Source organism: Lacerta agilis, chromosome 3 (genome assembly GCF_009819535.1).
Source record: "Lacerta agilis isolate rLacAgi1 chromosome 3, rLacAgi1.pri, whole genome shotgun sequence".
NCBI classification, from domain to species: Eukaryota; Metazoa; Chordata; class Lepidosauria; order Squamata; family Lacertidae; genus Lacerta; species Lacerta agilis.
In genome coordinates, this window is record NC_046314.1 from 5,293,279 (window position 1) to 5,365,367 (window position 72,089).

Below are 72,089 nucleotides of genomic sequence, written 5' to 3' on the forward strand. Positions count from 1 at the left end.
TGTGGTCCCGGCGGCCACTCCCAGTCACCAGTCTAGCTGCCGCATTCTGGATTAATTGCAGTTTCCGGGTCATAAGACAGCCATGTGTCTTATCATTGCAAAGTGCAAATTGCAGTTTCCGGGTCATAAGACAGCCATGTGTCTTATCATTGCAAAGTGATATGGGAATTGAGCTGGGAAGGCTAAAAACTTCTTTTTCTATTCTGCCTTTGGTCCTTACCTTGTCCTTTTTGATACCTTGGGAGTTTTGCAGCTAGAATTAAAACGGAAAAAAGTATAGGAATACTAAGAGCCATTCTAAAAAATTTATATAAAGATTGCAAGGAAATGGTACATTTGGTACATTTGCTTTCACTTATTTGTAAGCAAAACTTCCTTAACCTGGGAAATCTGCTGGTCTAGGCAGCATTACCGAGTGAGCCTAGGAGGGTGATGAGCAGGTTGGGTGCTGTCTGCTTTGGGTGAAGCTTGGTTCCTGGGGTGGCCCTGCTCCAGGGCTGTTTCCAATGTGCATAGCATCTGCCACTACAAAACATTTGTGCTGAATTGTGTTTCCTACGAGTGCAGTGCCTCTCCCTGAGTTTTTAATCTCTTCTTCATTTTCCTTTGTGTCTCTTATAATAAACTTTCATTTATTTCTTTTTTTTTTGTATATAATTTTTATTAAATTTTCTTTTTTACAATTTAAAATACTCATTTTACATCCTTAAGATATCAATAACTTCCCTTCTTCTCTTTCCATGGTTCATTTTAATTATCGTAAATCGTTGCATATTTTAGAAAAACTATACCATTCAGTATTCCATTATTGCATCCATCAAAACTCATTTACACTGTTGAATTTATCTTAATGCTGCCAGCGGTTTAAGCTGTACACAATTATTTCCCATATATTCAATAAACGTTTTCCAATCTTCTTTAAATGTATGTTCTTCTTGTTCTCTTATTCTTTATGTTAATAAACTTTCATTTCTGTCCTGTTCCTTTCTTGCTCTGGACCTTCATATATCTTCCCAATAAGAACTGCTCAACCTCTTTTGCTAGTTAACCTATTTCTCCCCCCCCCCCAATGATTAGCTGGAGGCTTTTCCTCTTGAATTTGCATATCTAGCCTTACATTTCCTTCTTTAAATCTTCCATTTCCCCCCTTTTAGCTCCCACACACACACACACACACACACACTTACTTACTTACAAAGGATTTTAGTAGTGCATCAAAGGTGGGTTTTTGCAGAAAACCATGCAATTTCCCCCCTATCTATATTGGGAGGATATTGGCTAATTTTAACTAACAGATTGAGGTTGAATCCTGACAAGACAGAAGTACTGTTTTTGGGGGACAGGATGTGAGCGGGTGTGGGGGACTCCCTGGTCCTGAATGGGGTAACTGTGCCCCTGAAGGACCAGGTATGCAGCCTGGGAGTCATTTTGGACTCTCAGCTGTCCATGGAGGCACAGGTCAATTCTGTGTCCAGGGCGGCTTTCTACCAGCTCCATCTGGTATGCAGGCTGAGACCCTACCTGCCCGCAGACTGTCTCACCAGAGTGGTGCATGTTCTAGTTATCTCCCGCTTGGACTACTGCAATGCATTCTACGTGGGGCTACCTTTGAAGGTGACCCGAAAACTGCAATTAATCCAGAATGCGGCAGCTAGATTGTGACCGGGAGTGGCCGCCGGGACCACATAACACCGGTCCTGAGAGATCTACATTGGCTCCCAGTACGTTTCCGAGCACAATTCAAAGTGTTGGTGCTGACCTTGAAAGCCCTAAATGGCCTCGGCCCTGTATACCTGAAGGAGCATCTCCACCCCCATCGTTCAGCCCTGACACCGAGATCCAGCGCCGAGGTCCTTCTGGCGGTTCCCTCACTGCGAGAAGCAAAGCTACAGGGAACCAGGCAGAGGGCCTTTTCGGTAGTGGCACCCGCCCTGTGGAACGCCCTCCCAGCAGAGGTCAAAGAGATAAACAACTATCTGACATTCAGAAAATACCTGAAGGCAGCCCTGTTTAGGGAAGTTTTTAACCTGTGATATTTAAAATGTATTTTAATATCTGTTGGAGGCCACCCAGAGTGGCTGGGGGGACCCGGCCAGATGGGCGGGGTACAAGTAAATTATTATTATTATTATTATTATTATTATTATTATTATTATTATTATCCATTTACCCAAAAGGTTGCTTGTATCTAAATACAGTTGTATTGTAAGTTTTTCAAAACTTTTATTCTACTCATCTTGTATTGTCTTTCCAATTCCCACCTATTGTCTATATTTTCTTTAAACAAATGATTCAGCCTTATAATGCCATTAGTTGAAACAAGTAACGATATATAATACAAATTAAACCATTGAAACCGTGCATTACAAATACTTTCACCATAAATTTAGCTGAAGGACTTGGAAAGGACTTGGGTAAATTAGAAATGAAGGATTTCATTAGACAGTGATAAAGCGCTGTAATAATAAATCCATCATACTGTCCATTAGAGGGTGATAGAGTCTCTTCACATGAACAAATTAAGGAACTAGCAGCTTCATCAGAAAGCAGATACAGTATGCGACCTTAGAAATCAACACATTATTAGAATGATTACATTCATTTAATGAAAGTAAAGTGCCCTAGAACTAAGTAGCTTAATTAAAAACTAAGATTTTTTTTTATTAAGGGAAGCTTCCTTTGCTGGTGGGGTATTTATGCTGCCATAATGTCAGCAGCAAAACCCAACATAAAAACTGAGAGAAAGAGACTCCACTCCCCAAAGCAAAGACATGGAGAGCCATCACAAACACCAGCCCCAATGCCCAAGCACTGGGTGGCATAAAAATTATTATTATTTAAAAAAAAAATTTATTGAAATATGCTTAAAAATAAAATCCAATATTCATACAGTATTGCATTCAAACTCAAAAAGCTACAAAAAGAACAAAAAGCAAAAAAGAGGTAAGTTACATACACAAATCATTACAATGAACTTGAAGAATTACGAAAAAAGAAAAAAGAAAAGAAAAACAACAACAAAAGAAAAAGATAAGTTACACAGCTCTCATCCAATTACAAAAAAGAAAAGGAATTACAAATAATAATAGGTAGATTAGAGATAAAAGTTAAAGATATAAATTAAAAGGCTTCCTAAAGTTCTACTTCGTGTTCCTTACAAATACTCCTGTCAATGCTGTTTATTTTATTTTTCCCTGTCGAGCTTATGTCCAAGTACTATTATTTATATCTACATTTTCTTAACTCCTGTGAGTGAATCATTCCAGACAGATCAACAATCTTGTTTCAACTCCTGGGTGGCATACAAATTATTGTTACTTTCTATTATTACTTTTAAAATTTATATATTGCCCTTGCACCTGAAGATCACAGGCACCTGAAGATCACAGCACAAAAATACAAACCAAAACCACAAAATACAAAACACCACCACCGCAACCCATAACCCCCTGGGAAGAGCATCCAACAAACGAGGAACCACCACAGAAAAAAGCTCATTCTCATTTTGCCACCCTCCGGACCTTGCTTGGAGAAGGCACACAAAGAAGGGCTTCAGGTGATCATCTCGGCCCAGAGAGGTTCATACGGGGTGAGCCGGTCCTTGAAGTCCTGGGCTGTTAAAGGTTTTATAGGTCCAAACCAGCACTTTGAATTATTCGGCCCAGAAAATTGGAGCCAGTTCAGTTGGGCCAGGATCGGTGTAATATGCTCCAACCATCATGGAACTGTAGAGTTGGAAGAGACCATAAGGATCATCTCGTTCAACTCCCTGCAATGCATAAATCTTTGGCCCAACATGGGGCTCAAACCCAAAACCCTAAGATTAAGAGTCTCATGCTCTACTGATGACTCCCTTGCAAGAACAACATCACTGGCTGCTCTGTTTCTAGCCTCAATTCAGATTGCTGGTTCTCACCTATAAAACCCTAATGATTCTCCATTGTATTTCGGCAGGCATAGGCAAACTCTGCCCTCCAGATGTTTTGGGACTACAACTCCCATCATTCCAAGCTAAGAGTACAGTGGTCAGGGATGATGGGAATTGCAGTCCCAAAACATCTGGAGGGCCTTGTTTGCCTATGCCTGTATTTGGGTTACCATGACTCTAGGACTAGGCTCCAGAGAGCCAAGGTCACTTTTAGGAAGAGTTCCCCCTGAGCACACACCATTGGAGCGAAATTCTCCAGTTATTTGTGTTCTGGAAGGGCAATTCCCCTCAACCCTGAGAAGTACCATGAAGGTGTGTTTAGAGAACGTGTCTTGAGCATGCATGAAGGACCAGGTGCGCAGCCTGGGAGTCATTTTGGACTCACAGCTGTCCATGGAAGCGCAGGTTAATTCTGTGTCCAGGGCGGCTGTCTACCAGCTCCATCTGGTACGCAGGCTGAGACCCTACCTGCCCGCAGACTGTCTTGTCAGAGTGGTGCATGCTCTGGTTATCTCCCGCTTGGACTACTGCAATGCGCTCTACGTGGGGCTACCTTTGAAGGTGACCCGGAAACTGCAATTAATCCAGAATGCGGCAGCTAGACTGGTGACTGGGAGTGGCCGCCGGGACCACATAACACCGGTCCTGAGAGATCTGCATTGGCTCCCAGTACGTTTCCGAGCACAATTCAAAGTGTTGGTGTTGACCTTTAAAGCCCTAAACGGCCTCGGTCCCGTATACCTGAAGGAGCATCTCCACCCCCATCATTCAGCCCGGACACTGAGATCCAGCGCCGAGGGCCTTCTGGCGGTTCCCTCACTGCGAGAAGCAAAACTACAGGGAACCAGGCAGAGGGCCTTCTCGGTAGTGGCGCCCGCCCTGTGGAACGCCCTCCCGTCAGAAGTCAAGGGAATAAACAACTACCTGACATTCAGAAAACACCTAAAGGCAGCCCTTTTTAGGGAAGTTTTTAATTTGTGACTCTGTATTGTATTTTGATATTTGTTGGAGGCCGCCCAGAGTGGCTGGGGAGACCCGGCCAGATGGGCGGGGTATAAATAATAAATTATTATTATTATTATTATGGCAACAACAGTGACATCGAACACATCCTCAACAAGAGGAAAGATGAAAGAGCAACTGGTGACTTACCTTACTCTTCTGTTGCAAGATACAGACCCGATTGTAACCCTACTTTGTGGTTCAGTCTTTCAGTCATGTCCGACTCTTCGTGACCCCATGGACCAGAGCACGCCAGGCACGCCTATCCTTCACTTCCTCTCGCAGTTTGGCCAAACTCATGTTAGTAGCTTCGAGAACACTGTCCAACCATCTCATCCTCTGTCGTCCCCTTCTCCTTGTGCCCTCCATCTTTCCCAACATCAGGGTCTTTTCTAGGGAGTCTTCTCTTCTCATGAGGTGGCCAAAGTACTGGAGCCTCAACTTCAGGATCTGTCCTTCTAGTGAGCACTCAGGGCTGATTTCTTTAAGAATGGATAGGTTTGATCTTCTTGCAGTCCATGGGACTCTCAAGAGTCTCCTCCAGCACCATAATTCAAAAGCATCAATTCTTCGGCGATCAGCCTTCTTGATAGTCCAGCTCTCACTTCCGTACATTACTACTGGGAAAACCATAGCTTTAACTACATGGCAAAATTTCTTCCTTTTTTTTTAAATTAAAAGCACTTTTATTGAAATATCATTAAAAGATATAATCAAGTAATCATACAAATTATGTTGTAGTGTTGCATTTGAAACTAAAGAATTACAAAAAAGAAAAGACAAAGTAAGATACCCCACACCCTCAATTAAACAAAGTAAATTATGACACATAACATACATGACATACCTCCAATTACATAGAATACAAACAAAGTAAAAATTACAAATTAAAAAGACTTCCTAAAGTTCTACTTCGTATTCCTTACACATATTCCTGTCAATGCTGGTTTCCCCCCCCCCCCACCAATTAAACTTATACCAAAATATCTATACCTATATTTCTATTTATCTTATCCCTGTGTGTGAATTATTCCAAACAGATCACCAATTTTGTTTCAACTCCTTTTTTCAAATATTCTCCCACATATTTCCATTCTTCTGTCACTTTTTGTTTAGAGATGTTTCTAATTGCTGCTGTCATTCTTGCCATATTCATAAACTCTACCAACTTTAAATGCCATTCTTGTAATTTTGGAACCTCTTCCCCTTTCCAGTGTTGTCCTATTAACATTCTAGCTGCCGCACACGAGTGGCAAAATTTCTGACCTCAGTCCTGACACTTAAGAAACGCAATGGATTGTTATATACAGTTTGAAATTTTAATTTAACTTTTATTATATTCTATTCAGCTGAGTATTTTTAATCTATTTTATTGTTAGTAATTGTGAACCAGTCTGTGCTGGTTTGTTTCTGTTTTTGGCTGTTATGTATGTGGGCTTAATGCCGAAATAAAATGAGTTGAGTTGAAGGAGCAACTGAACAGAAGGTTCAAGGCACAATTTGTAATGAGAGCCTCAACATGAAGTTTAAATGCCTCAATGCTTCATTGATTCAGATTTTCAAACTGAAAAGCCTTTTTTGCACTCTTCTTTAGCTCCCCTTTCCACCCCACAAGAGCTGCCTCTGAGTGGTTTTTCCTTACAGAGCATTTCTTTACATAGCAAGTAAAATGGAAGAGATAAAAACTAGAGTGTCTAGCAAAAGAATGAGAGACTCTTGAATTACTTGAACCCTTGAATTACTAAAACTAGGTCTATCACATACAATGGGCACATCTCCCTCCTTTTTTCCCTGCCTACAGGCAGTTTTCCCCACTTTTAGTTTCAGAGCTTCCAGGTGGAAACTGATCAGCCTTGCAGATAACAAATTTGAACCATTGCAGCTTTGTAATATGCAAATATGGAAGATATGAAAATGAACTAACCTGATTAGGCTGACTAAACTTCTGATTCTTATCAGGTACAGTTTGCTAAGTCAACTGTGGTGTGTGGGTTGTTGGTTAAAATTGGAACCACATTGTAGCTTGATCTTCTTTAGCGATCATTCGTAGACGAGTAAGATTGTCTTCCATAAACAAAACCGTGTTTATGGAAGACAATCTTACTCGGCTACGAGTGATTGCCAAAGAATAAGATTAAGCTACAATGTAGTTCCAATTTTAACTAACAACCACACACACTGCAGTTGAGTCCGTACGTGCCTGTGGAGGCCAATTCTAGACCCACACATCCTTCCACAATGGGGACATTGGTTTCGGCGTGGGAGTTGATCACGGTGTGGATTTGCCAAGCGTGCCTTCCTCTTAGCACGTTTCTCCCTTGCGTCCTGAGTTCGAGTGTCTTCAAAGCCCATGACACCTTTGGTCAAGGCTGTTCTCCAACTGGAGCGCTCGCAGGCCAGTGTTTCCCAGTTGTCAGTGTTTATACTACATTTTTAAAGATTTGCCTTGAGACAGTCTTTAAACCTCTTTTGTTGACCACCAGCATTACGCTTTCCATTTTAAAGTTCGGAATAGAGTAGTTGCCTTGGAAGACGATAATCAGGCATCCAAACAACATGATCAGTCGCTATGCGACCTCCTCCCAGCAGTGGGAGTTTCCAGGGGTTCCCGGCGCTTTCCCAGGGTTCGGTTTCCTTGGAATGAGGGACAGCATGGACTGTGGTGTCTTTGTGATAGAAGAAGAAGAGTTTGGATTTGATATCCCACTTTATCACTACCCAAAGGAGTCTCAGAGCGGCTAACATTCTCCTTTCCCTTCCTCCCCCACAACAAACACTCTGTGAGGTGAGTGGAGCTGAGAGACTTCAGAGAAGTGTGACTAGCTCAAAGTCACCCAGCAGCTGCATGTGGAGGAGTGGAGACGCGAACCCGGTTCACCAGATTACGAGTCTACCGCTCTTAACCACTACACCACACTGGCTCTCATTGATATAAGTTTTACTTCAGGCATAGGCAACCTCGGCCCTCCAGATGTTTTGGGACTACAATTCCCATCATTCCTGACCACTGGTCCTGTTAGCTAGGGATGATGGGAGTTGTAGTCCCAAAACAGCTGCAGGGCCGAAGTTGCCTACGCCTGGTTTACTTACACATACATTCAGGTCCCACTTTCTGAACACAATGTGTTCCCACGAAATGGTCCAGTAGGTGAGCGTTTGCATAAGGAGCTGAAGATTTCCATTATTTCCTATGGGAACATTCCTAATCCATGATTTGTCTGTTCTCCCTCCCTCCTACCATACTTTCTGCCTGAAACTGTTGCTAAATAAAGGGGAAATGATCCATTGGCTGCAATGCAGGAAGCTGCCTCTGTCCCACACGGGGATTGAACCTGTAACCTTGGTGTTAGCACCACCACACTCGAACCAGCTGAACTATATCCAGGCTGTGAGTGTTTGTGTTTGTGTGTGTATGCGCAACAATGAAGTGAAGATTGCTTTTAGAAATTTGCCTTGACTACTCATCTCTGTCCACCCTGGTTAACTGTTCCTTGTGCCTGGGAGAATTCTTAAAGCCTGATCTATAATTGATCAGCATTGTCCAAGCTGAGTTCCTTGGCATATTCCTTGACCTACCCCATATGATAGCAACATCAGCTCTGACCTCCCTGCCATGCCCCCTCAATGACTTGGCGGCAGGGGGGGGGGGAGAGAGAGAGAGAGAGAGAGATCTAATTGACGCAAGCACAAAGAATGGACTTTTATTTCTTTAGGTTTAAAGGGCACCCAATGTGTGCCGGAACTGCCCTGGATAGCAAAAAGGAAAGGCAGAGGTGGGGAATCCGTTTAGACACTCCTAGTGACCCCGGTGCTGCTTGCAGTAATAATAATTTCCATTTGATGTATTACCTGGCAAAGAAAAATAGAACGCCGTGTCAAATCTGTGATACAAATTTCTTTACCTCAGACAGACAGTGGGGGGAAAATAAAATAGGTCACTCTGCCATTCAGCTCCCTTCCTGTCATAATGGTTAGTCAGCATGGTCTTTTATGGGCAGCGGAAGAACTTTTACCAGCAGCAGGCACCCCCGAAAAGTTATAATCCTGAAGGGAAAGGTTACCGTCATAAGCGATTCATAGTATGAAAAAAAGGGTTGTGGGATTTGCACATTATACAGACTTCTACTTCTGAAGAGGAATGTGAGTGGCCCCACTCAGCACATGTTGTTCAGTCGTTCAGTCGTGTCCGACTCTTTGTGACCCCATGGACCAGAGCACGCCAGGCACCCCTATCCTTCACTGCCTCTCGCAGTTTGGCCAAACTCATGTTAGTAGCTTCAAGAACACTGTCCAACCATCTCATCCTCTGTCGTCCCCTTCTCCTTGTGTCCTCAATCTTTCCCCACATCAGGGTCTTTTCTAGGGAGTCTTCTCTTCTCATGAGGTGGCCAAAGTGCTGGAGCCTCAACTTCAGGATCTGTCCTTCTAGTGAGCACTCAGGGCCGATTTCCTTGAGAATGGATAGGTTTGATCTTCTTGCAGTCCATGGGACTCTCAAGAGTCTCCTCCAGCACCATAATTCAAAAGCATCAATTCTTCGGCGATCAGCCTTCTTGATGGTCCAGCTCTCACTTCCGTACATTACTACTGGGAAAACCATAGCTTTAACTATACGGACCTTTGGCGGCAAGGTGATGTCTTTGCTTTTTAAGATGCTGTCTAGGTTTGTCATTGCTTTTCTACCAAGAAGCAGGCGTCTTCTAATTTCGTGACTGCTGTCACCATCTGCAGTGATCAGCACTAGCAATGGGGAAATAAGTCCGTTTTGGTTTCTCTCCATTTCTCAACTTTCCAATTGTACGTTCAGTTCTCCACATCTCTCTCTGTGTGTGTCTGTTTAAAAGTCCTCGCGAAAATCCTCCCACATTTTAGTGAATTTTTTAAAGGCAGTTTTGCCCAATGGAACACATGTTTGCAAATACAGGTAGGTAGCCGTGTTGGTCTGCCATAGTCAAAACAAAAAATAAAAATAAAAATCCTTCCAGTAGCACCTTAGAGACCAACTAAGTTTGTTCTTGGTATGAGCTTTCGTGTGCATGCACACTTCTTCAGATACACCAGATACATGTTTGCAAAGTTGTTGTCGTTTAGTCGTATCCGACTCTTCGTGACCCCATGGACCAGAGCACACCAGGCACTCCTGTCTTCCACTGCCTCCCGCACTTTGGTCAAACTCATGTTAGTAGCTTCGAGGACACTGTCCAACCATCTTGTCCTCTGTCGTCCCCTTCTCCTTGTGGTTTGCAAAGTGGCTCTCCCTAATAATGCATGTTTGTATGTATTTTTATGTACACGAGTACTTTGGGGAGGTACACATCATGTGGCTGGAGAATTGCACTGCAAAATTCAGAGAAGTCCACATTTCCAAAGGATGTCCATGTTTCATTTCTCATATTGTTTTACAAATTTGATACATTCACTTTTGATTGCAAATTCAATCAATCCCCCCCTTCCTACCCACTCCTACCACTTAAATCTACTCCCCATTCATCAACAGTACAAACACAATGGGGAAGAGTTCAGCTTTGCTTCTGAAAATGCTAATCCCTTTCCTCACTGCAGACACCATTACATTCCACAGAAAATTCACTGGCCTGGCTCGCAGGCTGCATAGAGCAATGGGATTCTGGGAGTTGGAAGGGTCACTAGTGGTTACTTAGTCTGCTGATAAATAAGTTGGGAACAAGATCCAGGGGTATCAACAACGTTTGAAATCTATGAAGTCCGGTATATATGAAAAGTTAAGCAAAACTTTTCATTTCTACTTGTACAAAACAAATCTATTTTATAGTAGTAACTTGATGGAACATGCTTCACAAGATTAGCACAAGATTAGCACAAGTTTGGACAATAGATGGTGGAAATGTGAATCAAATATTAGAATCATAGAATCCTAGAGTTGGAAGAGACCACAAGGGCCATCCAGTCCAATCCCCTGCCAAGCAGGAAACACCATCAAAGCATTCCTGACAGGTGGCTGTCAAGCCTCCGCTTAAAGACCTCCAAAGAAGGAGACTCCACCACACTCCTTGGTAGCAAATTCCACTGCCGAACAGCTCTCACTGTCAGGAAGTTCTTCCTAATGTTTAGGTGGAATCTTCTTTTTTGTAGTTTGAATCCATTGCCCCGTGTCCGCTTCTCTGGAGCAGCAGAAAGCAACCTTTCACCCTCCTCTATATGACATCCTTTTATATATTTGAACATGGCTATCATATCACCCCTTAACCTTCTCTTCTCCCAGCTCCCTAAGCCGTTCCTCATAAGGCATCGTTTCCAGGCCTTTGACCATTTTGGTTGCCCTCCTCTGGACACATTCCAGCTTGTCAGTATCCTTCTTGAACTGTGGTGCCCAGAACTGGACACAGTATTCCAGGTGAGGTCTGATCAGAGCGGAATACAGTGGTACTATTACTTCCCTTGATCTAGATGCTATACTCCTATTGATGCAGCCCAGATTTGCATTGGCTTTATTAATTGGGCTGCAAGCTGTGGAACCCAGCTAGAAGAGCCAAATGCAGGATTCCCGCCTGCTCTTGAGAAAATGGTTCCATCTAGCACACAGTTCAGTTTCTTCTGTATTCCTCCAACAATATGGGAGTAGAACGGATGGAATTCTATGATGCACTAGGGTGATCAGGAATGCAGAGTTCTCTCTGTATTATTATTAATTTTTTTTGCATTTTGAAATAAAAATTTAAAAAAATAAAAAAGGAATGCAGAGTTCTCCGAAAGGGCTTTCCTTTAAGCTGTAATGTCAATTTTGATGCAAGGTTGTCTCTTTAAGGAAAATGAAAGGGGTCGATATCATGAGTTTTCCAGAAACATGAAAAGTGCTTGTTTATGGTCAGTGCAAAAAAGTATGCTCGGCAGGAGGTTGCCTTATACTGAGTTGGACCACTGACCCACCCTGGGCAGTATTGTGTACATGGATAGGCCCTCCAAGAATTCAGACAAGGGGCATCTCCCACACTCACCTGGAGGGATGGAACTTGAGACATTCTGCGGGCAAGGCAGGTGCTCTTCCACTGAGCCTTTCCCCAGAACCAGAAACCTTCTATCGCCAACTGAATGAAGGCAGGTGGAAATTTGCTGTAGAGGAATAGCTAGGAGATGTGTTTGAAAAGAAAAGGCGAACCCCCATTTCCCCTCTGAATGTGCACTGGATATGTCCACTACAGCAGTCATGGAACGGGGACTAGGACTCATGGAAATAATTTTCATCTTAGGTGGGAGGGTGTAGTGAACTAGAGAAACTGTACATTATATCTTTGGTTCGGAATCGAGGTGCATGTAGTGGTTAAGAATGGTAGACTTGTAATCTGGTGAACTGGGTTTGCATCTCCGCTCCTCCACATGCAGCTGCTGGGTGACCTTGGGCTAGTCACACTTCTCCGAAGTCTCTCAGCCCCACTCACCTCACAGAGTGTTTGTTGTGGGGGAGGAAGGGAAAGGAGAATGTTACCTGCTTTGAGACTCCTTCGGGTAGTGATAAAGCGGGATATCAAATCCAAACTCCTCCTCCTCCTCCTCCTCCTCCTCCTCCTCCTCCTCCTCCTCCTCCTCCTCTTCTTCTTCTTCTTCTTCTTCTTCTTCTTCTTCTTCTTCTTCTTCTTCTTCTTCTTCTTCTTCTTCTTCCATAGGCCTGGGTACGGCGGCGCTCACTGAACTGATGTCACAGAAACTATCCATTAATAGGCACTTATGGCACATCTTCATGTTGGCATCCACCTGTCTCGGGAGACAATGGAGGAGTTTGCCCTCCAACTGTTGGAGAGTTATAGCACCTGCTGTGGCTGTAGACACCAAAATGGGAGAGACATGTTTTATCACAGCTGGGGCAGATGAAGGCATCCACTTTTGCTGTGATAGGTATACCATGGCATTTCTTTTCTCTGGGTTCCTCGCAGCGCTCATTCCTCCTCTTGGCACTGCTATGGATATACAACTTGACTATCTGATGTTGCCAGCCTTCATGTCATGTTTGCGGACATCTTTATAACACAGTGTTGGTCTGCCGATGAGCCTGGTACCAGAAGCCAGCTCCCTGTAGCGCACGTCCTTGGGGATCCTGCCGTTTTCCATTCTGTGGACATGATCCAGCATATATGTCACCAAGGCAGGAGTGCAAACATGCTGGGAATGTGGGCTTGGGAGAACACATCTTTGTTTGAGACTCTGTCCTGCCAAGCGGTGCCCAAAATCTTCCTGACACAGCACATGTGGAAGGCATTGAGGCATTGCTCCTGGTAGGCATAAGTTGTCCAAGGCTCAGTACCATAAAGCAGCATGCTCAGCACACAAGCGTAGTAGACCTCCATCATGGTATTGGACATTAGCATCATGTTCTCCCATACTGCCTTGCCAATATATTTGCTCAGCTCGGCATCGATGGAGAGGTTGCTGGTTATGGTGGAGCCCAGGTAGATAAAATCGTCTACCACCTCAAGCGTATGGTCATCAGTGCTGATGTGTGGAGTGCTGGCCATACCCTGACCCAAGATGTTGGTCTTCTTTGGGCTGAGGCTGAACCCCATGCAGGCTTGGGCAAAATGGTTGATGAGACTCTGTAGAACTTTCTTGGAGGGCGCTGTCAAGGCATAAGAACCCACCACCCAGGATGAACAGACCCCTGTTGCTCTCTGAATGGAATAACGCACTGTCTTTAGTCAAGCTGAAGGCATATGAGAGCAACAGGGAGAAGATTGTGCCAAAGAGAGCTGGTGCGAGAACACAGCCCTGTTTCACACCACTCTTTATAGGGAAGGCATAGCGGAAAAGCCATCATTTTGGACAGTGCAATGCATGTTCTCGTGCAAGGTCACAATCAAAGTCAAGCTGTAGCGCTTGCACTTTTTGTCAATCAGGTGGAGCTTATCTATATATATAAAATGCAAGTGTCTCTGCGTCCAGTCCGTGTGTCTCTGGGTTTGCGCTACTGCGCATATGCCCCAGGGACACACGGATTGGATGGAGAGACATCGGCCGGGGGCAGTTGAAGCGGGGAGGTTGAAGTGGAACGTTGGTGCTCCAGAGGCCAGGGGAGGCCGAGAGGGGAGGCCACGCTGCCGCTCTCGCCGCTGCACCTTCCCACACTCGGCTCCACCACCAGCTGGGCTTCCCGCAGCCCACTTGGCCTCCAGGGGACTGCTTTAGCGGGAGGTGGGGGGGTGGAGAGGCAAGAAGCGGTTTCTCCGCGAAAGATGGCGGGGGCGTCAGCCTGAAGCTCCGCAGTTTTCTCCTCAGGCGGCCCTCTTCTGCCCCTCCTCCTCCTCCTCTCTCTCTCTTTCACTCCCCCCACCCCCCCGGCTTGGCGGCCGGTGCGTTTTCCCTCAGGAAGCGGTTCGGAGCGGCTGCTGCTGCTTCTTGGCCCCTTGGGTCTGGCTGACCGTCGGAGCGGGGAGCTTTAGACGCGTGTCAAGACTAAGGCAGGATTTCGGGCGGCGTGTGGACTCTGAAAACGCCCCACTACCGCTCCTTCACGGAGTGCCTGACTCGCAGTTCTTGGTCAGGGTGACTCGCCCCGACCTCCCCCCCCCCCCATGGAAAACGAGCAAGAAGTGCCCGCACCCAAGCGAAGGAGACGACAAGCAAGGCAAAGGCGCTGGCCCTGCCCGATTAACTGGGGGAGAAACTTAATATAAAAAAGCACCACATTCAGTCTGCACGTTCATTCTGGCCGAATATACCAAGCACTTCACCAGACGGAGCACAGCCTGAAAACAGTCCCAGGAGACTGACAGAATCTCCACGGGGAGTACAGCGCTTGCACCTTTAAAATCTGCTTTCCTTCTATACCTTCTGCAAGTGAAGTTCTGTTCTTCTGTATATTTCCATGCTTGAAATAAAAATCCCTCCGGTTCAAAAAAAAAAGCGAAAGCGGAGAAGCCGCCCACCCCGCCCCCCGCCCCCCTGCCAAAGCCTGCTTTAGTGGGATGTCGGGGGGTGGTGGTGGACATATTCTAGCGCCCGTTATTTTAACGGGCTGAAACCACTAGTAACTCATAATTGCAGCCTCCTGTGTTGTTTTTGCTGCATTAGCAGCACTGAAGTGACCTATCTGGATAGTATATATGGAAGTCCTGGACTGCCCAGACAAGACCCCCTTTTCACATACAGCTCCACAATTGTGCAGTATTCATTACTACTAAAGTTGTAGCTGGAGCCATGCAGAACTGCAGCATGAGCGCAGGGAAAATGCATTTGCGTGGCCAGGCAGAGTCCCCCGAACCCTGGGCAGCCCGTGAGGGAAATAACGACACGTGACAACATTCTATGGAATTAAATTGGCCACAACTTGATTATTATTCAGATGTAGGGAGACCTCTTGAGTGGGTGGAGACCACAGGTATCCAACCTGGGAAGGTGGTGCCGGACCCAAGTGCCAGGAGCTGCACCGTGATCACAGGAGGCTACTCGCGACCACGCAAAATGCGCACCCCGTTTGATGCGGGGAGCGGTCATTCATTTCCAAGGAATAGATCTGTGAAAAGGAGCCTGGCTCCCTTTAGAACAAATGGGCATTGCACTCCCAATGCAGCAATATCATTGCTTGGAAGGGAGCAGTAAGTTGCTAAAATCGTGGGGTTGGGTGTAGGGTCAAAATGATGAAGCTGGTGGTCCCCTGAGCCCATTCATCGCCTCTCAACCCAGATCAACCAACACAATTGTTGTGGGACTAGGATGTTGCTCTGAAATCACTGGAGGAAGGGTAGGATACAAATGGAAGAAATGAAAGATCTATGATGCACAATGGACATTGAAAGTGTCGGAATTTATTTTTGCAGGGCTGAATTTATTTCCATATGACGGGTGCTTGTCTATGTGCTTTCATAAATAGGTTATGAAGGTATGACATAGATCTAGATTGGTCTATTTTACAATAGGTAAGGTGTAATGATGCAATACACTAAAAAGGGAAAAGGGGGGGGGAAGCTTCTCAGGCAAGCTTGCCGTTATCCTGTAGGCCATCTGTTTTTCATTCAAACAAATCTATTGGTCTAGATTCCCCATGACTAGGTAGGTGGTATATGAAATGCACTTCCCTTGCTGTCCCCTGGTGTGTATGTATGTGACATGTGACACTTTCGAGGAAGTGGTCGAGGGGGAAAAAAGGGGGTAAATGTCAGCCGCAGCTGCCCCTGAACCACAACCGAGGGCGGGAAAACTAGCGAATGGAAAAAACTGGCTTTGATTCTGAAGACAGTATAAAAGGAGATAGGGGTTGCACATACGGACACGATTCAAGGTACTGATACTCAGGTGCAGAACCTCAAGCAATAGACTCCTTGCACTAGAAAAGAAAAGCTACTATGGCTTCTACAAGATTTCCCTCATTGGTGAGTACACTGATAATATAGATTGTCATTTACGGTGTTATAGAACTCTTAGTACATTTGTGTGCAACTTAAAAAGTAGAGGTGTTGGACGTTGCATTTTAGTTCTTACTTCATCCTGTTATCAGCCTTCCTTCCACATGCAGAATTTTGTTAGTGAAGCTTCAAACTTCCAAACCACTTGCTACCAAAAATTGAAGCCAATCTAAGTTTTCTGTCTGTGTATCCATCCATCATTATAGCTTCAACAATAAGCTATATTTAATTAACGTAATATGTGTAATTAATGCAATAGATTTGCACAGTACAGTTTAAAGCATTTGGATAACAACTATTTCCTTGAATTCACGAACCTCTTCTTCTGGAGGGATTGTCATCCCGTAGATAATCTGCCAACAATGTTTCATAGCTACGACTGTGATTCCACCTGCTTTGGGTTAATGTTTCACATAACTGGATGCTTTTCGTAATCTCATAGATCTAAAGCTATTTTTAGATTTGAAAGAGGACTGATATATAATCAATTCATTCTCCGCAGGATTTCATTGTTTTCCCCCAAATACCACTTCCTCCAGGGTCCCATCTGCTTTCCTTGTGAATTTATTTGCCTGATTGGCACACAAATAAATATTAACGAATAGAACAACAAATAGAACAATTTTGGGAGCATGTTTTGAAAGCGATATCTCAGATTATAGTTCAGACAATCCCAACAACCCCAGCTTTTGCCTTACTTAATTTATATACTTCAAATATAGACTAATTAAGAAGTTAGGAATTAATAATGCATTTACTAACAGCAGCTAGAATGGTAATAGAACTTGGAAAACTTTGCAATTAATGAATATCGATCACTGGTATAATACAGTCTGGCAAGCAGCCATAATGGGAAAGCTGCTGTAAAAATTTAAGGTGGCAAGGAGAGAGAAAAAGAAGATAATTTGTTTGGCACCGTATTATTAAATATACAAATGAAGCAACACATGGACGAGAAATATCTATAACATATATTGCCATGCAGTGTGGATAAGCAGGAAATGCTCTCTAGCTCACTCCTACTATTCTGAGTTTTCCAAGTGAATTTATTGAAGACGCCACTTAACTGGTTTACTGTAATCACTTTAAAATAATATCTTTTGTATTTTACACCCCTAGTGACCCATATTGGAGTCGTGTCATGCCTTATTATTTATAATTTTGTAATACACACACACACACACACACACACACACACATGTGTGTGTGTGTGTGTGTGTGTGTGTGTGTGTGTATTGGTAGCTTCAAGAACACTGTCCAACCATCTCGTCCTCTGTCTTCCCCTTCTCCTTGTGCCCTCCATCTTTCCCAACATCAGGGTCTTTTCCAGGGAGTCTTCTCTTCTCATGAGGTGGCCAAAGTATTAGAGCCTCAGCTTCAGGATCTGTCCTTCCAGTGAGCATTCAGGGCCGATTTCCTTAAGAATGGATAGGTTTGATCTTCTTGCAGTCCATGGGACTCTCAAGAGTCTCCTCCAACACAATAATTCAAAAGCATCAATTCTTCGCCGATCAGCCTTCTTTATGGTCCAGCTCTCATTTCGACACATCACTACTGGGAAAACCATAGCTTTAATTATACAGACCTTTGTCAGCAAGGTGATGTCTCTGCTTTTTAAGATGCTGTCTAGGTTTGCCATTGCTTTTCTCCCAAGAAGCAGATGTCTTTTAATTTCATGACTGCTGTCACAATCTGCAGTGATCATGGAGCCCAAGAAAGTAATATCTCTCACTGCCTCAATTTCTTCCCCTTCTAATAAATATTAATATCCTAAATGACTTGTGACAAGTGTGTGATGGTGCAGGCTTTTCCTCAAACTTTTGCCAATGAGATTTTGTCTTTGTTTGAAATCCGTCTATCAGTCCTGGCCTCTATCACAAACTGGCAGCGGTTCAGCCCACCTGCAAAACTCCCAAACAGAGAGTAGTCCTGAAAGTTGCCTTTGGTGAAAGGTATTTGTGATTTATTTGTTTTTTCTTAAAAAAAGACACGTTTAGCGTATTGCCACTTTTCCAGTGAGTCCCCACTGCTTGATGTTTTAGGCTTCTGAGGAAGGGCTTCAGGGTCACAACTCTGGCTTTCAGTAAAACCTGGCATCCTTTAAGCACTTAAACTCCAATATTAGCTGAGTGCCTAGTATAAACTGTTTTATGCAAAAACCTATTTTATATACCTCTGGCTCACGTGCACCTGATAAAATAACTCATTTTGTATCTGTTCTCCCTTTCAGGTCGGGTTGCTGCTGCTGCTGCTGCTTTCAGCTATAAATTTAGCTTCTGGGAAAGCAGTTAAGCCTGGGAAAAACAACGAGGAACCCAGCGAGAACTGTCCACCCCAGTCTGGAACCCAAGAAGATTTTCCTCCAAAGTCCCTGACATTTCAAGTCCACCTTGGACGCTCACAACCAGCCAGTGAGGTGCCTCAGGATGTCAGGAACAGATCTGTGTCTCCATGGGATTACAGGTATTGTACTTATTCTCACTGACTGAATCAAATGTGTTGGCTATGAAGCAGAGCATGCCTAGCGAACCCACCATGGTTCTTCAATACTTTAAAATGTCTAGGGCTGCCGCAAGAAAGGACACAATTTTGTAGCTATTGTCAAAACCAGGAGCCTGCCAGGTTTTCTGGGAAACAGATTGGAGAGAGGGGGAGAGCTGAATTGTCTCCATGAAGGGAGCAATTTTGTTCTTGCTGAGGTGTTTGGACCTTCTGCCACTCCCAGGTTGTGCTTCATTGATAAATGCCAGGGCTCACCCCTATCTGGAATTGTAGCCTCGGACAGGGGCTCCTCATCCAATGAGGCGCTGCTGGTTCAATTTGCCCCGCAATGTGGGAAATGATAACATGATAACAGCCATGCTTCACATTGCTACTAATTTGTGTCTTCTCGAATGGAGCCCGACCAGCCGGCACAGAGGAACTCTTTGGCAACCTGGGTGCCTGTTGCGAGGGTCCTAAATCTTAAATCGCCAGAGGTGCATGGGTGCTTGGATTTTTGTGCCCCTGCCCACAAAGCTTTCAGAGCCACAACTCTATAGTCTGCACCACGGTAGTTACAGACAACTGCCTTTGAAGTGGCAGTTGATTATATAGTGTGGAACGTGGAGCGTTTCTCTGATGGCAGAATGTTGCTGAGAACGTCTTCCCCCCCGGGCTGCTCCTTTTACTCCCTATGTCTACTGGTAGTAACTGGCTGCTTGGTCTATGCACAGTTGCCTCGTCTTCCCCTTTGGGTATATCTGCTGCTCAGTTTGAGGGCACTCGGTTTGAGGTGCCCATTCACAGGTGATCATGTTAGCAGTCCCAAGTAAGAGACTCTTGACCAACGCAGTCTGTGCATGTTTCTGATCTCACATTCTTTTCGGCAGCACTTGCTTTGAGAACCTCCCGTTGAATCACCTTCCTCTGCCTGCTTAAAACCAGGAATAGGTCTCTCTCACCTCCCATTGCTTCATAGGGCAGGAGTAGAGAGCCCTTTGCAGCCCAAGGACCCTATTACCCTTAAGTCAGCCTTCCGGGCGATATATGCCAGGTGCAAGAGTGGTGAAGCAAAGGGGGTGACTCCAGCCTCCGCACCGTCAGTTACATTCCAACCATGCAAAAGTCACAGGTTTCTAAACCCACTCACCTCTCCATCCACAATTCAGGCAAGCAAGAAGCATTCTCACATTCCACAGAGCCAGTGTGGTGTAGTGGTTAACAGTGGTAGACTCGTAATCTGGTGAACCGGGTTCGTGTCTCCGCTCTTCCACATGCAGCTGCTGGGTGACCTTGGGCTAGTCACACTTCTCTGAAGTCTCTCAGCCCCATTCACCTCACAGAGTGTTTATTATGGGGGAGGAAAGGAAAGGAGAATGTGAGCCGCTTTGAGACTCCTTCGGGTAGTGATAAAGCGGGATATCAAATCCAAACTCTTCTTCTTCCAGTACTAGAGGGAAGTAAAGAGCAGAACCAGTGAGGGGGGTGGGGTGGCATGGAGAGTCTTAAGAGACCAGAGGGCCATATTGCAACCCCCAAGGGCAGTGGCTGAGGCTCTTGACCCCTGTCACGGAAGAGGTCCAACAGCAGCAGGAACTGGCAAACTGACAGATTATATTGCATATCATATGGTAATATAAAATTAATATAGTAGTCAATAAGCAGACCATTTCCTTCACTTTCTGATAACTTGCAGCCTCTCTTCCTTGAAGGATTGGGATGCGTGAACCTCTGGAAGTCTCTTCCATACGAAGAGACCCTACCTTCCCCGCTCACAGAACTTTCTACAAACTGGCCATTCCTGCTTCTCTTTGGCCAAGAGTCTTATTTAGCGCTGGAGAGGAGCAAACGTTTAGCTTCCCACTGTATGCAGCCAGTTTCAAGGCTCTACGTGTTCTCATGAACTAACCGTCTTGCCCTCCTTTTGCCTCCGTATTTGCAGCACTCACGAAGATCCCAACAGGTTCCCCCAGGTGATTTCGAATGCCACCTGCCGCCACGCCTTCTGTCTGGACAGCAAAGGCCGCCTAAACAAATCCATGAATTCTGTTCCTATTCGGCAGGAGATCGTGGTTCTTCGACGAAAGCAGATCGGTTGCCAGCAAACCTTCTGGCTGGAGAAAGAGGTGATTCAGGTTGGTTGCACCTGTGTCATTCCTAGCAGCAGGAGCTATGTGAATAGAAGTGCCTGAAACAGCACAGAATTGACCAACGGAGGTAGCGGTAAATGATCCATCCAGGCTGATGCTTTCAGAATCCAAATCACATTCTTTGATGACTCAAAAGAGAAAGAAACTGCTATAAATAAAGGCACCACAGAATTAGGAAAGATTTTGTATAACTTTCTTACTAGATGACGCAACTTTAAAATGTCAGTTGTTTCAAAACATTTAAGTAGGCCATGAAAATGTAGAACATATATTCCTCCTGGCCTCAGACCATGATGACAAAGTAATCTCTCCTAGCTAAAAATGGCCTCTTCTCTTCACTTGCCCAAAATGTAAAATTCCTGACTTGTAACAGGTGTTGCATCCTTTACCCCCATGCTGTTGGTCAGTCTTATTGAGCTGTATGTTCTGTGTCATGATATGAATGCATATGAAATGTGAAACTCAAGGGGAAGCAAAGAGAAACTTGCTTCCAGCTGTATTTATAAGACCTATTTATATAACTTGTATTTATGCGCCTGCAAATTATAATTCAGAAACATGGGTTAATTGTATTTATTCAGTAACTTAAACAATGAATAAAAAGATAGAAATATCGAGTTGTGTGTTCACATTTTTCAAATTGAAAACTTTCTTAGTGGTGAAATATTTAAGAGAACGGACTGTTGGCATGGGAGAGCCAGGCCAGGCCAGGGGCTTGTTTTTTGTTTTGTTTTTAATAATATTTATTAAAAGTTTTTACTAAAAACATACAAAAAAAGAAAACACAACTACATTAACAACAAACACAACAAAAATAACAACTCATACAATAGTTAAAACAATTATTCCTTCCTCACATCATGCTGGGACTTCCTCCTGTCTCCTCCTCCTGCGTCCCTTGTAAATACCTTTTTTGTAACTTCCAAAATTTCCTAAAATTCTATTCTATTTTCTAATAACAAAAATCATGAAAATTTTATCTCTCTTATTCTATATTATACCATTGCCTAAATAACTCATATATCATATCTCATTCTTAATCATCCTCTATCTTAATCATTTATCTTCTATTCTACAACCTAACTTATACTCAAATTATATCAAACTTTCAATCATACAATGATTTTTTAAAATACAATTTAATTTTTTTCCATTCTTTTTCCACTGCGTCGTCCCTCTGGTCACGGAGTTTCCCGGTCATTTCTGCGAGCTCCATATAGTCCATCATTTTCACCTGCCATTCTTCTATCGTTGGTAATTCTTCTGTCTTCCAGTTCTTAGCTATCAAAATTCTAGCTGCTGTTGTGGCATACAAAAACAAATTTCTATCACTTTTAGCAATGTCCTGGCCTAGGATGCCCAGTAAAAAGGCTTCTGGTTTCTTCTTAAATGTGTTTTTCAACACTTTTTAAATTTCATTATATATCTTTTCCCAGAAGTCTTTCACCTTAGGGCACGTCCACCACATATGGAAGAAGGTTCCTTCTGTTTGTTTACATTTCCAGCATCTGTTACTCTGGCCATGGTAGATTTTGGCTAGTTTCACAGGGGTTAAATACCACCTGTACATCATCTTCATAATATTCTCTCTCAGGCCAGGGGCTTGTTTTATGCATTGTAGAGGCAGCTCAAGGCCACAGCTCAGTGGCTGGAGCATCTGCTTGCAGGCAGAAGGTGCCAGGTACAATCCCTGACTCTCCAGCATGGGCAGCTTTCTATGCCATTGAGCAATCAGATGCATATCTCTTGTGACTTATATGCAAGCAGAAGACTCTGTTGTAAGGGTATATGAACGCACACACGGACAGAGAGGGGACCCTGGTTGTTGGATCACCACAGCGCACTATGCGCACTTGTGACATGCTCATTTTTCCTTCTTGCCATTGCTGTGCTGTGCCACTCCACCACTTGCTTTCCCAGCATTCCATGGGAGAAGCCACGTTCAGAGAGGGGAATCAGGAAAACACCTTCAAACCCTCCCACCACCTTCTGAATACATGGTCTGAGGATGGTGTAATAATATTAAAGTCTTGTAGATATAATAATTGTTCATCAATGTACCAAGCAGACACGTATACAAGTGTATGGGCCACATGTGTGAAGCAGCACAGGAGAAACAGCCCTGAAAACATTTTTCACTCCCAAACTGACAAACTGTTTCTCTGCAAAGGAAGGAGGGGGTGAGAGAACCTTCCCATTGTCTCAGGAATTAAAATGATTACCATTTCAAAGGAATGGCCAGGCATACCAGGAAGGGCAATCAGATAAGGCATTATCAGGTAAACTGGCAGGCAGGAGAAAAACAACGCTCACAGATTTCTGTTGGACACCACCTTTTTCTGTGATGTATCTAGGGTGGGGGGTGGGCATTGGGCTACACCTCTTCTGTGATGTATGTATCTAGGGGGTGGTCTTGAACAGCAGTGTGGGCAATTTCAAATTTCAAATTTCGGACTCCCTTCTGGGAACGGAACCCATTTCGATAGCAGGTCCAGGGGAGACCCATTTATTTCAGTCATGCACCACAAACACGAACCTCTTTGCTTTTCTCCAAGGAAAGGCTGAGGGAGGAGTGGGAGCCCGGTCCTCCTCAGTGCTTCAATCCAACAAGCTGCCTCTTCCACCCTTAAGACCCAGCTACAAATGGCAGCTTTGTTTCTCAAACGCTGCGTGTGATTTCACAGAACAGCAGTTGCCATGTCAAGGGAAAGGGGAAACAAAATAAAAAATAAAATATTCCTTCCAGTAGCACCTTAGAGACCAACGAAGTTTGTTCTTGGTAGGAGCTTTCGTGTGCATGCACACTTCTTCAGATACACTGAAACAGAAGTCACCAGATCCTTATATATAGTGAGAGAGTGGGGAGGGGTATTACTCAGAAGGGTGGTGGGAATGGGTCATCCGCTGATAGGTGTGGAAAACCTGTTGACGACTGTTAACGACTGCAATTAGTCCTAAAGGAAAAAGCAAGGGGTGAGATGGCTAAAGATAGCTTTGTCATGTATAATGAGATAAGAATCCAATGTCTTTGTTCAGACCAGGTCTCTCCGTGGTTTTGTGTTTGGTAAAAAGGTAAAGGTAAAGGGACCCCTGACCATTAGGTCCAGTCGTGTCCGACTCTGGGGTTGTGGTGCTCATCTCGCTCTATAGGCCAAGGGAGCCGGCGTTTGTCCACAGACAGCTTCCGGGTCATGTGGCCAGCATGACAAAGCCACTTCTGGTGAACCAGAGCAGCGCACAGAAATGCCGTTTATCTTCCCGCTGGAGCGGTCCCTACTTGCACTTTGACGTGCTTTTGAACTGCTAGGTGGGCAGGAGCTGGGACCGAACAACGGGAGCTCACCCCGTCGCAGGGATTCGAACCACCGACCTTCTGATCGGCAAGCCTTAGATTCTGTGGTTTAAGCCACAGCACCACCTGGGTCCCTTTTTTGAGTTTAGTAGTGAGTTGCAATTCAGCAACTTCTCTTTCCAGTCTATTTCCTTGCATATTCAGTAGGATAAGTGGATTGTAGAGGGTTCTCAATTCCCTTATCCTACTGAATATCCCTTAGAATTAAGAATTATTTTGTTTTGACTATGGCAGACCAACACGGCTACCTACCTGTAACTGGAACTATGGAAGGCACTCTTTCTAAATGCTTAATAGTTCTATCCCTAAGCGGCTCACAAAGATGGCATGGAAGTTAAGAGACATCAAATAAAACAAAAATGAAATTGTTCCCTTTTTGAAAAACAAACATACCATCACACAATAAATAACCAATTAAAAAAAAAGCTACCCAAGGGATAATGCCTTTTGCAATCACTCACCTGCTAGATACTTAACTGTTACAATGATGCTGCAAAATGGGCCAGGTGAGGAGCAGAGCTCAGTCCCAGATGTGATGGTGGTGCCTTTGCAGCTCTGCTTAAGGAGGCAGGTGGATCTTCCCAACTCCCAGCTGCCATTGCTTCGGTCCTCCGCATACAAGGGTGTCTTCTGGAAGTGAAATCGATTTCTGCACCAGCTATGTACTGGGCATTTGTTCCTGAGCACCTTGTTCCTCCTCCTGCGCTTCCGAGTAGAGGTACGTGTGGGCTTCTTGTTAAAGTTATGTGAATGCAATTCCCTGATCCGGACCTTGCGCAGAGTATGACTCTGTAAGCTCTCCACACCAAGAAAAGAGTTCCAAAGTTTTACTGCAAACTGTCCTTAAACTTGTTACAAAAAAGAGGTGTAAATACAAATAAACACATTGCTCTTAAACAACTAGCAATGCAGTCCAGTTTTCTTTAAGTTCTTACTGGTTAATATACCAAGAGACTTCGCTCTGTGCCCAATAAGTGCAGGGCACCTTTGCTCGGCCGCACTCTGACCCATAGATTGCCACAAAATGCTGGACAAGGCTTTGCCGAGTATCTTGTCTGTGCAATGGGCTCATGAGAAAAAGCTGTGCCACGAGCCTTTGCAAAGGGGAGGGAAAAGCCTATACAAAGCTTCTTCTCCTGGAGCTCAGAGCCACTTTCCTCTGAGAGCTTGAGGTCTGCTCATCATACTGAGAAGAAGAAGAAGGAAGAAGGAAGAAGGAAGAAGAAGAAGAAGAAGAGTTTGGATTTGATATCCCGCTTTTCACTACCCGAAGGAGTCTCAAAGCGGCTCACATTCTCCTTTCCCTTCCTCCCCTATAACAAACACTCTGTGAGGTGAGTGGGGCTGAGAGACTTCAGAGAAGTGTGACTAGCCCAAGGTCACCCAGCTGCTGCATGTGGAGGAGCGGAGACACGAACCCGGTTCACCAGATTACGAGTCTACCGCTCTTAACCACTACACCACACTGGTTACCCCACCCCGCAAGGCCATAGCTCAGCGGCAGAGCATCTGCTCTGCATGCAGAAGGTCCTAGGTTCAATCCCTGGCATCCCTAGGCAGGGCTTGGAAGGAACCCTCTCCTGGAGAACTGTTGCCCTTAAGTATAGAGTACACAGTACCGAGGAAGATGGAGCAATGGGGTGACTCTGAAATAAGGCAGCTTCTTCATAGGCTCCTGTTTGGGGAATAGCTGTAGCTCAGTGGTCGAACATCTGCTCTGCATGCAGAAGTTCCCTGGCTCATCCCTGGCACCCCCAAGCAGGGCTGTGTGGGATGTGGCATTTTACATTGGAATACGGGACAATCCAGTATTATACAGGGCAGGTGGCAACCACTGGCGGAGGAAGAGGAGTGTGGGGGGAGCGCACCACCCCCCGGCAGCACGATCATGGTGGGGTGCCATAGTGGTTACCCCCTGCCAACGTCGGGCGCCACGCCCCCAGGATGCACGCCAGCCCCCTCCGCCTGCTCTCCGCCCACCAGTGCCGAAGCATGAAGCTCCACCACTGGTGGCAACCCTAGCCACGAGTTTTTGGTTCTCTCCCCACCCCCCATCTTTCTCCTCTATACTGTTTGTGTTAGGTTCAGTTGCGGACATCTCTGGGGTTGCTGCGCTCATCTCTCTTTATTGGCCGAGGGAGCCGGCGTACAGCTTCCAGGTCATGTGGCCAGCATGACTAAGCCACCTCTGGCAAACCAGAGAAGCACACAGAAACACCGTTTACCTTCCTGCCGGAGCGGTACCTATTTGTCTACTTGCACTTTGATGCAACTTTGAAGTGCTAGATGGGCAGGAGCAGGGACCGAGGTCACCCCACCGCTGGGATTCGAACCGGCGACCTTCCAATCAGCAGGCCTTAGGCTCTGTGGTTTAGACCACAGCGCCACCCGTGTCCTCGACTGTGTGTGTGTAGCAGCTTTTATTTACTTAAAATGGCTGATTATATTTATTTCTAATGTGCCAGTGCCAGCTTGTGATCTTGGTGGATGTTGCAAGCTTACAAAGTGTCTATGTATGTGTGTGTGTGTGTGCGCGCACCATGCCTGTTACAGTGTCACCTTGTGGTCTGGCTGATATTGCAGTCTAACCAGTAAAGATTTCCCATGGGTGCTTGTGTGTGTGGCCTGGGCAGTTTTAAAGAGGCCCATTGGCCTGCTGGCGTTGTGCAGTTCTGTTGACTGATTACAGTGAATGAATCAAAACCTAGCAGTTAAAGTTAATAATAATTATTAAATAAATAAACGGAAGTAAATCAGCAAGCTGGGGAGGAGAGAGTCAGAGCAACGTTTGAGAGCAACGTTTGATTTCTCTTTGAATCCAAGGGAGAAGCAAGACCTTTAAGGCTGTTGAATGCTGTGAAGGCTCAGGTTGTACAGATGTGTAAATAAACCATATATCATAAAGACCCCACAGTCTCTGCTGCCCCTCCTTCCGAGCCCTGCGCAAGTGCCCGAAAACCCTGGGACCTTGCACCGCTCGGAGATTGGGGTGGTGTGTAACAATACTTTGGGCCCAGGGGCATCTTACCCATAGAGGCTAGTGGCGTGGGGCACCAGGGCGCCAAGTTCTGGAGGGCGCCAGGGAAGAGGCAGAGGCTGGAGCCACCCTCCAGCCGCTGCCTGCCTCCTCCAGCCCCACCGGCAGCGCCGTCCTCCCTAAAAAACTCTGGGAAATGGGGGGGGGCAGAGGGAGCTTTGCACCATGGCGCCGGATATGCTTAAGATGGCCCTGTTTGGGCCAGATCTGCAGAGGGGCAGTTTGGGCAACTACAGATTTTGTACCTGTCCCGGAAAACCCTGCTAGTGGTCCTGCCCTGTGGAAAAAAGTTGGAGGGCTGTGGTTGCTTTTCTCTTGCATATTTCCCTGAATGACTTCTCAGGAGGTTTCTGCCCACTCATATCCGTTATAAACCATAGACAGCTTTTCAAGCTCCTTCCAGGAATGTCTGCTGAAATGTATCTATGGCTACAGACCTCTGCAACCAACCCAGACCTCTCAAATATGGGCCATTTTTGTTTTTGGTGTTTCAGCCAACAGGTGCTTTTAACGGAGCCCATGTCTAGCTCTCTTCCCCTCCTACGTAGGTGCCTAGCAGTGTGGTTGCAATGCTGAGTCAGCCTGCCCTACATTCAACACTTTTGCAGAGAACTTTGGGGTGGAGAAGGCAGCCTCCTTGGGAAGGGGGAAAATGTGTGGCATTTCATTTGACTTGGCATCGTGGCTGATCTCGTGGGCCCACTGGAATGGGGACTGCTTCGATTATTTCTTTTCACCCCAGACCCATAATCTGCGAAGGAGACAAGCTTGTGTTTTGAAAAATACCGTATTTTTTTCTCCAGACCATAGGGCGCATCTTGTTTTTAGAGGAGGAAACAAGGGAAAAAATTTTTTTTCTGGTTTTCCTCCTCTAAAAGCCCTGTTTTTTTGAGGATCAGCTAAAGGTTTTGCAGCTTTTTTTGCAAAGGGAAAAGCCCTGTTTTTTGTGGATTAGCTAAAAGTTTTGCAGCTTGTTTTGCAAAGGGAAAAGCCCTGTTTTTTGAGGATCAGCTAAAAGTTTTTTTTTTGCAAAGGGGGAAAAGCAAAGCTCCTTTTGCAAAGGGGGAAAAGCAAAGAGGAAAAGCTCTGTTTTTATGGGGTTCAACTCACATTTCTGCAGCTTCTAAAGGAACGGCAGCCTTTTCTACAGTTTCCAGACCAATAATCTAATCAGCCAGTCACATGTTGCTGGGGAAACAAACAACCTCCCTCTGCAGCACATTCAACAAAGGAGGGCGGGGCTGAAAGGGAGCCGGGACTCTTATCTCTCTCCCGATCTCTTGCTGATCAGCTGCTGAGCGGGGTCCTTTCAACACCCCCTTTTCCCTTTGTAAAATAAAAAGCACTATCTGCTTTTGGCCCCTGGGCAATTCAGCTCCAGGGACCACCATTCGCTCCATAAGACGCACAGATATTTCCCTTTAATTTTTAGGAGGAAAAAAGTGTGTCTTATGGAGCAAAAAATACGGTATGTGCAATGCATGTAAAATACCTGCTTAGCAGCCATAAATGGCTTGGATTTGCTATGCATGCACTCCTTATAAAAACAAGCATTTGATATCTGCAGAGATGCCATTTTGGTTTTCATGGAATCGGGAGGAGTGATTCAAGATGGAATTTGAGCAACTCCCTTGTACTACTTGCACTTTGACGTGCTTTTGAACTGCTAGATGGGCAGGAGCTGGGACCGAGCAACGGGAGCTCACCCCGTTGCGGGGATTCAAACAGCCGACTTTCTGATCAGCAAGCCCTAGGCTCTGTAGTTTAACCCACAGCGCCACCCGCATCCCTGTGTGTACATAGCCTTATACTAAATATGGGGGAAGCTGTTTGACAGTGAGAGAGGTTGGTGGAGTCTCCTTCACCATTTTTTTTTTTAAGCAGAGTCACGAAAACCACCTATCAGGATGCTTTAATAGTGGGTTTCCTGCATCAGCAGAGGACTGGATTAGATGCTCGATGACCTTTGAGGTCTCTACCAGTTCTGACTCTATGAAGGGCAGAACAGTTTATAAAATAATTAATATTAATTATTATCATTTATTAAATTAATTATTAAATTAATTAAATTAATTATTAAATATTAATTAATTAATAAAAATATTAATAATAGTTCCCTCGATGTATTGTTGGAAGTAACAAAACAAAAAAATTCCTTCCAGTAGCATCTTAGAGACCAACTAAGTTTGTTATTGGTATGAGCTTTCATGAAGAAGTGTGCATGCACACGAAAGCTCATACCAATAACAAACTTAGTTAGTCTCTAAGGTGCTACTGGAAGGGACGCGGGTGGCGCTGTGGGTTAAACCACAGAGCCTAGGGCTTGCTGATCAGAAGGTTGCCAGTTCAAATCCCCGCGACGGGGTGAGCTCCCATTGCTTAGTCCCAGCTCCTGCCCACCTAGCAGTTCGAAAGCACGTCAAAGTGCAAGTAAATAAATAGGTACCGCTCCGGGTGGAAGGTAAATGGCGTTTCCGTGTGCTTAGTCATGCTGGCCACATGACCCGGAAGCTGTACGCCAGCTCCCTCGGCCAGTAACGCGAGATGAGCGCTGCAACCCCAGAGTCGGACACGTCTGGACCTAATGGTTAGGGGTCCCTTTACCTTTACCTTTAAGGTGCTACTGGAAGGATTTTTGTTTGTTCGTTTCGACTATGGCAGACCAACACGACCACCTACCTGTAACTAGATTCTTGGAAGTCGTTAGGCAATGCTCATTCATTGTATGTAGACTTTTTTCTAAGGATCCCCTAGGGACCAAGTTTGCTGAGATACGGGCCTTGGCAAATGCCTGATGATTTCGGCTGCCCACCCTTGCTCTGGGGCAAATGCCAACCACTCTTACCAGCTGTGTGAGCAGCTTACTTGTAGTAACTGAATATTGCTGCTACTTGGCAATGGGTTAATGTTCATAGATTTTTTTCTGTTCTGATAATATAGCAATGGTGCTATAATTAACATGTTAAAAATCTAGTGTTTGCATGCACCCAGTTATTGCTTATATTCTCAGTTGATGTGGGAATATACAACCAAATTGTCGTCGTCCCCCCACAACTATTTCTAGGAATGTTAACCCATATGGAATCTGGTAATCCTGATTCTTTGGTTTGGAAACTCTGTTTAACAGTAGCTGTGTCAAAGATGTGTACGAGTTTTACCGCATTAGAACAGAAAACACAATTTCCTCTCAAGAGTTCTGAGCAGAGAGAGAGGCTAATGGAAACTCTTCCATCAGAGAGAGGGTGTTTTCTCTTTAGCCATTTACCGAAAGATTCAGTCAATATGGGTCACATTCTTTCTGGCTAGGAGTTAGTCATGTGAAACCTAACACTCATGCTTCCTATAGGAGATGTTCTCATATCACGTTCTGCAGCATCCTGTGTTTCCCACGAGTGTAAAGAGAATACTGGAGTTTGTGAATAGAGTTGATTGTCTGGTATTTCTGTATATTTTAACGCCCAAACTTGCAGTAGCACAATAAACAAATGAGTGAATACTGTCAAAAGCACTGCAACATCCTTCTCATTGTTCAGGGATTATAAAAAAACCAAAAGGTGGTCCTTCTGTATGACATGATTTCCTGTAAGTATTTTGTGGTAGCAAAGGTTGAATACAGTGGTACCTTGGGTTAAGAACTTAATTCGTTCTGGAGGTCCGTTCTTAACCTGAAACTGTTCTTAACCTGAAGCACCACTTTAGCTAATGGGGCCTCCCACTGCCGCTGCGCTGCCAGAGCACGATTTCTGCTCTTATCCCGAAGCAAAGTTCTTAACCTGAAGTGTTATTTCTGGGTTAGCAGAGTCTGTAACCTGAAGCGCCTGTAACCTGAAGCGTCTGTAACCTGAGGTACCAGTGTATAAATTTTATACTGCTGAATCTGTCACAGAGTCTCTGATGTGACATGTACCTAGATTCTAGAGCCAGTGTGGTGTAGTGGTTAAGAGCGGTAGACTCGTAATCTGGGGAACCGGGTTCGCGTCTCCGCTCCTCCACATGCAGGTGCTGGGTGACCTTGGGCTAGTCACACTTCTCTGAAGTCTCTCAGCCCCACTCACCTCACAGAGTGTTTGTTGTGGGGGAGGAAGGGAAAGGAGAATGTTAGCTGCTTTAAGACTCATTCGGGTAGTGATAAAGCGGGATATCAAATCCAACCCCCCCCCTCTTCTTCTTCTTCTTCTTCTTCCTCTTCCTCTTCCTCTTCACTTCTCAGAAGAGGAGGGTTCAACCAATAAATGCCAGTTAGCCCCCAAATAATAATAATAATAATAATAATAATAATAATAATAATAATAATAAATTATTTATACCCCGCCCATCTGGCTGGGTTTCCCCAGCCACTCTGGGCTGCTTCCAACAAAATATTAAAATACAATAGTCTATTAAACATTAAAAGCTTCCCTAAACAGGGCCGCCTTCAGATGCCTTCTAAAATGAGTCCTATTGAGGTGTCCTGCTTGAGGTTAACTGTACATCTTAGTAGGACTTGGACCCACACTGAGTCGCCACCCCACTGGTATCCATGCAGAAAGCACAGGTGTCTGACAGGAGGGAGGGACCTTTCTATGCAGCCTGGAACCCTGGGTGATCGATGCTTCATCCTGTACGGATGCCGGGGATGCCACTCGACATGGGTCTGCTTCCAACTTGTATGTGCAGCTTATCCACAAGTAGGACACCTGCACAGAGTCATAGAACTGTACAGTTGGAAGGAAGTAATGGGGCTCTTAACTGTTCCATTGGCTCTGTGGGGGAATAAGCTCAGAAGCAAACACCAATTGACAACAGGCCAGGAAAGCGCATCAATTCAGTATTTATTGGAGATCAGATATTGGCACAGACTCAGGCAATATAGGCAAAGATTCCAAAAATCCTTTTAGAACAATAGTTACCCCTATTCAGAAAGCTCTAACTCACATCGGAAGCTGCCTTAAATCAAGACAGATCATTGGGGTCCATCTGGCTCACTACTGTCTACACCAGGCTTCCTCAACCTTGGCCCTCCAGATGTTTTTGGCCTACAACTCCCATGATCCCTAGCTAGCAGGGCCAGTGGTCAGGGATGCTGGGAATTGTAGTCCCAAAACATCTGGAGGGCTGAGGTTGAGGAAGCCTGGTCTACACTGACTGGCAGCAGTTCTCCTGTACTTCAGACAGGCAGGTCTCTCCCTGGCCCTACCAGGAGATCCCAGGGATTCAATCTGGTGCATTCTGCTACTGAGCCATGGTTCCCACACCACAAATCAAGAATACCCACAGCAAGTTGTGGGAATGTGGCAAGAGTAATGCGCATTGCAAAAAAATATATAAAAGTAAGTATACTTCACAAGGAACGGAGATGAGACATAGACTTATTGCTGTGACACAGAATGCTACTTTATTATGTACCTGATTTTTTATTGTTGTCAAGCTCAGAAAAATATATTTTATACTTCAGATGTGGTTTGGTGGTGGTGGTTGACACATTTTTTGAGTGGCAGATTTGTGACAGATACTTCTTCGCAGACAACAACAGAGGTGGCAGGAAGGAAACCCTTGCTACCCACAGAGCAGCATAATGACTCCTAAGTGCGAAGTGAGTGGGAAATGAGAGCTTCAAGAAAAATTGAACGCATCTTCACTGTATTGTTTCGACTGGCTGAATATTATTCAATCTGTGGAATAAGCAAGCTTTTGAGTTCCGCTTGTTAACACGCACAAGTTAGGAAAGGCAATTGACTTACAATCTGATGTAGCTCTTCCTTGGCAGCTCAACAATCATTGACAAATTATTTTGCTTCTTGACAATTAACATTAAAAATAGCTGGGGAAATATAATTCAATGTCCCATACGATAGCAGCCAAGCTTTGAAGGAATGCATCCCGATGAAATACATTGCTTGAGATTCCATGCTGAGAGCAAAGCCGTGGAATCAGCTATATTGATTTAAATTTGCTTACTGAACCAAAAATACCTCTTGATCTGCAACATGTCCCTCACATGAAAGTCCACTGCGATCATTTGAATGAGTTGATGGTCACTGTAAGGTCCACTCTTTACCGTAAAATAAGGGAGATAATAAAGGAAAATTGATCTAACACTCTTAGTTTGTTATAGCAATGTTGAACATGAAGTATTCCAAATGAATACTCTATGCTTTGCAACAATACCATTGATTGGCCCCAAATTTCATTAAAAAAATATTCCCCCACAAACTAAGAGGATTGGAATTTTTATTAAAAAGAGCCAAATCTCCCGCTCTCCAATTTCTAGTTCTTCCTAAGTGTTACAGTACTTTGGATCCTGTAGGGGAACAGAAACATATTTCGTAGAGTAACTTCACAGTTAGCCCCCAGTTTAATAGAAGTGTACATGGCTATTCACAATGATTCCTCTACCCAAACCAATTAGCTTCCCCACTGCGACTGAAGGAACTGCTGAGACAGATTAATAGGATGTTTTAAAATTACCTAGGTGGTTTAGAATTTTGAAATGTAACCAAGGAGATACTTAGTTTGTAATTAGCTCATCCTGCAATATTCTACAACAGGATCTTCATCTTCAAGGGGTCTTTTTTCTCAAGGGTTTGCTACCCATACTGGTGGACAATTTAACTTCTGTGTCTGTTTCTTATTTCAAAGGTTAGATTTCTTACTCCATTGTGAAGGGATTATAAACAGGAATAATTTGGATTTTCTGTCATCACAGCACAATAAACTGGCTTCCCTTGGCGACTGAACAAATTTATCCCTGCAAAGGATTTGATTGAAACAAAATAAAAAATTCCTTCCAGTAGCACCTTAGAGACCAACTAAGTTTGTTCTTGGTATGAGCTTTCGTGTGCACGCACACTTCTTCAGATACACTGAAACGGAAGTCACCAGACCCTTTCAGTGTATCTGAAGAAGTGTGCATGCACACGAAAGCTCATACCAAGAACAAACTTAGTTGGTCTCTAAGGTGCTACTGGAAGGAATTTTTTATTTTGTTTTGACTATGGCAGACCAACACGGTTGATTGGTTTGTGGCACTGACCGATAATATCTGTACCCCCACCCTCCCTGACAACCATGCAGCATAGAAAAAGCAAGGTAAAACCAAACATAAGGATAAGATAAGGGAAAGAGAGAGAAATCTGTGTATGTCTTGCAGATGGATGTGTGATGGCAGCACTGCTATAGCTGGTTGAAGGGGACCAAACCTCCAAGGAAGACGGTCTTGGTTCCATCTGACCAGCCAGAGCAGCACTCAGTGCCTGCTTTTGTGTTTACGCACTCAAGTCGACGTCTGGACCATCTTCAGGATCTCATACCTGCAACATGTAAAAATGGAAGTTTACAGAAATGCAATGGCTATAAAACGCAGCCTGGTTGATTCTTACAAGTGAACATGCATCTGGGACCCGTTGTCAGATCAAAGCCCTAAGGACTCCATGAAGGGAGCTATAATTGAGGCTAACCTAATTCACCACTAGGAGAATTGAAGCAGCTTGTTAAGGAAGGCTTTTTTGTTTGTTTGTTTGTTTGTTTCAGAAAAAGCGTACAAACCTTTTGTGGCATATGAATGAATATTTGTGCTGGTATGTTACCTAGTACTGTGGATATAGGAATGTTAAAACCCAATATACACCAAAATAGTGTACAGTGGTGCCCCGCTAGAGGAAAATAATTCGTTCTGCGAATATTTTCGTCTAGCGGTTTTTTCGTCTAGCGGTTTTTTCATCTGGCGAAGCGGCGATGTAAACCGTGGTTTTCGCTAGACGAAAAAAAAGACGAAAAAAATTCATCTTGCGAGGCAGCCTCATAGACTTTTTCGTCTTGCGGGGCAGCCTTCCGCTAGATGAATGCCTTCGTCTAGCGAGTTTTTCGTCTAGCGAGGCATTCGTCTAGCGGGGCACCACTGTATGTTGGTGGTGAGAAACCTTTCATGCCTCAATCTGTTAAATTAAAAAATGCTGACATTGCAATTCTACACACAACTACTGAGAAGCAAGTCCTATTGAGTTCAATGAGGTTTGCTTCCAGGTGGGAGGGTATAGGTTTGCAGCCTTAATGAGCTGAATGCTAGTGGCAGAAAGGGTAATAGACTCATACAGTTGGAAGGGAACACAAGAGTCATCTAGTCAAACTCCCTGAATGCAGGAATCCTTTGCCCAGCATGGGACTTGAACCCATGGCCCCGAGATTAAGAGTCTGTTTCTCTACTGACTGAGCCACCCTCCCTACGTCATACAGGGAAGTATGGTAGAAGCTGATAGAGAGCTATGGCTTACTGTGAGGCAACATGACTAGAAAAATGGTTCTAGCAGGCTGGCTGGAATGAAAAGTGGGCGAGCTTTCGCCAGCATTTATAACCAGGATGCAGAACTGTGTGTGGATAATAGTTATGAGGCTCTCTGGGATCTTGTGGAGATATTTTAAAGCCGGGACACTTGAATGTTGCTTGGAAGGATCAAAATGCCAGAGGCCGACCCTGAAACTTGCTTTCGCCTCTCTGAGCTGCAAGCTGATATCCCCAGTCATTTGGCAGCTGGGTTATTTGAGAACATTAAAAACTTCAAGATTTGGCACCTGTGGACGTGCAGGGTTCAAGCACATGACACAGCCCCAGTAGCAACAAAACGACACGTTCTCCTTAAACAAATAGCCAAGAACTTAAAGAGAGCCCTCTTTTGTCAGCTGGAATCACCTGCCAGTTGTCACTCAAGCTTCAGTTTTCACAAAGCTGCCCAGCTGTACCTCTGCGACAGCTGCCAGGGGCTGTTGAACCAGCCGGCACGTGGCAATGTCTTAAGCAGGACAAAAGAGGCATTTTTTTGAGATGACACCAAGGTGGCATGCCAGGGGGGGGGGTGCGCGGGTCACCAAGAGCTTCACAAAACTAGCTCAAAAGAAGCTTTTAATCAGGGACAAAATAGAAAATTCTTACCAGTAGCACCTTAGAGACCAACTGAGTTTGTTCTTGGTATGAGCTTTTGTGTGCATGCACACAAAAGCTCATACCAAGAACAAACTCAGTTGGTCTCTAAGGTGCTACTGGTAAGAATTTTCTATTTTGTTTCGACTATGGCAGACCAACACGGCTACCCACCTGTAACTTTTAATCAGGGAGTTTCACACTCTCCGTACCAGCAGCCTCCTCCTCTTTCCCTAGAGCCAATGTAGCCATTTGTTAGCTATTCGGGGTGTACCGACACCTGGGGGGCTTCTACTGATCTCAGTAAGGTCTCTGTATCAGAAGAGATTCTTTATGAACGTTCACCTATACCAGGTAGAGGCGGAGGAATCAATATCCAGAGCGCCACTGCCATTTTAACATTTGAGTACCAAACCAGCGCCATAGCTAGCCGCTCGGGTGGGCAGACGCAAGCCCCACACTGCCATTTCATGTTTTTATTTTCCATTAACAAAACAAAATAAATACATATTCATCAAATATACTTTTTACAATATGACATAAACTCCGCCGAGTTTCCTGACTTCCTTCCTTCTCTATTCTGGTTTTCATCAATCCATCGCTTTCCCTTATTTCCCACATGTTTTGTCATCCTACTATTGTCATTATCTATATTTACATTTTTTTGTTATGTTGCAAGAATTTCATCACACCTGTAAGTGCTTACAAATTTTTACAATCTTTTATATATTCCAAAAATTTACTCCATTCTGATTGAAACTTTTGATCTCTTTGGTTTCTTATTCTTCCCGTTAGTCTCGCTAATTCCGAATATTCTATTAATTTTCTTCTCCAATCCTCAACCGTTGGTAAGTCCATCGATTTCCATTTTTGTGCCAGCAATATTCTCGCCGCTGTGGTGGCGTAAAGGAAGAATCTTTGGTCTCTCCCTTCAATCTCTTCCCCAACTAATCCAATCAGGAAAGCTTCCGGTTTTGGTGTACAGAGAGCTAATTTTTTTTTATCAAATATCCTTTCAAGAAGAGTGTGGAGACTTTCCTCTTAGGAATGGTGGACAGTGAATTCCAGCCAAAAGATAGACATATAATCATGTATGCCACGGTCTCGGCGAGGCTACTGATAGCAAAGAATTGGAAATCTCAAACAATACCGGAAAAGGGGGATTGGCAGTTAAAATTGTTAACATATTATAATTTGGCACTAAAATACGAGGAAATAAAAGGAATAAGTGAATCAGAAAGAGAGAGAAATTGGAAATTACTTAAGGATTATTTCAAATTATATGTGGAAAAAGCCGACCTCCTGGCAGATTGGTAAAGGCCCAAACAATTGAGATAAAAGGGAATAGGAATAGATAAAAGACCATGCGGACAGACGAAGGAATGATACAAAAGCAGTGATGGGTATGCTGAGAAGTAATGGGTGGGGAGGGAGGGAATTCAGAGAGGGGGGGAAGGGGAGGGAAGGGAAGAGGAGGTAATTGGAATGTATATTGTATTTTGTTTGGCTATGTAAATTATTTTTATTATGAATTTCTCTTTTTTTAAATTGTAATGATTTGGAATGAAATAAAGAATTAATTTAATAATAAAAAAGGAAAGCTCCTGGTTTTTTCGGAAATGTATATTTATATATTTTATTTATTCATTATATATTGCTTCCCAATAAGTTTTAACTTTATCACATACCCACCACATGTGATAAAAATCACCATCCTTTACCTCACACTGCCATTTCAGGCAGCACGGAGCTTGCAGGCGCCCAAGCCACCATGTCACTCCTAGGAGAGATGCGTGGTTCAGGCCCGCTGCAGGCGCCCAGTGCCAGCTGCATTTCTTTACGTTTGTTGACTGAACTAAGAAGTTTTGTGAACCCTATTTTTTATTTTTATTTTCTAAAACTCACATTTTTTGTCATTTTGTCACCCCCTCCAAGTGATGACACCCGGGGCGCACCGCACCCTCCACCCTGTGCCACTGTAGCAAACCGACTGCTGTTTTATCTCCATTTATTCCAAGGTTCTTCTGCTCAGGGTTGAAGCCTCTCCAGATCAGCTTTCCCCAACCTGGTGCTCATGGTTGTACTGGCTGGGTCTGATAGGAGGTGGACCCCAAAACATCCAGAAGGCACAAGCTGCGAAAGGCTGTTCTAGAGCGACCAGATACAAAAGAGGGCATAGGTCTTGCACCTTTAAGATTGTTCTCATTTAGTAAATTTGTATATTGCGCTTCGCCCACAGATCTCAAGGCAGTTCACAACATAAAATCTTGCAGATCTGCACAGAGAAGAAAACCCACTAGGCCTTGCTTCTCTACTCCCTAGAGCATGAGGCAACACATAACAAATTTCCTGATAACTATCAAAGTGGTGCAAAGCATCAGTGTGTCTGGCTGTTAACCAGAAGGTTGGTTGCTCCAGCCCACCCAGGGACAGCTGTGGGCAGAATTCATGCATTGCTGGGGGTTGGACTAGATGACCCTCAGGATCCCTTGCAACTCTACAATTCTATGAAAGTCACTGAAGAGAAAATCACACAGAGAGCCAACTGACATGTTGAGAGTTCATGGGCCAAAAGGTAATAATATTGTGCTGGATCCCACAAATAGTTGGGTTAAAATTTTAATAAAAGTGCAATGTGGTACGTAGAACTATTTAACCAAGGGCCGTATTAGATTTAGAGTAGTAATGGTTTGATAGATGATGGTACTGTACTTTTAGATCACAAAACAAAAACCATATACAATTGGTTCAAATATGTCATTCTTCAAATGGAGCACCAATATAAAACATATTAACCATGTTAAAAAAATATGAGAACAATCCTTCCTCAATGTGTATGTGCAAAGGGCTCAGCAGAGTCCTCCATGCGTGCTGGTGTGTACATAAGGGTGTTACAGAGAATGAGAAGTTTGTGAGCACCTCAGACCTCCCATCCAGCTCTCCTCCTCCACTCAGGGCTTATCCCCACATACTGTTTGCCCCACTCTTTCCAGACACAGCTCTGCCCGGCTTCTTCTTCTTCTTCTTCTTCTTCTTCTTCTTCTTCTTCTTCTTCTTCTTCTTCTTCTTCTTCTTCTTCTTCTTCTTCTTCTTCTTCTTCTTCTTCTTCTTCTTCTTCCTCTTCTTCTTCCTCCTCCTCCTCCTCCTCCTCCTCCTCCTTCCCCAGAGCTTTCCCCATGAAAGCTCTTTAGTCCGCCATCAGAGCAAACATCAATTTAGGTTTTCCCTGGACTGCCGTTTCCTCCAGCTAGTTTTTGCAGGAAAAGCTCTGGGGCAAAAATAAAAATCAAAGGTGCTCAGACACAGAGCTTTCAAGCGCAGACCATGCCTAAGTGTGGCCAAGCCCTTGGTTAAGTTTTAACAGCACCCCATGGTGCTTAATCATGTGCCCCTGCAGAAAAGGACTTTAGCATTGGTCTTTCCATATATACATCCTTATGTTCCAGAGTTAACAAAACATGGCCACTTCTCTTCAAAGTACATTTTGTGGAACTTTGTTCCCCCTCAGGTACATTTATCAGGTCACTTGCACCCATGTTCCTTTATCACACACACGCAGCCCAACAAGACAATAACAAAAATCTACTGACAGCATACAAATCAACATGGCTAACCTGATCCAAAAAACCCACCCACCCCACTCACGCATGAAAACAAAGACCACCACAGCCAACCACAAATGAACAACTACCTCCTAGGCCAACCCCAACCTCTCTCACCACCAAAGGAAGGAACACAAGTGAACAACAGAGAACCTGCACAAGCAAACCCTACATATATTAAGCAAAATGAAACATCGTCACCCCCCATCTCCCCCCCCCCATCTACCTCTTTCCCCCTCTTCTTCCCAATGTCTCAACAAATGAAACTGGTTTGTAAAAATGATACATGTAAAAATATGAGAGACATTGCACATACTTTTGTAAATCAAGAAATCTTTAATAAAAATACTTCAAAAAATTTTGCACCCATGTTATGCTATATTTTTGGTTCTGTCTGATTTCTGTGACTTTCTCTTGATTCCAGCAATAAGTGGTTTCACATGTCGCACTTTCTAAATGTAACCACCATTTCCACTCTCCAGTTGCAATTGTTCCTTTCCCCATTGTTATTGTCTAGAAGTTTGCCAGCAAAAAGACCAGTTAAAAATAATTCGCACTTGCTATGTAGTACGAAGGGAAATGATTCAAAAATCAGCAAGATCAAACAATACATTTCGAAGGTCCTCCTGCTGATCCAGGGAACTATCGTAGTATCAGCCTCCTTTCGACTATAGGGAAAATTTATGCCCGCTTGTTGCTGTCTAAACTGTCTCAATGGGCAGAAGAATCCAACCTGATTGGCCATGAACAAGCGGGCTTTAGACCCAATCGTTCCACCATAGATCATGCCATAATCCTTTATCATCTTGCAAGGAAATACTCCTTCCCCAGTCGAGGACATTTATGCGCTGCCTTCATAGACCTGAAGGCAGCCTTCGACAGCATCCCTAGAACCATTCTATGGGAGAAATTGGCGAGGTGGGGCATTGATAAAAGGCTCCTTTGGCTCATGATCCAACTGCATGGTGGATCCTCTGCCAGAATCAGACTTACCCCCGCTGGTGACCTTACAAATGCGGTCCCGATAAATAAAGGAGTCCGACAAGGTTGTATATTAGCACCTTACCTTTTCAACCTGTTTGTCAGTGATATGAGAGAGCCTCTAAACGAGTCGCACGCTTACATTCACGCCCCCCGCATCGCAAACTACCGTTGTCCGCTGCTTTTATACGCAGATGATGCGGTGATCCTTTCTTACTCAAGGGTTGGGCTATGTAGGGCGTTAAAGATCTTTACTGCTTACTGTCAATCTAACCAATTGTCCATCAACCACTCAAAATCAAAAGTTGTAGTCTTCTCTAGAAGTCGGAAACTTTTTCAGTGGAAGCTTGGTGGAGTAAAAATAGATCAAGTTTTTAAGTTCCAATATCTAGGGATTGTTTTCCAATACAACCTGAGCTGGAAATCCCAAGTTCTACATCTACTTAACAAGGGCAAAACTCTATCGCATGCACTTCTCCAGTTCTTTTTCTCAGACGGAGCCCTACACGTGCCCTCGGCTTTAAAGATGTACAACGCAAAAGTTATTACCACTCTTACTTATGCTGCTCCGCTTTGGGCAGCTCTGGTAAATCCAGCCCCACTGGAGGTGCTGCAAAATCAGTTTCTTCGCCGGCTTTTAAAACTCCCTACGTGTGTTAGTAGTGCAGCTATACGACTAGAATTGAAGATTCCTTCACTAGAGACTCTCTTATGGAAACGAATATTCACCTACTGGTTAACTCTTTGGCATAGATTACCCAGCCATTATCTCATCCAATGTCTTTGGCGTGACGAATTTGCAAACCCTTGGACTGGGAAAATCCACGCCAAACTTCTGTCTTTTGGAATCTCTCCTTCAGATTCACTTAAATTAGACCCTGCTTCGGCAAAAAGATTGATCAAACAAAGACTGGACGATTTGGAGCTGCAGCGTAATCATATGCTGGGTGGGGGTGTCTGCTCGCCTCGGAATTTTGGAGTTACTCCAATACATCATGTCCCTCTATACCTATCCTCGCTCTCCTCTGCTGGGCACCGATTTGCTTTCACCAAAGCGAGGTTTAATGTTTTTCCTTCTAATGTCCTGAGACATAGATTTTCCAAGGGCCTAGTTTCCGCCTTCTGTGATTGTGATAAAAAGTCGACGGAATCTCTCCATCATATAATCTTTATCTGTTCCCTGCATAGTGAGGCTCGGGCAAAATTACTAAGACCAATAACTCAGAAACTTACAGGTGCACCAGCTGAGTCACACCTTGCCTTACTCCTATACAACCTTGCAGGTGGCAAGGTTTCTAAACTCTGTCATATCTCAAAAAAGGCGCTGTGGCCAACTACACGACCACTAATTTTTTTGTTTTCTGCTCCCTGGTTGCAATTTTAAAACTTGCATTTGTGCTGTGGTTTGTTTCCCTATGACTCCAGGGTCTATGGTTTGCTGTAACTTTATGTCATATATTACATATTTTATGTTTTTATGGGCTTATAGCCGCAATAAAATTTGAATTTGAATTTGAATTACATTTCGAAATATCTTGGGGGTCTGTTAACAGGTTGCAATATGATTGCATGCATTTCAGTGGATGGAAGCGGTTTTGGATTTTTGAGCAAGTGCAGAAACCTTAGCAGACTATAATGGACACCTCACACCTCCTCACTAAGACAGATGAACAGGTATGTGTTTGTGTGAAAGAGGGCAGACCTTTCAGGTGGTTCATCTCCTTGAAACCACACACTTCCTTACATTCCATAGCAGTATAATTCATATGGGGATATAAAGAAGCATGTCATCCCAGAAAGAGAAATCTGTTGTTCTCCTCTTTGTAGCAGGAAGCCAAAACATGTTCGCCTCAATTTTATTGGGAAAATATTGTTGTTCAGAAGGACTGAAATCTTACGCATGCCAATTCGGAAATAATTCTTACTCAATGCTACAAGACTGAGAGCGCTATTCTATAGATATCTACTCAGAAGCAAGCTGAGTATAAGGAAAGTCCCACTAATACCAGTGAGACTTGGGGTATGTTCGCATTACTGCTTGCTCCACAATCCAGTGCACTCCCACAGCTATCTTGGGAAGGCACAATCACAGAACATTAGCCACAATCCATATTGTCCCTGTGGTTTCTCAACAAATATCACTGTTGGCTTGGTTTTCCCTCAAGCCAGCTTCAGTCCAACTGGAAAACGTAAGCCACATTCACTTCATGCTTAAGAAGAGTGCGTGCATCATTTTAGACAAGTGTCGTGCACACATACAGGTGAAACTCGAAAAATTAGAGTATCGTGGAAAAGTCCATTTATGTAAGCAACTGTTTTCATTAGCTACTGGAGTTTAATATACGAGATAGACTCATGACATGCAAAGCGAGATATGTCAAGCCTTTGTTTGTTATAATTGTGATGATTATGGCGTACAGCTGATGAAAAACCCAAAGTTGAGATTGTGAATTTGGGGTTCTCATCAGCTGTATGCCATAATCATTACTATTATAACAAATGAAGGCTTGACATATCTCGCTTTGCATGTCATGAGTCTATCTCATATATTAGTTCCACTTTTTAAGTTGAATTACTGAAAGAAATGAACCTTTCCACGATATTCTAATTTTTCGAGTTTCACCTGTAAACGAGCGCAGATGACAGCTTCATGAACAGAATTTCCAGGCAGAAGCAGGGCTTGTGGGGGGCAGGGAAGCCAAAGTGCATTTCAGGTGATGAAATCCCCACCCTCTGATGTGTGCAAATGTGTCTTGAAACGCAGCGCCGAGAAAAGGACCATGCTGCATTTTAAGCTGCTAATGTGGAAATACCCTTAACTTTCAGATAAGTGTGTAAAGGATTTCAGACATTATTACCAGGTATGTATCTGGTCCATGGGGTCACGAAGAGTCGGACACGACTGAACGACTAAACAACAACAAGAAGTGTGATGGAGGAGCAACCTTGGTGCATCAGATCCCACCCCCCCCCACCTTAATGTGATAGTTATCCTTTAGTTGACATTGGTGAGAAACGGTATGTGTAAATCGGTACCTACCCTTTTAGGTTACACATACTGGTTTCCCCCATGTGCCAAGTACTTCAGATTCTATGAGAACATTGAGTTTTCATGCACACACAGCAAGTGGCAGTAGAGCTGGATCCAGTTTTTAAGTGAAGTAATGCATGTAGCATCCTGACGCGATTGATTTGTGCCATGCCCTCATGCCACACATTCATGCTGCTGCACTTGCAGTTCCCATCAGTCTACTAGCCACAATCAGACTATGTACAGGCAATAATATTTGTGGGACAATGGGTTTTCCCATTGTCACAAGAAAATCTAAAACAGAAGAGAAGGTTAAGGGGTGATATGATAGCCATGTTCAAATATATCAAAGGATGTCATATAGAGGAGGGAGAAAGGTTGTTTTCTGCTGCTCCAGAGAAGCGGACACGGAGCAATGGATTCAAACTACGAGAAAGAAGATTCCACCTAAACTTTAGGAAGAACTTCCTGACAGTGAGAGCTGTTGGACAGTGGAATTTGCTGCCAAGGAGTGTGGTGGAGTCTCCTTCTTTGGAAGTCTTTAAGCGGAGGCTTGACAGCAATCTGTCAGGAATGCTTTGATGGTGTTTCCTGCTTGGCAAGGGGTTGGACTGGATGGCCCTGGTGGTCTCTTCTAACTCTATGATTCTATGATCTAAATAAAAAAAAATCCTTCCAGTAGCACCTTAGAGACCAACTATGTTTATTATTGGTATGAGCTTCTGTGTGCTACTGGAAGGATTTTTTTTTGTTGGTTTGTTACAACTATGGCAGACTAACACGGCTACCCATTGTTGTTGTTCAGTCGTTCATTCGTGTCCGACTCTTCGTGACCCCAGGGACCAGAGCACGCCAGGCACGCCTATCTTTCACTGCCTCCCGCAGTTTGGCCAAACTCATGTTAGTAGCTTCGAGAACACTGTCCAACCATCTCATCCTCTGTCGTCCCCTTCTCCTTGTGCCCTCCATCTTTCCCAACATCAGGGTTTTTTCTAGAGAGTCTTCTCTTCTCACGGCTACCTACCTGTAACTAAAACATCTAAAATAGCTTTGGAAGTGTGCTCTGGGTATTTTAAGGGGTGGGTGGTGTTTGGACGGACATTACAGTACTTGAATAGTAAAATAACCCTTAGGTCTATTGCAGCTGTGCTGGCATATTGCTGAGAGCTAGTTTCAGGTCTTCCCAGGTTTTGCAGAAATCTGCAAAACTGATTTGGTCAGGAAATGTTAGCTCTACAAAACCACCTTCAAGTATCTGAAAACCAACACTGTGTGCAAAGCTCCAGACCTTGCTTGCCTTCAGGAGTGCAGCTGAATCATGTGCCCTCAAACTATTATTCGTGGTTCAGATGTTTTTGGCAGAGTTCTGAGAAATGCAGCTTTCAGTTGAAAAAAAGATAGCACGAGCTAAGTCCCTTCAGTGTTGAATTGCCTTTTCAGTGGATGAAGTGATCATGTGAAACAGTCCGATGTTTGTTCTGGTTGCTGGGAAGGAACGGATAGGCAGGGTTTGAGAGAGAGGAGCCAGTGTGGTGTAGTGGTTAAGAGCAGTAGACTCGTAATCTGGTGAACCGGGTCCGCTTCCCTGCTCCTCCACATGCAGCTGCTGGGTGACCTTGGGCTAGTCACACTTCTCTGAAGTCTCTCAGCCCCACTCACCTCACAGAGTGTTTGTTGTCGGGGAGGAAGGGAAAGGAGAATGTTAGCTGCTTTGAGACTCCTTCGGGTAGTGAAAAGCGGGATATCAAATCCAAACTCCTCTTCCTCCTCCTCCTCTTCTTCTTCTTCTTCTTCTTCTTCTTCTTCTTCTTCTTCTTCTTCTTCTTCTTCTTCAACTTTATATAATGAGGGAGGTTTGCAATTAGTTATCCTCTTTCTTTAAATTTGAAAATGCAGGGCTTTGCCAACTGGTTTCAGCCTTGTTTGCAGATAGCAATGTGAATTCTTCGTTCCTGATCTAAATTGCCCCCTCCACCCCCATATGCCTTTAGGTCTGCAAAAGAAGCTCTCTCTCTCTCTCTCTCTCTCTCTCTGTGTGTGTGTGTGTGTGTGTGTGTGTGTGTGTGTGAGAGAGAGAGAGAGAGAGAGAGAGAGAGAGAGAGAGAGAGAGAGAGAGATAAACTGCTGTCAGTAAAACCGAACAACTACTATTTATGTTATTATCTAGTTTTCACAAAAGCAATGTCAATTAAGGGATTGAGACTCACTCTCACTATTTTGGAGATGTGCTCCTATGGAACTAATACTGGGTGGAATCCAAAGTTGTACATGAGTGGACTTCCTCTCCTTGATGGGGGGGGGGGTCCAGGGGGCAAAAGAGCAAAGAGAAAACTTGTTGTGGAAGTGGAAGCTCATTCCACCTGTGCATGGATGTGAGTGGATTTCACCCAGAGTGAATACCGGTAACTTCTACTTTAAGCGAAGAAGAATGCTTGCTTGAAGAGCAAGTGTGAAATCTCTGCTAGCTAAAGTACTGCACCCACAATCATACACGGTGTTTTCTTCAAATACAGTGGTACCTCTGGTTACATACTTAATTCGTTCCGGAGGTCCGTTCTTAACCTGAAACTGGTCTTAACCCGAAGCACCACTTTAGCTAATGGGGCCTCCCGCTGCCGCTGCGCAGCCAGAGCACAATTTCTGTTCTTATCCTGAAGCAAAGTTCTTAACCTGAAGCGTTATTTCTGGGTTAGCGGAATCTGTAACCTGAAGCGTCTGTAACCTGAGGTACCACTGTACCTGAATCCATTTCCTTCCCTTTCTAAGCTAGCTGGGTAATTCTGCATCACCCACTCACATCCAGCTCCAGCTCTTTCCTTGGCAGGTGAGTTTGTGGAATCCACCATGCATTTGTGTGGCTGCGTCCTTCTGCTGCACAAGAAGATAATCTAGTTTGGCATGCAGGGTTGTTAAAGTCGGATTTAGCAGCACGCTTAACACTGTTTTCCTCATCAACCCCCTCATACCCATGCTCAGCTCCTGTCCCATACTCAGTTGCAAAGCCCAGAACCAGATTGCCTTAAAAAGTCCAAGGCTGAAGCCACACGAGTTAGAAATCTGTGACTGTTCACCAAGTTCACTGCATGTTTTCTATACATATGCAAAAGCAGCTAGAGGGAAGCGCTACTAGACTGCTTTGCGTGTTGGGGGAGGGACACCCCCAGCTACTTCACCTTAAATCATAGAAGGGGTTATTTCGTCCAACCCCTTGCAATGCAGGAATTTAACCAGCTTTGTAAAATTCCTAAAGATGATAATGATGATTTAGATTTCTTCTCATCCTTCACCATGAGGTCCTAGGGTGGGCTATAGCAATTTAAAAATACAATGTTATAACCAACTGAAATGAATTACACCAAAGAGGAATTTATATCTCAAGTGTCAACGGCCAGAGTAAAGAAGTGTGTCTTCAGCATACAATGAAAACTAAGTGACTTTGTAGGGAGGGAATCCCACAGCTTGGTGGCTGCCGCAGAGATTGCTCTCTCTTGGGTATCCACCCTCAAACGTCTATGGGTGGTGGAACTACAAAGAGGTCCTCTGCTGACCCACAAGACGGTCTGTAGGAAAGGAGGCAGCTTTTTAGATATTTAGGGTCTAAGTCATTTAGGGCTTTAAACACGAATGTGAATACGGCCCAGAAATGAACTGGTAACAACTGCAGCTGGTCATGCGAGTTCTAAATGGAACCCCAGCCAGTAATCTGGTGGCTGCATTTGGATCTGTAGATATTTCTGAGTTGTCTTCAAGGCAGGGCCACCTAGAGTATGCTGCAACAATGCAGTCTAGAAAGTACCAGAGCATGGAATACAGTGGCCAAGTCTTCTCTGTCTAAAAGGGACAGAGGAAACTAGCCAGAGGTGAAATCAGACACTCCAATGCAACCTGAACCTCCAGCAAAAATGTTGGCTTCAGGAGTGCTCCCAAGCCACAGACCTGCTCCTTCCAAGGAAGTACAACGCCATCCGGAACAGGCTGCCTCCCCACCTTCTGAACCTGGGAACTCAAAATAGGTAACACCTCTCTCTTAGCAGTATTCAGCTTCAATTTATTGGCCCACCACCAGCCCAATCTAGCACCTCATGTACCAATCTAGCACCTCAACTGCCTCTACTGATTCAGATGGAAGAGAGAAAGAGAGAGAGAGAGAGAGAGAGAGAACTGGATGTCATCTGCAGATTTGGTGGTACCTCACTCTAGTTCTCCTGATGATCCTTCCCAGCTATTTCAGATAAATGTTAAATATCATGGGTGATGAGATGAAACCCTGTTGGATGCCACAGGGCAGCTCCTATCATGCTGAACAGTGACTCTCACATAACTTATTTCTGGAAATGGCTCACGGGATAGGAGCAGAACCACACAATGTCCCCCACTTCAATTTCCCTGTCTGCTGCAGAAGGACACCATAGGCAATGGTATCAAAAGCCGCCACAACCAGGGTCACACTCTCCATTGCCTTCCCTTCAAATGTCATCAACCAGTGAGACCAAGAAAGTTTCAATGCAATGGCCTGGCCAAGCTGAAATGGGTCCAGGTGATCAGTTTCCTCCAAACGTATATGAAGGTGGGCTGCTACCACCATCTTAAGGACCTTGCTCAGAAAGGAGACATCTGCCATGGGCTGATACTTACATAACATTTCTGGGTCCAAGGAGGTCCTCTTAACTAGCGGAAGCACTGCCTTCTCCTTCCAGGCAGATACAAACTCCCATTCCTCCAGTGAAGCATTAATCACTTACTGGTCAATTCACCATGGCTAGCTCTGAGAGAAGCGAAGATGGGCAGGGGTCAAGGAAGACCACTCTTCCTCAAGCAGCTTGTTCCGCATCCTCAGGCCACAATAACCAAAAGTGACCCAGTTCAAATGGAACGGACTGTGCTCTGGACACCTCCACCAATTTGGTCTGACTGTGATGTCAACCTTTGATGGAATCTGACAGATTTTGTCCCCAAAGTGCCTTGCAAATTTGTTAAAGCAGGCTGTAGAGGGTGTCAGAGCCACATTCTCTTGGCCAGAGGACAAACTCACCAGTTTCTCTGCCCCTTCCTCCCACTTCAACCAACAATACTGTTGCGCAACTTTTGTGTAATTACCAGATATTTTTTCAGCCAGAACTCACCAGAATTCAGTTCCAGCATCTCTTAAGTGACCATTGCCATTATAAGAAACAAGGGAGGTGTTCATAGGGAGTTCTGGCACCTCGTTTTCTAGAAAAATAGCACGGGTAACTACCCAGTACCTACCATAATACTATGTCTTAAAATTACATTCGTACTTATGAGAAAGGTATAATTTGTTTAACTCTTATGCAGAAGCTTTCCACTGAGTGTGAAAACATGTATCCCCCTTTAATCAGAAATATAAACTCAATGTCTACTGAAAGCAAACAAACATATATTTAAAAAGTAATATAAACTTACAGGTTTATGTTTACTTATACCTGAACAAGAATGATACCACTGATGGAATAACTCTGCTGTTGTATATTTTTCCTTCCCTTCACCTATCCATGATCCTACATTTTGGCTATGAACACACTTGTGTGACTCTGAGGTTTCCTGTTTCTTATGACTGGGAAGAGGTTGCACAGTACATTAAAAAAACAGCACAAGCAGATAATAAATGGAGATGGGCCTAAGAGGCTGGTAATGCCATAGCTGAACTCTGACCCACAAATAAATGTGTAACAGAGGGTGTTTAATGGGTAATGGATTGAGCTTGATCTGATGACAGTAACCCAATCATCTCTGAGCTATAGAGTGATACATCTGTCCATTCTTGGCATTTAAGATACGAAAGGAGACAGATAGGAGCAGCTGTTTCAGTTTTACACTGCTAAGCGTGGTCATTTTTCCATTAACGTTGGGAGATATTTTAGAACTAGGTGACTGTACCCAAACAGAAGTTTATGCATTTGCTTGCCTGTTTGAAAGCTATCCTCTTAGTCTGGTGGCTTGTGCTTGCAGTACGGTAACTTACATTTGAAGGACGGCAACAGACGAAAGCTCATGCGCGGGATTAGGATAGTCAGCTGTTGTGCGCAGGGACTGCACAACTGAAATTCCTGAAGCCACTGAATTTAAATGTCGCTTAACCCACCTGTGCCAGCCCAATAACCTGTACTTATGTGTACCTTTCCCTTTATGTTGCAAGAGCCTGGAGAAGTGGCTCCAGGTGACTTAGTGGAGACTTATATGATTTTAACAGCCACCCAACAATTTCCAATTACGTGTTAGCAATAGTTTGTAAAGAGCATGTAAGGCGACTGTTGCAACTGTATCGTTTCAGATTGTTGGTAGGAGAAATAAATGTGTGAAGAAGAAGAAGAAGAAGAAGAAGAAGAGTTTGGATTTGATATCCCGCTTTTCACTACCCGAAGGAGTCTCAAAGCGACTAACATTCTCCTTTCCCTTCCTCCTTCCCCCACAACAAACACTCTGTGAGGTGAGTGGGGCTGAGAGACTTCAGAGAAGTGTGACTAGCCCAAGGTCACGCAGCACCTGCATGTGGAGGAGCGGAGACGCGAACCCGGTCCCCCAGATTACGAGTCTACCGCTCTTAACTACTACACCACACTGGCTTTTCTACATGGAAGCACACACCTGCGCCCCCGCCAGAGCTGCCAACCTTCCTTTTTTTTTGCATTGGGAAACGGCCATAGCTGTCATCTTTCCCTTTTTTTTCTTTTTTTTTTCTTTTTTAAATCTCTTTATTGTTTTTGCATCTTTAAAACAGAACAAAAGAAAAACCAAACAAAAATACACTATTGTCATTCTATATGGTTTACAAAATAGCATAAACTCCGCCGAGTTTTTGGACTTCCCTCCACCACTACATTAGTTTTACAAGATACATCATTCGTCCGCTTTTTCCTTAATTTTACCTGATTATATCCGTCAAAGTATTTCCTCTAAATTTTCCTTTTTTCCTTCTGTTGCTTTGCAAGAGTTTCGTCACACCTGTAAGTGAATTACACATTTTTGCTATCTTTTAGATACTCTAAGAATTTACTCCAATCCACATCTATCTGCTGATCTCTCTGATTTCTTATTCTACTTGTTAATCTCGCCAATTCTAAATATTCCAAGAGCTTCCTTCTCCACTCTCCCACCGTTGGTAAATTTGGTGTTTTCCAATTCTGGGCTAGCAAAATTCTTGCTGCCGTGGTGGCGTATAAGAAAAATCTTTGGTCTCTCTTTTTAATCTCATTTCCCACCATCCCCAGCAAGAAAGCTTCAGGTCTTTTTGGAAATGTGTATTGGAGTATTTTTTTCAATTCATTATATATGACCTCCCAGAATATTTTGACTTTGTCACATGTCCACCACATATGGTAGAATTCTCCATCTTTCTTGTCACACTTCCAACACCTCTTATTGTTTTTCCTGTACATTTTTGCTAGCTTCACTGGAGTTAGATACCAGCGATACATCATTTTCATGATGTTTTCTTTTAGTATCGTACATGCAGTGAATTTTAAATGGTGATTCCATAATTTCTCCCACGTTTCCATCTGAATATTATGCCCCACATCTATAGCCCATTTTGTCATAACTTCTTTTATTTCCTCATCTTTTGTATACCACTCCACCAAATAATTATACATTTTGGATAACAATTTCTCGCCTCCCTCCAAAATTTCCACCTGAAATTTAGATTTATTTTTTTTCAAAATTTCCTTTTCTTTTCTCTTCATTAAATAAATTATATACTTGGAAATATTGAATCCATCCTGTAAATTTATCTGCCACTTGTTGAAAAGGTCTTATTCTCCATCCTTTCTCGGTATCTACTAACAGTTCTTCATACGTTATCCAGTTGTCTTCTGTGTTGATTTTCTTTAACGTCAGAATTTCCGTTGGGGATAGCCATCTGGGCGTTTTCCTTTCTAGCAAACTTTTATACCTCTCCCATACCTCGTATAGTGGCTTCCTAAACACATGACTTAAAAATTCTTTATGAACTTTTACCTTATTTTGCCACAAATATGAATGCCACCCGTATCTGTTATTAAATCCTTCCAGGTCCAAAATTTCTTTATTTTTTAGTAACATCCATTCCCTAATCCAAATCAAGCATGACGCCTCATAGTATATTTTCAAATCCGGCATTCCAAAACCGCCTCTCTCCTTTTTGTCCACCAATAATTTATGCTTTATCCTGGGCGGTTTTCCCTGCCAGATAAATTTTGATAATGTTTTTTGCCACTCCCTGATTTGGCTTGTCCCCTTTACCACGGGCAGCATTTGGAAAAGAAATAATACTCTTGGTAAAATATTCATTTTTATGCTTGCTATCCTTCCCCAAAAAGACAAATTTAATCTATTCCATATTTCTAGATTTTTTGATTTCTCTCCAGATCGGGAGATAATTGTCCCCAAACAGATTTATGTTTTTTGGAGTGAGCCAAATTCCTAGGTACTTGATCTTCTTAGTTGCCATAATGCCATATACTTCTTGTAACTCTTCAATCTCCTCCTTGCTCAGATTCTTTGTCAGCATTTTGGTTTTCCCTCTATTTATCTTGAGGCCAGCCAATCTCCCAAACTCCTCTATCACCTTCAATAATCTTTCCATACTCCTTTGAGGTTCCTCCAATGTAATCACCAGGTCATCGGCGAAAGCCTTTAGTTTAAATTCTCTTTTTCCAATTTTTATGCCTTTGATGTCTTTTTCCCCTCTTATTTTATTTGCCAAGATCTCTAAAACCAAAATAAATATGAGTGGGGATATGGGGCAACCTTGTCTTGTCCCTTTTGTTATCTTGACGTCCTCAGTTAATACACTGTTGATAATTAATTTTGCTGTTTGGTTCCCTTTTTCTGCAATGGGAAACGGCACTGGAATAAGGGAATTTCCCGCAAAAAAGGGAAAATTGGCAGCTATGGCCCCCGCTGCAAAAAACCCTGTATGAATGGAGCTCACATTTTACCAAAACACACCGAATTCTCCCTCATGTACACCATCTGCTGTGATTTTCTATGAGGAGGAGCATTTAAACAGGCAGTTGTCCGCCAAGTGATTTCTGAATGTATGGCTTGACTCTCCAAGGATACACATAGCTGATAGGGGAGCAGGGATTCCATCTCTGCTCTCTCAGCCATGATGTTTAAGGCACCCCAACAACAATCCTTTGAGATATCTACTAGGGAAGTCTTCTTTGCAAGTAATGTACTTCAGTTCATAGCTGTCAACCTTTCCCCTTTTTGCAGGAAATTCCCTTATTATAGCATTGGGGAAAAAGCAGGGTTGTTTTTTTTTTTTGACAGCTACGCTTCAGTTAGGGAATCGAGGTACAGCCAGAAGGTCTGGAATGGCTATCTGAAAGAAAGACCTTCCACAAGCTGGGACTGGAGACTACGCAACAGCAGAAAGGGTCTAGTCTATGCATGCTGTCCTATTCTCACTTAATTTTTTTTCTTGAACTGGGGGCGTGGCACACCGCCTGCAGGGGTGTGGCACCCAGCGCGAGCAGGGTGGGCAGCCGCAATGGCACCCCACCGGGATTGCGCTGCTGGGGACGGTGCACTCCCCTCGTACTCCTCTTCCTCCGCCACTGATCAAAGGAACCTTTGCCTTAGCATAAATGTATGTAATAGGACGTGGATGGCGCTGTGGTCCAAATCACTGAGCCTAGGGCTTGCCGATCAGAAGGTCAGCGGTTCGAGTCCCCGCGACGGGGTGAACTCCCGTTGCTCAGTCCCAGCTCCTGCCAACCTAGCAGTTCGAAAGCACGTCAAAGTGCAAATAGACAAATAGGTACTGCTCCGGCGGGAAGGTAAGCGGAGTTTCTGTGCGCTACTCTGGTTCACCAGAAGTGGCTTAGTCATGCTGGCCACACGACTGCTGTCTGCAGACAAATGGTGGCTCCCTCGGCCAGTAGAGCGAGATGAGCTCTGCAACCCCAGAGTCGTCCGCAACTGGACCTAACGGTCAGGGGTCCCTTTACCTTTAACTGCATGTGATAAAGGGTGGCAAAGGTAGGTTAAACAATAATATAGTTCTGAGGTTGTAGCGAATGCCACCAATTGGATACTGATGGGCCCTTTTACCTAGTCAGAATCCATTATTTTACATGCCACCTGGCTCTCCCTTACAGCTTTGCCCTAAAAAGGCCACCTGTCTCCAACTCACTTCTGCTACTCCTAAATACTACAACATACCCTCCAACATTTCTCCAATGAAAATAGGGGCATCCTATTCAACAACAACAACAACAACAACAACAACAACAACAACAACAACAACAATACCCTGCCCATCTGACCGGGTTGCCCCAGCCGCTCTGGGCAGCTTCCAAAATATACAAGGCGAGTCTCTGTATAAAACTCACCCTGTATAAAAACATAATAAAACTTTAGACATAAAAAAAATTCTATACAGAGGTACCTTCAGATGTTTTCTAAGGTTTGTATAGTTGCTTATCTCCTTGGTTCGGGGGGGGGGGGGTCCACATAACTCCATACCCTCCTACATTTTTCCAATGAAAATAGGGACGTTCTAAGGAAAAGCGGGACATTCTAGGATCAAATCAGAAGGTGGGATGGCTTCTGTAAATCTGGGACTGTCTTCTGTAAATAGGGGCACTTGGAGGGTCTGCTACAAAGCAAGTACAGCGAAGCATTGCAGAGAAGTAAAAGTATTTTGTGTTTGCCACTGCATGTAAAATCATGCTCAGAGCAGCTGAGTGCCATTGCTGAGGGATAATGCTGGACTCCAACCAGAAAAGCCTAAGACTTATCACCAGCACTGCTTTTAATGCTGATGAAACTTGGAATTATAATATGAAAGAACACCAATCGACAAACACCTTAGAGACGAGACAGATTAGTAGCGACTTAAGGATTCCAATCAGTGCGAAGCTGGTTTGAGAAAAAACACATCAAACAATAGGATGCGGTAACAAAGTACAGGATACACGTACTTTTTGGGTAATGTCCCGTGAAGGCTGCAGTGCAGTGAGTGCACAGGTAATGGGCGTCTGAGCACCATCTATGTCTGTTGGCTTAATGGAGCATTACTGATGTGGGCACTTAAAAATTTAAATTGCCCCAGGAAGTGTTGATCCAATTCATTGAAACTGTTCTCTGTAATTCTATAACAGCTTGGTACTGTACAGCCTCCAAGAGAGACAAGAAAAGGCTCCAACGAGCTGTAAGAATTGCAGAAAGGGTAACTGGTGTTAGCTTGCCTTCAACAGAGACAATTTATGCTCCCCGAGTTAGGAAGAGAGCAGAGAGAATTGTAGCAGATCCTTTACATCCCGGTCATCATCTGCTTGATTTACTTCCATCTGGACGTCGCTACAGGACTTCATATACAAAATCGGCCAGGCACAAGAATAGTTTTTTTTCCCTTGTGCCATTAAATTGTTACATTTGTAGTTCTATAGCTGAAGGGGAGGTAAATTATGGGTGGAGTTTCTTTGCTTCTTTATATTGTGAGAGGAACAGTGTCTGTATGTTTACATTGCAATGTAGCCAAAACAAATTCCAAGTATGTTGGAAAATGTATTTGGCCAATAATAAATTATTCCTATTCCTATTAAAGAATACGGCACGGCCACCACAGAAGGAACCACTGTGGAAGGCTGCACTGGAGGGCTTACCTAAAACCTGTAAGCAAGAATTTAAATCACCATTTCCTCTGAGCCTCCGCTGCTTCAGTCAGAATGCCACCAAAATGTTCTGCCCCAACTGTTACTGTGCGCTGGGTAGAATGCTACACTCATGAGGCCTCTGAGTCTCCGTGAATATTGCAGGCAGAGATTGGCAAACCTTTCCTTAGGTACAAGACTGAAGGCTTTGATGTTTAGAGAATGTCTATTTATAATATTTATTTGAAAAGTTTATTTCTTGGTTTTCAGTATCTAGGTCTCAAAGCGGCTTACAGCAATAAATATACAATTTAGGGTAATTGATTAATAACTTTTTCATACCAATAATTTGCCCTCAGTCAGGAAACCAAATGAGGTGCTACTGGAAGGATTTTTTTTTATTTGATTAATACATTAAAATTCATATGACTGATGAGCTACAATATATTTAACTGGCTTAATGTCTAACAAGAAGCTGAAACAGATATGGTCCTTTAGTTCCTGCGCTTGAAACTCTACTCAAAGTGCTATGTCCAGAAAGCAAGAAAGAGAAGCATGTAGATTTGCAAACAAATAAAAACAAAAAACAAATACATACTTGGGATTTGAGGTGAATTTCGGTGCTTTTTCATTAATGTTATGTGTCATAACATTATTGATTATTGAAAACCAATGTTTGCCAAGCCGAGACTCAGGGCTTGTCTACACTTCTGCTTTTCCAGTACCTAGAAAGCAGTTTCACACTTTTCCTGTGCTTTCTAGGCATGGGTCTGATTGGTTTTGCACTTGCCTGGAAAACACATTCTTTACTGCTGAATTGGAACTAATCTCTAGAAAACCTGATTGCTGTTTGGCCCGATTCAGCTGAAAACCATGGGTTTCCCCAGGGAAAGTGGCAGAGCAAACGGAGGTGGGGACATGCCCTCTGGCTGCAATTATGTGCATACCTACATGGGAGTAAGCTGCACTGAATACAGTGGTGCATTTAACTTATAAGTAAACCTGCATAGGATCCCTTAGCATCCCCATGGAGTTATTACATCTTTGAAGAAACATAACCGATTAGCTAATGAAGTTGTACTCCAACCCCTTGTAATTTCACATTATTTAGCAGATAAACTCCACATTTTCAGGTTTTCTTTTTCAGTCAGGAGAACATTAAAACATTTCTTTAAAATATTTCTAAGCCGAAGCGCTCAATATTGTTGTCACAGCTATCAGATTCTACATTGCAGATGTGATCGTGTTGTACGCTCTTCCATCGTGATTGTGGCCCTACAAACCCAAGATCAAGCTGCATCTATTTCATTTATTTATTTCTCGGATTTGTATACCACCTTTCACCCAATGATCTCAGGGTGCCTCACAACATAGCTCAGGGGTCAGCAATTTTTTTTAACAGGGGGCCGGTCCACTCTCCCTCAGACCTTGTGGGGGGCCGGGCTATATTTTTTTTTTGGGGGGGGGGATGAACAAATTCCTATGCCCCACAAATAACCCAGAGATGCATTTTAAATAAAAGGCCACATTCTACTCATGTAAAAACACACTGATTCCCAGACCACCCGTGAGCTCGAGTTAGAAGGCGTTTGGGCTGGATCTGGCCCCCGGGCCTTAGTTTGCCTACCCATGACATAGCCCAATACAGTTAAGCCATGTGTTGTTGTTTAGTCATTCAGTCGTGTCCGACTCTTCATGACCCCATGGACCAGAGCACGCCAGGCACCCCTATCCTCTACTGCCTCCCGCAGTTTGGCCAAACTCATGTTAGTCGCTTCGAGAACACTGTCCAACCATCTCATCCTCTGTCGTCCCCTTCTCCTTGCGCCCTCCATCTTTCCCAACATCAGGGTCTTTTCCAGGGAGTCTTCTCTTCTCATGAGGTGGCCAAAGTACTGGAGCCTCAGCTTCAGGATCTGTCCTTCCAGTGAGCACTCAGGCTGATTTCTTTCAGAATGGATAAGTTTGATCTTTTTGCCATGTAATAAACGTTAAATAAGAGGAGGGGTATGCTGATTTCCTCCTCCACCTCTAAGGCCTGTGCAAATGGCCTGATGATGAAAAATATACAATTTATTTTAGGTTTAAGAATGTAGGAAGCAAACATGTGGTTGGAATATGCTTATCGCCATCCTAGCCAGAGAGTCAGAATTGGCTGCTGTTCTCTATCTAGAGAGGCTTGGTGGTAAACCTGGGTTTGCTATTGCATAATGTGTGAACTACGGTTCTGCCTTTTCCATTTTGATAATAATAACTTTTAAATAACTTATCAGTGCATCAAATAAACAGAGTGAAGCAATGATTTGGCATTAATAGTCCAAGAAGTTAAATACGAAAATTTCAAACATTACCTCATAGATCACCAGAGTCTTCCTGAAGTACATATCTCGTTCTGCACGGTGGGCCATCGTTTCATCGTCCAAATTTGAGAAGAAGGGGTGTTAGGGGGCATTTGAAAGGGGGTGTTTAGAAACAGAGAGCTTTGCTTCTTCCTATTTTTTCCTGAGACGCTTAAAAATTCTTACAACTGGTTTTGTTCAGAGACCTTGATGACCTTATAAAATTATATTCTGCGCAATCTTTACTATTATCTCGCCTCTTGCCTGTTTCTAAAATTATTTTTCTCATGCAGCTTCCAGCCCCTCTTCCCCAGTCTATCCACACCCTCTGCTCGCCACTTCCTAATTTGCATTTTACTTCAAATCCGTCTAAATTTCTGCCCTTCTCTCCCGTGGAATCCTTGACCCCTTCACAATTTCTTTAAAGAGTGCTGCTCCTTGCAGTATTCCTTGCTGCGGAACGGCTCCGTATTTCTTCAAGCCTCTCTGCTACACTCCCCTGTTTTCATGCTGCTAATGTCATCTCCAGTTTTTCCTCCTCCTCCTCCACCACCACCTCCTCCTCTTCCTCCTGTCTCCCCCTGGGTTCTTCTCTTCCTCTTCCTCTCAACTGGGACTGCTCTGGAAAGGCTGGTGTGGTCCTTTTTTGTACTACTGGTAGATGTTCTTGCCCGCCCCTTAACTTGGCCTCCCACCTGTCTGCGTCCTTTACTGGCTGCAGCCGTATCCACAACTCCTGTCCACCTCAATCACTAGCAGTGACAGCAGCGCAGAGGACGGTTGAATTACAGCTCTTCAGCTGTCCTAGACTGGGAGAGGAGGGGACCCTCTTTATATTGCATTTCATAATATGACATTGCTGCTCTCCTCCCTGCCTGGATGTACAGAGGCAACACCTTCCCGGAAAGAAGGACTTCATTTGCCACACATCTAAGGCGCTTTTAACAGTACGCTTGTACAGGGATACCCGGATATGCCTTAGCATACAGGTGAAACTCGAAAAATTAGAATATCGTGGAAAGGTTCAATTCTTTCAGTAATTCAATTTAAAAGGTGAAACTAATATATGAGATAGACTCATGACATGCAAAGCGAGATACGTCAAGCCTTTGTTTGTTATAATTGTGAGGATTATGGCATACAGCTGACGAGAACCCCAAATTAACAATTTCAACTTTGGGGTTTTCATCAGCTGCGCGCCATAATCATCACAATTATAACAAGCAAAGGCTTGACATATCTCGCTTTGCATGTCATGAGTCTATCTCATATATTAAACTCCAGTAGCTAATGAAAACAACTGCTTACATAAATGGACTTTTCCACGATATTCTAATTTTTCGAGTTTCACCTGTATGTCCTACATGCCCTTATCAAAGTTACTGAAATAAGGCAAGAAGGCAAAATGCAGCTTTACAAAGCTGGAAATGAATGGCGAACTATCCTACGCCGCTGAAGCCAAATATGTAACTATAAGTATAATCAGAAAAAGCAACCACATCTGGCCAGTAGACTGAGCTGCAACACTTCACCTCATTGTCTTCCCTCTTATGGTAAGAGGTATTGTTTTTCTGTTTAAATTAATAGTAATTGTGGCAACAATGGCTGGGGGTGGGAAAGAAAATCCAGAGCATCCCAATTGGCCCTTTGCCTGCCTTTTATTTATTGTAGCACTATTACTGAAACAATAACTAAATGGTTATTTAGTTGTCTCTGGAATGAATTAGGTTTATTTGCTAGTTTGCCATCAAAAGATGTTGTGTCCCAGAATCAGGAGCTAAATATTCCATAATCATGATATTTCCAAGGTAACTTTATAAAACTGGGATGTGAGTCACCTTTTTTATTTAAAAAAATTGAGATGTGCTTGAAGCACTGTATTTATTTTTTCCTTGCAACCAATGAATGTTTAACCTTAATTTGAAATGCCGGTAATTGTTTTCACAGATTTCTAAAACTGCAATGCCTGTGAAATATCTGCAATATCTAGAATTGATTCAATACATGAAATATTTACAATAGTTCCCGCTTCACATTGCTCTCTCTTGCTGTACATATTCTTGATGTATTTAGAAGTCACGCTGCCTTAAGTGTCACTACCGTCTCTGATCTGGTGAAGGAACCACCCAAAGTCAGCACTGAGCTGCTTCATGAAAGTCACTGCCGTTGTTCCTCGTGACTGAAATTCTTTGCAGAACAGGTGAGCTGCTGCATCTCATGGGTCAGGACTGCAGGAAGGAGGTCAAATATAGGACTCGAAAGGACAAATTACATATTTTTTGTCAGGACATCAGCAGTTTCACAGTTGTATTATTTAAGATGGTGGGTGCCAGTTATGACCTATAAAGTGCTGTGTGGCTTAAAAAGGTAAAGGGACCCCTGACCATTAGGTCCAGTCGTGTCCGACTCCAGGGTTGCGGTGCTCATCTCACGTTAATGGCCAAGGGAGCCGGCGTACAGCTTCCGGGTCATGTGGCCAGCATAACTAAGCCGCTTCTGGTGAACCAGAGCTGCGCACGGAAACGCCGTTTATCTTCTCTCCGGAGCGGTACCTATTTATCTACTTGCACTTTGACGTCCTTTCGAACTGCTAGGTTGGCAGGAGCAGGGACCGAGCAACGGGAGCTCACTCTGTCGCGGGGATTCGAACCGCCGGCCTTCTGATCAGCAAGCCCTAGGCTCTGTGGTTTAACCCACAGCGCCACCTGGGTCCCTGCTGTGTGGCTTAGGTCCAAGCTATCTGAAATGCTGTGTTCCTTCATATGAACCTGCCTCGGTTTTGAGATCTTCAGAGGAGGCCCCCATCTTGGTCCGGCCACTTTCACAGGCGTGCGGGAGAGGGCCTTTTCGGTGGTGGCTGCTCCCAGACAACTTTGGAACTCCCTCCCTGGAGAAGCTAGATAGGCTCCTTGTTGTCCTTCCGCCTGTCGGTGAAGACTTAATTGTTCCAACAGGCTTTTGGGAACTGACTACTTTTAATGAAAGCATTGTTTTTATTCTAATTATGTAGTTTAAATAGATTTTAATATAGTTTGAATTCTATAAAAGATTGATTTAAAAAAAAAAACACAAAACGATTCCCCCTATGTTTTTAGCTGTTCTTGTTTTTATCTGAAATCCACCTTCAGTCCCTGTGGTCACTCCTCCCAATTGGTTCAGTGCTTGCATCCCACCCCAGGTCCTCGGTGCCACTCAAGATCGAGTGTGCACGAAACCTTCTAGGGAAAAGTGAAGAGAGACTGTAAAACAGTATCAGCTACTGAACTCCTTTGGTTATTGTGGCTGTTAAGAGTTGTGTTCAATCCATCAGTCTGCCTAAAATGCATATAATTAATTATAAAATGTAGAAACCCCCACAAAATGTAGTGTTGGTGCAGAATTCAGCTTCCTAGTGATTTGCTTTGTTTTAATGAGAAAGCAATATTTATTTATTTTTGCTCTTTTCGACACAACACTAGATTTGAAAGTGTTTAGAAATCAGAGAAGGAGGGTCTGAAGAGGAGATTCTCAACTAGTAGAAGCAGCATCAGTTATGCAAAATAAATATATGTGCTTGATTTGCCTAAATGCATACAGGTTGCAAAACCCAGCATCATATTTTGTACAACTTTGCTCCTTCGTACAGACCCACGACAGGGTCAGAAGCAAGAGTGCTCCGGAGCAATTGTGGTGTTTCACACCTGCTTGCACACTTGTGAGGGGAGTGGAAACAGTTGTTGGTTGATGCAAATTTTAAGAGTTCTTTTGGAATGTGAGGCCTAATGCAGCTGCTCTTTATAGACGGCCTTCTCAGAATGATGTATAAGTATCTTTGATTTGCCTTAGAAATTAGGAAGATTTCCAGTAGGAACTAAGCCCATCTGTTTGCACGGTTTTTTATCAACATTGTATTAATCACCTCCATTACGGTGAATCACTGTGTGTGTGCAGGGATTGTTGGAAATGGCATTCGGGTAGAATATGAAGAAAGTAGCTTCTTCAAGGATTATAAAGATATTGGTTTATTGGTTTTACTTCATACCGCTTTTTAAAAGATTCACAATTGATTCTGTGATTGAATGGAAGGCAGGTGTGATTCCAGAATCCAACGCCATATGTATTTAATAATCCTTCCCAATGCGGCTTCACATATATTCATGGATGCGTCTGGAAGTGAAGATTAAAACATGACTCACCCAAAGTCCCTACTAAATTGTTGTGTTTCTATTTCCTTTTTCTCCTAGGAGTCCGCAAGAATAATAATTACCTCATCACAATGCAAAAGAAGGGGACACGGACACGCACACACAATTTTTTTAAATGTACATAATTTTGACCCTGCAATTAATTTTAAACACGCACAATTAATTTTGACCCTGCAATTAATTTTAAACACGCTTTTCAGGTATTCGTTTTTGTTTTTTAAAAACAGGCATTCTAAGAAGCATGCCAATCTGGTTTGAGCTTTTTCTTGCACGGCCCAAGACATTGGCGATGGTGCCCAGCAGCTGTTCTTCTTGAGGTTTATACAGCTGCTGTCGAGGCAGCAAGCAGAGCGGGCAAATGTACAGAATTACCGAAACCGTGTACCGCTGGGACAGAGAAGGTCAAAGGGGAAAACGTTTTGTGTGAGGGACAAACAGGTGAAAATGGGAGGACGAAAGGACAATAATACTTCCAGTGTTTCAAGCTGTAACCTGGCTTTATTGAAAATCATTTGCTGCTTGAGAACAATACCAGCAGTAGCACAGATATACAGCAACACCTCATTTTGATAGTCCAAATGTTAATTTATTTTCAGAAATCCAGCAGTGACACCAAGTCGTTGTTGTTGTTGTTGTTATTCCTTGAGAAAGCCAGCCAAGCAGGACTGAGAGCTTTGCTTAATGACTGGATAGGCTCTTTGTTACACCTTCTCTCACATCCTCACAACTGCCAAGGCTTTGCACATTTCCCTTTTTACTATCTCCAAATTCTGCCTTTCCCCCTCTGTAGCTATTGCTTTCATCTCTCTCTCTCTCTCTCTCTCTCTCTCTCTCTCTCTCTCTCTCTGTGTGTGTGTGTGTGTGTGTAAGATTTGCAACTACAAATCCAGATTGTTGCCTGCTTGAGTTTGTACTATCACACCTCACGCAGTATTTGGCGAGGAAGAGGAGGCATTGCGACTGCAAAAGAGATGCATCCGTAGGCTCTGGGAAACGCAAAGGTTTGCACAAGAACGATTGATATTTGAGCATGCTATGCGACCACAGAACACTCCCTGACTGAATGTTGGCAGGGGGTGGGCATGAAAACCAGGAGGATGGAGGAACGGAGCATTTTGTTAAAGGATATGGCTCGAAGCGACTGGCATGAGTTAGGCCAAACTGCGGGAGGCAGTGAAAGATAGGCGTGCCTGGCGTGCTCTGGTCCATGGGGTCACGAAGAGTTGGACATGACTGAACGACAACAACATGGCTGGCCGGATAGAACGCTAGACAGAAGCGCAACGTTTTGCTGCAGGTCCTACTTACTTGATTCTCCAAAGTCCCATATCAGAATATTCCCAGAAACAAGAGATACTGCAGATGTCCCCTGAATGTCCCGGACACTGTGGAGCATATTCTCTTTTATTGTCCACTACACAGTACGCTGCGTGAACGTGTGTTATCCCCCCGTTTGGACGGTTTGAAACCGCAGCATGGTGGAAGTGTTGGATTCTGTCTCTCTGACATTGACCAAGGGGTGACTGCGGGGGTAGCCGAATTTTTGGCAGCAGTGCTTCAAGGAGCACTTTAACAGGAGGAAATTCTAGATTTTACTAACACACACATACATCAGCCTATGAGTTTAAATGTTGTTTCTTTGTGTATATATATTTTAAAGTTTTTGTACGTGATTCTTGATCTTGCGATTTTATATGTAAATGCCTAATAAAGGTTTGATAAGTATAAGATTCTCCAAAGTGTGTTATGAATTCCCTTAAAGATGCGACCGAGGAAGAATCTTTTGGGAATGCTTCTTCAATGGGCAGGTACTTCTATCACCAGCCACGCCCTGAGTCCATCTGCAGTTCCTCCTGCCTGCTCTCTTTTGAGGGAAGAGCCTCGAATGTGGGGTAATGGGTATGTCATCAACTGCCAGAGAAAAGAAAATATGGCAATACACGTTCCTGTTGGGATTCAACCCTAGCCGGACCTGAAACCTGGCCTCTCCCAAGAGGAGCAGAGGAAGCAAGACTCCACAGAGAAGATTCTTGCCCTGTCCGTGGCCATGAAGAGGTTTCAGACCCAGATATCCCAGCCACGGGTCTCCACAGGCGCAGAGGAGATGGTGCCACCCGGGAAGAACCTAAACTGGGTAACTACAAGTTGCTATTGCAGTGTAAATTTTGCATGCTTTTAATTATAAGCTGCTTTGGAAGCCATTCTTGGCTGAAAAGCAGGGTATAAGTGAAATACCTAAATGAATGAATGAATGAATGAATGGGATGTGGCTGGTTAGCCACACATACTCAGTGACCAACACAGAAGGTTGGAGCTGAAACAAGCTGTCTCTCGAAACTGGAGAACACTCCAACCTGTTGCTAAAGCAGCTGTGCCAGCAGTAAATTTAGCATTTAAAGGAATTCATTGACTGAAATGTGACAGGGGCAATTTGTTCCAATTGGTGTTAGGATGTTTTTAGAAACAGTGCTCTAAAGACACCCCAAAATATATTTTTCTTAGCATAAATCAGGAGAAATTGTGGTGATAAGTGATATGAAAAACCAGTCATATCAAGTGAAACTGAGTGACGTTGGGCCAGTCACTCACTCTCAGCCTAACCTACCTCAAAGGGTCGTTGTGAGGATAAAATGGGGGAAAGGGAGAACCATGTATGCCATCTGAGGCTCCTTGGAGGAAAGGTGGGGTATAAATGCCATAGATCCATAAATCTCAATAATCAATACAGTCATACCTCTAGATACGTTCACTGCGGGTTGTGTTTGTCACAGGATATGAACGTGCCAAACCCGGAAGTACCGGAATGGGTTACTTCCGGGTTTGGCGATTTGCGCATGTGCAGAAATGTTGAATCACACTTTGCGCATGCGCAGAAGAGTCAAATTGCGTCACGCACATGCGCAGAGGTGGCGCTTCATGATGTTCTGCTCATGATGCAAATGGGGCTCCGGAATGGATCCCGTTCGCATCCAATAGGTACCACTGTATACTGAAAATTTAGCATGTCTGCTGTTGCTGACTTGGGCTAAGGCCATCTCAGCAGCATGCAATGGTGGAGAGAAATGTTCATGTTGGTTCCCTTCTTGGGCAGCTGGGAGGGAAACATATAAAATCTTTTTTTTTTTTTTTTAAAGAAAAGTCGCCCCATTTCTATTGAATCACCAGAGCGGAAGCAGGCTCTTGCCCTCAGCGTCCCTCGGTATATCATCCTAGTCAAAAGTGCAATGTAGAGCAGTGCAGAAAGCGTCAGTCAACCAGCCCTGATTTATGGACATTTCCCCCTTCTTAACCAGCATGTGGAAGTTTCTGATCAGAATTGTGCAGTTGTATAGAGCTCTCTCTCTCTCTCTCCTACATCTCTATGGCGGGAGGAGGAGACCTGTCCCTCCCTGTTGGTTCTCCCAAGCACTGCTGAATGTGTGGCGCCTTCAGAGGCACGAGTCATTTTCAGGACTCCTATAATATGATGCAGAATCGGAGGGAAGGAGGGAGGGAGGCTCTTACCCCTTTGACCCACCAAACTTCTGCTGTCAGCTTTTTGAGTTAGGAAAGGCTATTGAGAATTGAGCTCTTAAACTTAACACACCTGCTTAAATTTGTGAAAATCAAAGGTGTCTAAATAAATGGCAGAAACTTTGCTCCCTCTCTCATCTGAAGTTGGTTGAAAGGACATCCTGTTGTGTTGTTTATTAAGAGATGGATATGAAATACGAAAGAGTATTATCTTCTCAAGTGATGCAGCCTTGGCAGCTCTGAGCGAGGTGAACCTTTCCAGACCCTTCATTTCCCTGGCAGATAGCCTACTTTGGGTAGGAACTCCCTTATGCAAACTAAAATTATATGGCTGTACCTGTAACTCCTGCCAACCTAGCAGTTCAAAAGCACTTCAATGTGCAAGTAGATAAATAGGTACTGCTCCGGCGGGAAGGTAAACGGCGTTTCCGTGCGCTGCTCTGGTTCGCCAGAAGCAGCTTAGTTGTCATGCTGGCCACATGACCCAGAAGCTGTACGCTGGCTCCCTCGGCCAGTAAAGCGAGATGAGCGCTGTGGGGATTGTTGCAACCGACACCTCACGTGTAGCCTCACACGGGGCACTGGTTGTGGGGCAGCCTGCGGACGGGACGGCCGGTAATCCTGGAGCCCGCTCCCACCGCGCCGTGAAGAAAGGGATCCGCTGGCTGCAATCTGAGGGTTGAGTTTGTGAGTCTGTGAAGATTCTGCCTCATGAATGGTTGGAAGCGTCTGTCTGGTCCAAAATGTGGGAATACACTTCGTGGGTGCACCTGCACCTGCGGTCGTTTATGTTTGTTTGTTATTAATTATGCGCTATTTAATGTATCCCTCCGCAAGAAAGTAAAAGTGAAAGGAGGATCCAGCAGGCGACTTGCTGCTGAGATCCCTCCACCGGGACTTATTGGCTCCAAGTTCAAATTGGTTGATGGTCAATTATTCTGCTTCCCGCCCTTTTCAGGGGCAGCAACAGTGTTCTGATTGGTAAAAGTATTGATCATGACGTGTTTTGTTCTTGTCAATAAAAGGCTGCAGCTCCCCGTGCTGGGTGGTGTAGAACGCGAGGAAGATGGTGTGGAATAGGATAGAGAGAGAGTTAATGTGGAAGACGGTGGAACGGACAAGCCCAGAGAGAAGGTTGTGTGGCAAGGTACAGAGAGAGCGAAACAGCCCACGCGGGTCAGCCAAAGCCGTCTTAAAAGAGACCATGGTCGTAGTCTTTATTTCATTTTAGTTTAATTTTTACCGTTTACCAGTGTTTTATTTGGCAGCAGTTTTGGCCACCCTTTACTTTGGTTCTTTGCTTTCGGGAACAACTTAAGAGGTCGCGGACGCCTGCAAATCCATCTACGAGGCATCCATTCACTCAACTCACTCATCCTTCAGATTCAAGTCGGCGGACATCCTGAACTTCACGGCGCGGTGTGAGCTGGGCTCTGGAATTACTGGCCGTCCCATCCGCAGACCTGGCCGGTGCTCCGTGCAAGGACGCACGTGAGGCGCTGGCCACCAGATCCCCCAGCAACTGGTATCCCGTGTGTAGTTGACTCTGTCCTGCACATGGGAGGCTCCAGCAAAAGAATCCCCGCACAAAAAGGTTCCGAAGAGGAAAATAAAGCTAAAAGGTGGCCAAAACTAAATGGCCAAATAAAAGACTTTTTAAGACAAAAGTGAAAATAAGACAACTGAGACTGCAGTCTGGTGAAGAAGCCTACCGCTGCCCTGGGTGGTTGGTTTCGCTTTCTGTTTGCAACTGGGCTTGTCACACACCAATGTTCTCGCGCTCAGGGGCGTCGCTGGGGAGGGGCGGTGGGGGAGGGACGCCCCCAGTGACAGGGTGAGCAGCGGTGGGTGGGGGTGACAAGCGGCGGCCCCTCCCGCCACTCCCACGCGCCGCTGCTCCCTCCGTCACCCCGGGAGCAGCAGCACACGGATGGGGTGCTTCCGCCGCTTTTTTTCGTCAGGGGGGTCGACCAGCGAGGGGGGGTGTCACGCTTGTCACCCCCTCATCACTGGTCACCCCCCCCCGCCGAAAAAAACCGCGGGGGGGCCGGGAAAGGAAGCAGAGCAGGCGCGTTTAAGCGCCACTCTGCTTCTTTTCCCCCTTTTTGCCGCTTTTTTTCGGCGGGGGGGGCCGACCAGCGAGGGGGGGTGTCAGGCTTGTCACCCCCTCCTCGCTGGTCACCACCCCCCACCGAAAAAAAACCGCGGGGGGGGGGCGGGGAAAGCCTGGAAAGGAAGCAGAGCAGGCGCGTTTAAGCGCCGCTCTGCTTCTTTTCCGCTTTCCGCCGCTGTTTTTCGGCGGGGGGGGGGCGACCAGAGAGGGGGGGGTCATGCTTGTCACCCCCTCCTCGCTGGTCACCACCCCCCGCCGAAAAAAAGCCTCGGAAAGTGGAAAATCCCCCCTTTCTGCATACACGTGCGTCGTGACGTCATGATGACGTCACGGCGCACGCGTCGTGCCCCTCCCCCAGGGGGGTGCCTCTGCGCTGCCGCCGCCCCCAGCAGCGCAGAGGCTAGCGACGCCACTGCTCGCACTTACTCCTCGGCTTTCTCCACACCACAAACAGGGAGAGGCAGCTATTTATTGAGTGAGTAACCAACGTCATAATCAATACAACAAGCAATTACAATTCTGTTGCTGCCCTAAATTGGGCGGGAAGAAGATTAACTGACCGTTGGTTAATTCAAAGTTGGAGCCACTTTTTCCCTGTGGAGGGATCCCAGCAGTGAGTCGCCTGCCGGATCCTACTGCTACCTTTCCTTCCAAGCGGAAGGACACAGTAAAAATAAGTACAAATAATCACAAATAAACATAAATAACCACAGGTGCGAGCGCACCTGCAAGGTATATTCCCACATAGCGCCACAACCCGAGTCGTCCGCGACTGGACCTAATGGTCAGGAGTCCCTTTCCCTTTCCCTTTCCCTGCAAGCAACAGGCATCTTTGAACAGGAACAGAATTTGCCGCCTGGCAATCCCAGCAGATAGGAGAGGCTTGTTGCTGCCCATCAGCCGTAATCCTATTATGACAGGCTGCAATTCCTCAATACTTGAGGAAACCGAGGGGCCACACCTGGCTGGCACCAGGGTGGCTTGAGAACATAAGAATCATAGAATTGTAGAGTTGGGAGGGACCCTGAGGATCATCTAGTCCAACCCCCTGCAATGCAGGAATATATGGCTGTCCCACATGAGTATCAAACCTGCCACCATGTCAATTGTATTTCTTAAGAGGATGAGAGAAAGGGAACAGTTCTTCATAAGGACCAGGATAAATGTGGCTGAAATTGCGTCCTTGAAAGCACCATCCTGGATTTGGAAAATGGATACCAGGAGCCATGGGTGTAAACAGGATTTACGGTGGGGCAGGCTTTATTTGGGGGGTAAGGACAGAGTCAAGTTATCTGTGGCTCAATTGGTCAGTTAGTTAAGTATTTTTTTATGGATTTACTTGATTTAGGGAGCAGCTACCTCCCCGTCTCCCTAGCTACGCCCATGCCAGGAGACTAACACACAGTCTTTGGTGGTGAGGCTTTCAAGAAAGCAATCCTCAATATTCATTTTGTTTGGTTTTATGAACTTTTATGGACTTCCAGGCTATATAATGTGTTAAAGAAAGCAATAATATTTTGCTATCATCATAATAGCTTCTACAGATAAATTTGATTCATACTTACCTGTTCCGGCTTGCCTAAGGTGAAAATTTAAAGGGCTAAAGACAGGAGCTTGGGATCGTTTTAGCAACACCATAGCTGTGTGGTAAAAAAAAAAAAAACAAGTAGGGAGTGCCTACTTTTATTTTCCTCCCTTTCATTCAATTCCAGAAGTCTCACAAGAAGCCAAAATTACCATGCTAGTGTTGAAATAAATGTCTGTCTGATCAGTCGTGGTTGGTGCCATGGGGCAGAGCTGCACCCCTAACACAGGTGATGCCGCAGCTTTCCTAGATAGGGCAGAGGTGAGATTGCGGCTGTGTGTGGACATGGGTGGAAGAGCTGGATTGGCTCCACCTGTGTGTCTGCACAGCCCCAACCTCACTCCCCCCCCCCACCCAGTTCAGGTGAACTGCAGGAATGTGGGTGTCATGGCTGATGAACACCATGCCTCTTCCTGGTTCACATATTTGGAGCCCTTATCGTCAAACAGAGGGAATAGTCACAAGTTTGATTCCCTACTGGCTGGGCCCTTGCACCTATGCAGATCCATTGGCTCTTGCCGATCTGGAAAGCTCTACCTTAGAGCATTGGGACACGATATTGAAGTGGTGATTTAATCTTTTATTCTGTTTTTATACATGCTGGAAACTGCCCAGAGTGGCTGAGACAACCCAGTCAGAATCATCATCATCATCATCATGGAATAAGACCTTCCTATTTGCATGGGGGAAATGTTGGATGGTATGAGACAGGTATAGGAGATAGCTAGTGCTCAGTTGGTGCAGGAACAACTGCAGCTGGAATCCAAAGGAATAGGCACATTTAGCATATTGATAAAAAGTGGAACGTGGAAGAAAACCATGTGAGAAAACTTAGCCGCGTCACTCAAGAGGAGCAGGGCTTGTGGCTGCTGGTTTTCTCAGGGCCCAGGTTGCCGCATCGCGAGGTTCATTGTGACACCTCCCTCTGCTGGCTCTAGAAGGCCTGGGGATCTCCTATGCTTGGATCATTCCGTGACTGAGAGAAGTGAGCGAAGATGTAAGTAGGGTTTCTTTCAGCATATTGGATCCCCTTAATTGAGGGTGTGTGTTGCGCACAGGCTATAGGTGCAGCCCCCGCCCTTGGGAAGGGTGGGGGAGGAGCCGAGCCGTGCTATGGCCCCATGATCACACCATGGCCTGTTGGCCAATCGGGACAGGTGGTGCGATCAAGGGGGGCCTTTAAACGGTGGCGGCACGTCGTTGGGGGGGGGGGGTTACCTGGCTTCGTGCCGCCAAACACCCGCCCGCCCTAGATTTAGGTGTGTGCTTTGGCCTTGCTCTGGATTTTAGTTGGTCGCCTGTTTTGGAACAGGGCCTGGGTGGGATTTTTTCCCATTTGGCAAATTGGTACTGGCCTCTTGGTTTTCACCTACCTCTTAGCAATCGTCACAACTTTGCAAGGTTCGGCGGTTAGGCACTGGCTTAGTGAAGTGTGGGGGAGGGAAGGTGCGGCCATCACCTGCCGCTCCAGGTACAAGGGTATTCCGGTAAAGGAATCCGTGGGTCTGGTCCGAAGTCTGCTTGGGAGGCTAGGGCCATGCCAGGACCCAGCGGGAACCCCGGGGTGAGCTTCAGTTGGTCGCCATCGACAGACCTCCCTCTGTTGGTGGTTTACACTTCCAGACTTCCTGCAAGGCGGGCAGGAGTCAGATATACCGGTAGTTATTGCCAATGCCTAAGCCAGACATGTCCAAAGTCCGTTGGGGGGGGGCTAATCTGGCCCGCCAGTCGGTTTAATCCAGCCCAGGTCAGTTTATTTCCTGGGGTGAAATCCTTTAAGAAACCTCAACTACTTCAATCTTAAAAAAAGCTCATTAACTTTGGTCGGCCCCTCACTTCATCAGATCTGGACCTCTTTGAAAAAAGTTTGGACACCACTGGCCTAAGCCAATACCACTCATATTGCTGGTATCAATAAATCTATGGGGACACAAATCAGCCCCATTTCTCACATTTTTCTCTTTCTTTTCTAGGTTTTCCAGACTCAAAAGAGTTTTCCGCATCGGAAAAAGAAATAAAGTTTCCCCTGCCCCGGACTCCTCCCCCTTGCCCACCACCCCCCCTTCCCCCTCGCCCACCACTTCACCCTCCCCCTCCCCCTCTGGCCCTCTTTTCCTGAAAACTAAAAAGGTAAGACCCTTGTAAGGTTAGTGTAGTGGTTTCTCATGAGTAAGGAGGCTGGACTCCGTTTCCATTTGAAACCGTTTATTTACAACTACAGTGGTGCCTTGCAAGATGAAAATAATTCGTTCTGCGAGTGCTGCCGTATAGCGAATTTTTCGTCTTGCTAAGCACCAACGGGAAAATAGCGGTTTGACCAAAAAAAAAATCCGTCTTGCGAGGCAGCCCCATTGACAAATTCGTCTTGCGGGGCAGCCTTCCGCTAGCGAATGCCTTTCGTCTAGTGCGTTTTTCGTCTAGCGAGGCATTCGTCTAGCGGGGCACCACTGTATGTACACAAGACAGAGCTCTAAAGTTCATGACCGCTCGAATCCATCCCAGAATCCGGGAGTGGTCTTTTCCGGTTCCTTGACCAACCAAATAGCTTAGGCATCCCAAATCGCCTCCTCCCCTCTTTGTGTTTCACACCTGGATGTCACTGAGGCACCGGAAGCGGCGTGACAGTATCCTCCCCTGAGGGCACGGGTGCATGCTGGGTCTCCGATGCCTCACCAAGCGCCCTCTCCTCCTGGCTTCCCAGCTGCCTCTCCTCCCCAATGGACAACTTCCTGCTGCTATCCTGGCTGGAGTCGAAGTGGCGCTGGGGCTCTCTATACCCTGACATCCCCTGTGCCCCTTCGCTGGGGACAGACTGTTCCCTGACAACCCTTCAGCCAGTCCCTAAGGTTTCTTAGGAAAGGTGTCTGTCGGAGGCCTATTTTGAGGGTTAGATAAATAATTGGTGGCTCTTTGTTTCCCTGCAGGCTCC

The 72,089-nt window shown here is 44.6% G+C and overlaps 1 protein-coding gene across 1 annotated transcript; it reads left to right on the forward strand.

Annotated features, from left to right (window-relative positions):
• Nucleotides 1-16,239: 16,239 nt before the first annotated feature.
• On the forward strand, nucleotides 16,240-20,972 carry LOC117044535 (interleukin-17F-like). Its single transcript, XM_033145354.1, has 3 exons — nucleotides 16,240-16,266; nucleotides 18,530-18,762; nucleotides 20,723-20,972. The coding sequence occupies exons 1-3, from the start codon at nucleotides 16,240-16,242 to the stop codon at nucleotides 20,970-20,972; spliced, it is 510 nt and encodes a 169-aa protein (XP_033001245.1).
• Nucleotides 20,973-72,089: the final 51,117 nt, after the last annotated feature.

What these genes read in the sequence shown, in the direction of transcription:
- LOC117044535 (XM_033145354.1), top strand. Translation starts at nt 16,240, where the DNA reads ATGGCTTCTACAAGATTTCCCTCATTG. An exon ending in CTACAAGATTTCCCTCATTG is followed by an intron (nt 16,267 to 18,529) that starts GTGAGTACACTG and finishes TCTCCCTTTCAG; the next exon opens with GTCGGGTTGCTGCTGCTGCT. An exon ending in GTGTCTCCATGGGATTACAG is followed by an intron (nt 18,763 to 20,722) that starts GTATTGTACTTA and finishes CCGTATTTGCAG; the next exon opens with CACTCACGAAGATCCCAACA.